At 39.9% G+C, this 72,089-nt stretch overlaps 4 protein-coding genes and 1 pseudogene across 4 annotated transcripts; 2 read left to right on the forward strand and 3 right to left on the reverse strand.

Annotated features, from left to right (window-relative positions):
- Nucleotides 1-8,755: 8,755 nt before the first annotated feature.
- LOC122035977 (WRKY transcription factor WRKY28-like) lies at nt 8,756-10,049 on the reverse strand. The gene is made up of 3 exons (XM_042595139.1): nt 9,549-10,049; nt 9,357-9,473; nt 8,756-9,228 (listed from the first exon to the last, which is right to left on the reverse strand). The coding sequence occupies exons 1-3, from the start codon at nt 10,011-10,013 to the stop codon at nt 8,956-8,958; spliced, it is 855 nt and encodes a 284-aa protein (XP_042451073.1). The 5' UTR covers nt 10,014-10,049; the 3' UTR covers nt 8,756-8,955.
- A 1,628-nt stretch (nt 10,050-11,677) lies between these two features.
- LOC122035967 (heptahelical transmembrane protein ADIPOR2-like) lies at nt 11,678-13,531 on the reverse strand. Its single transcript, XM_042595125.1, has 4 exons — nt 13,180-13,531; nt 12,937-13,032; nt 12,785-12,845; nt 11,678-12,601 (listed from the first exon to the last, which is right to left on the reverse strand). The coding sequence occupies exons 1-4, from the start codon at nt 13,416-13,418 to the stop codon at nt 11,897-11,899; spliced, it is 1,101 nt and encodes a 366-aa protein (XP_042451059.1). The 5' UTR covers nt 13,419-13,531; the 3' UTR covers nt 11,678-11,896.
- A 249-nt stretch (nt 13,532-13,780) lies between these two features.
- On the forward strand, nt 13,781-20,841 carry LOC122035968 (ATP synthase subunit epsilon, mitochondrial). The gene is made up of 2 exons (XM_042595127.1): nt 13,781-14,040; nt 20,654-20,841. Exons 1-2 carry the CDS (start codon nt 13,854-13,856, stop codon nt 20,680-20,682), a joined length of 216 nt encoding a protein of 71 aa, XP_042451061.1. The 5' UTR covers nt 13,781-13,853; the 3' UTR covers nt 20,683-20,841.
- Nucleotides 20,842-22,664: 1,823 nt separating this feature from the next.
- On the forward strand, nt 22,665-24,742 carry LOC122035948 (annotated as a pseudogene).
- Nucleotides 24,743-24,795: 53 nt separating this feature from the next.
- LOC122035973 (zinc finger protein CONSTANS-LIKE 5-like) lies at nt 24,796-26,245 on the reverse strand. The gene is made up of 2 exons (XM_042595133.1): nt 25,396-26,245; nt 24,796-25,289 (listed from the first exon to the last, which is right to left on the reverse strand). Exons 1-2 carry the CDS (start codon nt 26,128-26,130, stop codon nt 24,957-24,959), a joined length of 1,068 nt encoding a protein of 355 aa, XP_042451067.1. The 5' UTR covers nt 26,131-26,245; the 3' UTR covers nt 24,796-24,956.
- Between the last annotated feature and the right edge of the window lie 45,844 nt (nt 26,246-72,089).

A 72,089-nucleotide genomic window follows, 5' to 3' on the forward strand; every position in this document is an offset into this window, starting at 1 on the left:
TGGCCATAGAGGTTTGGGATACAAACCTAAAGCTAAAAGGGATGTGCCTAGTTATCATAGGGTTCCATATAGCTATGGAACAAACCCTAAGTCTAGAGGTCAAGTCAAAGATACAAGGGAAGATATCCCTAGAAGTCTCTTTGCAACCAAAGTGACTAAGACTTCTAAGAAGTCTAAGAAAGTCACTAACAAGGTCACAAGGGAGGCTATCCCTAGAGTTGACCTAGAAAATGTGACCAAGGCTTCTAAGAAGCCCAACAAGGTCACTAGGAAGGTATCTAGGGAAGTTATCGCTAGTGAGTACCTAGAGCATCCAAGGAGCACCAATAGGTGTTGGGTTCCTAGGAGCATTTTCTCTACTCCATAAATGGGTTAGAGAGTGTCAACTCCGATTAGAAGGGTAGTTAACCCAACTTTGAGGAAATTGACACTCAAGGAGCATTTTCAAGGTTTTGTTAACCTTTGAAAATGAAATGGAAGTATTATTTACTCCTTGAAAGAGTAAAATGTACCTAATGGTGGAAGAATTGATTTTAATCTTAAATGGCACATATTGGGAAATTCATAAGAACTACCAAGTTGGGACTTTGGTATGTTCTTAGGAAATTTAAGGCAATCCGGGCCTTAATTTAAAAGTGCTACTTTTGTGAAAGATGAAATATGCCAACATTTGAGGATATGCTTAATTTCGACTGGCATAAATTAATCAAGGGAATTAGAAATGCCAATTTAGGCTTTGACATTTTTCTTGAAGCACTTTAGTGCAATCTATGTTTAAGTTGTAAGTTTAGCTAAGGTTTTAAGGATACTTAGATAGTTAATCTAGATATATTTTATTTATGCTAAATCTTGCCATGATTGTTTGCCCATCATATGCCATGACATCATGTTTATTTTTGCATTCATGTTTTATTATGAAAAATCCAAAAATACCATGTCATGACATTCATACATCATGTAGTTATAGGATATTTTCTTTTGAAAATTATTTCTATTTTGATGTATGCCATAACATTATCATGCATTAGTTTAATTCCTTGTAATTAAGGACAAATGGCATTTTAGCAACACTTATTAACAAGTGACATCCTAGGTGGATGTCTAATACCTTTAAAATGCCTAGATAGATATGCATGATCCCTAGATTAGGGCAAAACCAAAATCTACATCTCACAAAGACTATAAGGTGACTTGTATGTGGTTTAATGCACATTAGATACAAGTGAGATGTTAGGATGATGAACAAAGCTCAAGATGTTGATTTAGTGCATTCTTTTGAGTTTTTAGGTTCATCAAAACACATAGTTATGTGTTTTCCCATCATTGGGAAAGCTAATGTACAAGTCATGTGTATTATGCCCAAGGAACATGATGGGATATTGGTTTTAAAAATGTTTTAAAAATGCTTTTGGAAAATCATGGTGAAGGCTATCTTTTGATAGTAATCACCATTAAATAGTTAGACACAAACTTGAAGAAAACGCTAAAGTTTTAGCAAGTTTTCAATCTTGTGTCAATCTTTGAAAATATGATGTATTTTCATAGAAAACTATTTTTCCATGATTAGGTATGCCCTAAATAATGTCTACACGAAATTTCATGATTTTTGGATTTTTGTAGAATTTTCTAGGGGTTTCTGAAGTTGACTGAAATGGAATTTCAGCAACTATCAGAGCTCCGATCGATCCATGGATCGATTGGAGTGCCTGAATCGATCCGTGGATCGATTCAGAAGGCAAGTCCCCCGCGAGCAGAAGCTCGCTGGATCGATCAGCCGATCGATCCAGGTAGTCTGAATCGATCAGTGGATCGATTCAGAAAGGTTCAATCGATTGGAACTCAACTCCAATCGATCCAAGTTGCTGATTTTGGCTGGGAAGGCCTGATTTCAGCATCTTTGAACCTCTTTGAGTCTAGGTAACCATTCCAAACCCCTAAAATACATGTGTATACATACAAAGGGTGTTTTCATGTGAAAACAAGGATGGATTGGTTAAGGAAGGCTTCATTGAAGTTTAGGTTGAGGTTTGTTTCAAATTTTGAGTATTTGAACCTCAAAACTTCTAAATTTGGGTTTCCTGAAGGTTTAGAGATTCCAAGTCATTGTTGGTGCAATGACAGAAGTTACCACCATGTCTTTAGGGGGAGGGACTCTTTAAAGACATGAAAAATTATTTTTCATGAACCTTGGAAGGTGGTTAACCTTCTGTAAAGAAAATGCTCATGTATGAGCTTTTGAACTTGAAATGGGGAGTGGATATCTTCATTATTTCAAGTGGGAACTCAAGTGGTTAGAAAATGCTCAAGGTTGGGTATTTGTCTACATTGAGGGAGAAGTTAAGGATAAATGAAGGGTATGAGACCTTCATTATCGTGTTGATCACAACGAGTGATGTTGTGAACAACGATGAGCAACTCTTCAGGGGGAGAGTCGTCAACAAATGGATTTGTTGATGTATACCCAAAATTGGGGCATGGGTTGATGTGTGCCCAAAGATGGGTTGATGTGTGCCAATAGGGGGAGAATGAAAGGACCTGTGAATAGGTGTAAGTTAGGCTTTCATTACCTAGAGGGAGTGTGCCCTCTTAGGGGGAGAATGAAGAGCTTAACTTATGTGTTCATTGCCTAGTGGCATGAAGATTGAGGCTATAGGATTAGCCTAACTTACATGTGGTATTGTAAGTGTTATTGTGGTATTGTCAAACATCAAAAAGGGGGAGATTGTTGGTGCAACATCCCTCAGGTCAAGATTGACCTGGTTGACCAAGCTGAGTCTTGGTTTGAGTTTAGATGTTTGACAATAAGAAATTGATTGAAGAAGAGTCAAGTAGGTCAAGGTTGACCGGATACTTGATTGGGAAGTCCTAACTGGGATGTTAGGTAGAATGGAAGTCCTGGTGAGTGAAGCCAGGCAGAAGGAAAGTCCTAGTGAGTGAAGCTAGGCAGATGGAAAACCCTAGTGAGTGAAGCTAGGTGAAAGCCCTGGTGAGTGAAGCCAGGCAAGGGAAAATCCAGATGGATCAAGGATGATCGGACATCTGGTCCAAGTAGGTCAAAGGATTGACTGGATACTTGGCACAAGGAAATACAGATAGGTCAAAGGGATTGACCAGACATCTGATGGAAGTCCAAGTAGGTCAAAGGGAGTGACCAGATACTTGGCATGAATAGAAAAGTCCAAGTGGGTCAAAGGGATTGACCAGACACTTGGTGGGAAGTCCTAGCAGGTCAAAGGAGTGACCAGATGCTAGGCATGATGTACCAACAGGTCAAGGTTGACCGGGTGTTGGTTTGGTAGGCTTGGGACTTGGTTTTGGGCAAAAACCAAGTACTGGATCGATCAGTGGATCGATCCAAGCCTTTCCTAGCGAACAGAGAGCCTCTGGATCGATCCGTGGATCGATCCAGATGTCCCAATCGATCAGTGGATCGATTGGGACGCGGCTGCTTCGCGCGATAAGCGCTGGATCGATCCATGGATCGATCCAGGCATTTTTCCCAGAGCACAGAGGCGCTCTGGATCGATCCGTGAATCGATCCAAAGCCTCCCCGATCGATTGGGAACATTCGAATCGATCGGGATCCGACCGTTGGCGTCGATAAAGGCCGCAGGCGCACGATTCCTTCGGCATCGCTTCACCGATTCACTCCAGATCTCTCGCCAACTCCTCCACAGCGCTCTCAAAGATCAGATCGCCAGTTCTTGAAGGATCTTGGAAGCTTTTCAAGTCAAGAGGCGGATCAAAGGCAAGAAGAGAAGCTAGGGTTAGGGTTTTCTGTACTCATTGTAAGCTTTGCGCTTGTATTTTGTTTCCCTTTCCTTTCTTCTTGTACTGAGAGTTTTGTAGGGCTTCTCCGCCCTCGGTAGTTACCGAAAAGGAGTGTTATCATAGTGAAGGGTGCGTGCGTGGTGTGGATCCTTGGACTAGTCATCTCTTGTGAGGTGGATACCAAGTAAACCAACCGTGTTAGCGTTGTGTGATTTGTTTCTGTATTTTTCGCTGCACATCTTAGAAGAAACAAGCAACGTTGAGCAACGAGCGAGCGACGAGCTATTCACCCCCCCCTCTAGCTACTTTTGGTCCTAACAAATATCACACAAGTGCTACTCCTCATGTTGCTATCAACATCAATTACCAAAGAATAGATCACCAAGTCATATATCTACTAATCGAAGTAACACGATATTTAGGAAATATTATCCACTACCCAACTTGCAATAAGAGAACTAATAACCCTGGTGGTATGGTCAGCATAAGTGAGCAACAACAATAAGTAAGCAAATATGGGGGGAAGCTGTGCTCACGACTAATTACCTATTAAATAAGGTGTCTCAAAAGAAAATAGAAAATAACCCTTATGAGTTGTGGACTGGTAGACCACCATCCTACAAATACTTGCGAATATGGGGGTGTTTTGTCAAAGTGTTGGTTCCTAATCTGAAAACGATTAAGATAGGAACAAAAACTGTTGATTATATATTTCTTGGATATACTCATAACAACAGTGTTTATAGGTTCCTTATATTTGAATTACCAATATCAGAGATACACAAGAACTTAATTATTGAATCGAGATATGCCTCGTTCTTTGAACATGTGTTTTCGTATAAGACTCAAGAGGAAGCTAGCTCCTTAAAACAGACATGAAACACAAAGAAAAGAAGAAGTTGATGAACCTATTCTGGTTAAGCTTAGATGAATCAAAAGAGCTTGAGTAGAAAAATCCTTCGGAACGGATTTTATCACTTTCATATTGGAAAGTGATCCCCAAATTTATAAAGAAGCAGTATGTTGTTCTAAGGGACCTCAATGTAAAGAGACAATTTCATCTAAAATTGACTCTATCTTGCAAAATCACACTTGAGAACTTATAACTCTTCCTCCGGGAAATAAACCACTTGGTTGCAAGTGGATTTTCAAGAAGAAAAGGAAATCAAATGACACGATTGATAAGTACAAGGCTAGATTGGTAATTAAAGGTTATCGACAACAAGAAGACCTTAATTACTTTGAAACGTAATCTCTGGTATCATGAATAACCTCCATCAGAGTACTGTTGGCTATCACCGTTCTATGAAATTTGGAGATACATCAAATGGATGTAAAAATTACCTTTCTAAATGGAGATTTAGAAGATGAAATCTACATGGAACAACCTGAAGGGTTTTCTATGCCAGGGTAGAAAAATAAGACGTGTAGATTGGTCATGTCCCTATATGACTTGAAACAAGTTCCGAAGCAGTGGCATGCAAAGTTTGATACTGCCATGAAGGAATGTGGATTCATAATCAATGAATGTGATAAATATATCTACATGGAAGACACAGAGCATGACTATGTCATCTTGTGCATTTATATAGATGACACACTTATTATTGGGAGTAATGAAATGATAATCAAATCCATAAAGCTATGTTAACTCAAGGTTTGACATGAAAGACATGGGTCATGCTAATGTGATTCTTGGAATGAAAATTCTGAGAACATCATAAGGACTTGTTCTGAGTCAGTCCCATTACGTGGCCAAATTCTAAAGAGATTCAACAAAGCTCATATCACATTGGCACAAACACAGATAGATATGAGTCTATATCTATCGAAAAACACAAAGAAAATATCTCTCAAGTAGAGTATTCACAAGTGATTGGAAGTCTGATGTACCTGATGAGTTATACATGACTAGACTTGGCCTACGTAGTTAATAAACTAAGTAGAAACACGAGTATAATCCTGGTGTCGAACACTAGAAAGGAATAACCTGAGTACCGAAGTACTTGAGGTGTACTCGTGGATATGACCTGCATTATATTAGATATCCTGCTGTGATCGAAGGATACAACGATGACAATTGGATATCTAATATGAATGACTCTAAGCCTACAAATGGATATGTCTTTAAAATGGATATGTCTTTACTGTGGGGGTGCAACCATTTCGTTAAAATCTTCTAAGCAAACCGTAATAACCAGATCCATGATGGAATATGAGTTTGTAACTCTTGACAAATGTGGTGAAGATGCTGAATGATTATGGCAATTTTGAGAAGATGTTCCAAGATTGTTGAAACCTGTGTCGACAATTTACATACATTGCGATAGTCAATCAACAATTGATTGGGCACAAAGCATCTGTATAATAGTAAGTCTTGACATATACGTCATAGACACAATACCATTAGATAACTATTTTCAACAGAAATTATCACTATTGACTATGTACAGCCAAAGGATAACCTAGGGGATCCGCTAACTAAAGGGTTAAACAGGGAGTTAGTTGCTATCTCATCGCGAGATATGAGCTTGATGTAAGTGTTGATGCCTATTGTAGGTGCAAAGGAAACCCAAACTATGCTAATTGGATATCCCAATAACTAGGTTCAAAGGTACAACCTAACTACACTGAAAGACAATCATTGTAGGGGAATGACCCGATGACTCAGTGACTAAATGAAGAGTAAGCATTCTTGCTTTAAATGATCACAGTAGAGCATGTGAAAGACTCTCGAGAGATCACCAATGTGAGAAAGAAGTAGGACCGCTTCAAAGAGAATTAGATGCACAATTCTCAGCGCTTCTCACATAACCAAGTATGTTTATAGCACGAACGAACACACTCATGAGACCTGAGCTATATCAAGGAGAGTCCTGGGTGAGATCTCTGTCAAGCTTGCACAAACAACAGAACAGTTCAAAAACATTACATTTATTGATCAGCTAGTGAACACACAGATTTTCTCAAGGGAAGGTTCAAAGGGTAACACCTATCTATCCTATACATGACTCAACTATCGAAAGATATCACATATCTTGTTTCCATTCATGTGGGGGATTGTTGAAAAAAAATAAAAATTTGAATGGAAACATGACTTGTGGGTATTAGTCCCACATCGGTTGAGTGACTTACGACTAATCGATAGTACTTAAGGAGGTGTGAATCAAGGGTCCAGATTACACCAACCAAAGGACACAACTGTATGAAATGGACCATGGTCGGGGCACAGTGTGCCCAACTATATCAGTTTAAAGTTGTCACGAGTCTCTTTTGCGTGTGCATACTCAGCCTATGTGGCTTAGCATGTGACACTCGGCATGTCACTTAGTGTGCTACCTATTGTTCCATGCTTTATCCCACATGAACGAGCCACGTTTTGTGGCTTACAACACATGGCTTGGTGCAAACGTGGCTTACAACACATGACTTAGTGCATGTGAAGCACAAGTGTCATCCATGGATGAGCACACATGTATGACAAGGTGTTAAGCATAAGTGCAAGTGAAGCACTAGTGTCATACATGCATGAACACACGTGCATGACAAACTTCTTTATAAGAAGCAAGAAGGCGGGAGTAAAAAACATAGTGAGCTTGTCAAAGAAGGTGTGCAAGCAATAGAGAATAGAATTCGATGAAGAATTTGTAGGAAAAAAAAAACCAAAGAGAAGAATGATTCCCTCATTTCATCCTTCTTTCATTCTGTCATGCAATTCTTCGCTTGGTAGGTATTTGTAATAGCGTTTTATACGCTCGGTTCGCCACATCAACTTGTGCTAGGTTGTATCGTGGTCTCGCCATTTTATCCTAAAAAGTAGACGTCTAAGCGTGACCTCTTAGCACCGTCGGAAGAGACAAATCTATTTTAAGGAGACTGTCTCACTGCAGGACTTGACATCTTTATTCCTTGGGCGACGCTCCTCATGCAACTCTGACTTAGGCTATATATTTATTTGGCGTCCGTCTCGAGTCATCGGCATCAACACCTTAACTCTACACTCAGAGAACTCACCAATATAACAACTTAACGATAAACCTACTTAAGATTATCAACTTAAGTCATCGTAAGAGAGATAAGTCACTATCGTCCCTATGACAGAATGCAGATAAATGTCCAACTGATTTCAATTCAGAAGCCGGAAAATAGTGCGATTGTAAGTCAAAAAAAAAAAAAAAAATGGAACGGCCACATCAACGGCCCCCTAGAACCGGTCCCATGGATATGGAGGGAGGTAAATATAAATACACAACTGAAAGTGCATAGCCGGGACACTAATCCGAGACAATGACATCCTGAGAATCAAACCTTGGATCTCTCGGTCATGAAATCATGTGCCCTCAGTTGTACTACATCACGAGGATCGTAAGTCAAAACAAAAAAGAAAGTATTAAAGTTTGCCAAACTGTTGGAGCACTGATAAAAATTTAAAGTTACCTTATTATTTGCTGCAGTGTTTTTTGGTTTTCACTGTCCCCAAAATTTTCTCTCCTACTCACCCCATCCGGCAAAATTTGGTCAATGAATTCCGCAACGAATTCACTTGTTTTCGACATTTCAATAACTTAAAGTATAAGATTTTTGAACGTTTCAGAATAATTTTGGTTAGACAGAATTAGAAAATGGATGGATATGTCATGCAGCCACATGAAAGCACTGCCATCTCCCTTTTTCACTTGGTGCGTCTACTCCACAGTTGGTGGCATTTGGACATGAAATTATCTCCATTAATACACTAAATCTCATCTCAAAAGTCAAAATCAGATATTCATGATGATGTCTCCGTGATGCTGGTGGTGGTGAAGCTCTACCAACAGAGTATACAGAAAAGTAGTAGAAGAAAAGGAAGAAGAAGTTGTGTTGAATCTTCTTTCTTCATTCTTTTAATTCGGTTTTGCAAGTGAAAAAAAAGGTCAAACTTGTTGGCGGATTTCTCCCTACGGTTGCTGTTATCAAACAAGAATCAAGACAGAACTCAAATCCATGACAAAAACATTAACTTATTCTTCCTACTAATCTTTTTTTCCAGCAAAAGTCTACAACATGATATATTTACAATCCCTGCTAAATCACTCGCGAATCATGAATCATGATCACCTTCAAACCTTGCCTGAATGAAAGAGAACGATCACCACATAAACTAAAAATTCTAAGCAAATTAACAGGAACCAGATACAAAAAGGATCAATGAAGCATCCTCCCGGAGAGCGCCACCGCGAGCGCGCTCTTAAATGCCGGATCATTAGTTAATGACGCCGCCATCTGCTCCACCAAACTCCGGCTCAGCTCCGGCGACGGCTTCAACCCCTCCTCTGCCTTCTTCGACTTCATCAGACTCACTTCTATAGCCGGAATTTTGGTACCTGTCGCCGGAGGTTGGTGGGGCTGGTGGCCATGGTTGTGCTCGCCTTCGTAGGTAGCGACCAGCATCGATGTGTCCTCGGCGCTTCTCTGCACCTGCAAATTTTCATAAAAACCATCAATTTCGATCGATTCACTTTAATTGACCCGCAAACAACAGCAAAACTTTATGTTTTTTTTTTGTTCTTCTTCATCGATTGTTTTCCAGAAATGAAACCACTCACCTTCTTTTTAACAGGACAAGAAGGCGCAAAAGAGCATCTGAAGTAAGCTCTGGGACATGGATTGTCTCTGGTCACCTTCTGCCCATATTTCCGCCATTGATACCCATCTCTCACCACCTAAATCATCAAATTTTAATTAGGAAACTTGCTACTGAAACAATTAGAACCATTAGAACAGAGATGATCACTCACCAGGCTGGTATCGGACGGATCGGTGTGCACATAAAGCTTGGAAATTTTCGGCTTCATCGTCTCCTCCCTCACTCTCTTGCACGAATTCAACTCATCGGCGCTCGATGTGCTCTCCAAAATTGGAGCTTTATCCCCACTGAGGTCTCTCTTCCTCTTGGAATTTGTCGCAGGAGAAACAGAGCCTCCGTCGGAGGAATTAACGCCGTCGACGACGTCGTTGGAAGGCGTCCCCAGTCGACTTACATGGCTCTGTAGCGCCTTGTACTTGTCGACCATATTGGCCACCATTTCCTTGAGCTTCTTGTTCTCCTCGCTCGCTCGGTCGAGCTCAACCTTAAGTACTTTAATCTGCACCCGTATTTGATCATCGGGGAAAGACGGAGGATCCCCGGGGAAGAAACAGAGGGAGGAGCCGATGGAGAGGTTGAGATCGATGAAAGGACGATTCAGCCGCGCGACCTCCATGATTGAATGGATCTAGAGAGCTTAGTGGATGAGGAAATGTCATATGCTGACTGTTTTAAAGAGGAGAGGAGAGCATCGAGGAAGCATCGCGAGGTTGGCTTCTTCTTGGGGAAAGAGGCGAAGTCAAGGTGCGGGAGGCGGAGTCAAAAGGCATGAGCCGACAAATGTTGACGAAGTGAAAGAAGACTTATTGACTCGTACAATTCGCCAACTGATTGATTTCCCGCATGTTCGAATTAAGTAAGATCCTTGCATTGACATGACCGTCCGTCGGCATTGACCGACAAGCTGCAAAATAAGAGTGGCGTTGACTATGTCTCCGTATGGATTTCGTCAGAATTAGATTGACTTCTTCTAGAAAAAAAAAATCTGGAGAAAATCTTGAAATTTTATTATATTTTTTCCAACTTGGCAACTTTGTTGAATATAGAATTATGTATTTGTTAACAAGCTTCTCTCTAAATGAGACATTCATAGTAAAATATTTAAATTATTATTTAAGTATTTATAATTTAATTTTTAATTATGATATATTTATAGAAATATTTTCATCATATGAAGTTGTAATGAAAAAATATTGGACTTCTAGATGACCAGATTAATCACCTAAGAAATAGTCAATAAGACTAATTAAAATTATCATTTTTTTTTTATAATAAGAAATCTCATTCATTTAGTTTGTAAAATATATTTTAATCACAATACCAGGAATGATTTGTACAATTCACCATACTTCTCTATATTGCACGACACATATTTTATGAGAAAATACAATAATTTTATGAGAATTAATATTTTAAATGTATTTAGTAATCGAATATGTGAGTAATAATTCTGAGAAATTATTTATGTTTCTGAAATTGATGACACAAGTTAAATACACAGTGCAATAATTTTTAATTAGGAGCTTGAAGTATCTAGTCGGCATCTCTATTCGGAATTTTTTTTTGGTTCATCCACATCCAATTTTCATTGGGTGGTTTATCTAAACTTTCCTGTTGAATAAAAAAAATATCTTTATTTTTAAAAATGAAATTTAGATATTTAGAACTTTTCCACATGCATGACTGAATGATAGCGTAGACAAGTCAAACAAGAAATATGTGTGGAAGACACGCTGATTTAAATGATCGTTCCAAGTCAAGATTGACAACCCAGATCCTTCCAAGAGGCAAGATATGTCACCTCGAGGTTTGACTTTTTGAAAAGATATCAAATTCAAAAAATAGGAATGGAAAATAAATGACCATCGAAAATTTGACGATATTCTATCAAAATTTTAATTTTGAATCAATATGTTTATTCTACTATGTACGATTATGTATTTATATTTATTTCCTTCTACATTTATGGGATTGGCATGGACGACAGATCTATTTTTAAAATTTTAAATCAACAAAAAAAAAGGAGATTATTGGACCAATCCTCATCATGATTCTCTTCCGTTAATTCCCTTCACATGTTGAATGAGTTCACTATCCCGAATAAATTGTGGGAAATTAAAAGTCAAATTTTGCACTCGACAAGTTATTTGACTGCGGTCATACTTGACATTGTATTTGCTATCTAAGATTGCAGTGAAAATCTAGGCGTGTTGCAGTTTAAATGCATTGGAAAAGTTTTTGAGAAAGTTTCAGCATGCGGATCATTATCTTAAAACGATCATTCATCCAACTGGAATGTAATATTCCATGTGAATATACCTGCCAAAATGACTGGGCTTCGGTTTCTAGCTACATTTCCACCCGTAATTGTCAGAGACATGGAACAGAGCATCTCCCTGCAGGAGAAGTGTACGTACGAGCTCAGGTCACAGCTCGATCTCTCTCCCTCGTGCCATGATCATTAATCTCGATTGACGACGTCGAATTCGTTTGGAAGAATCACGTCGCGAGGACAGATGTTGCAGTGGCATGTAAATCGCTGCAGGAGGCCATCATTGGCCGGTTTCGCCAATCGACCAACACCTTGGTGGCGAGGCAGTGCGTGAGGGCGCCGACGAGCACCAGAACGTGAAATATCTGGTGGCTGTGTCCCACAAGGTCGAACTCCCCCGGGCGCCACCGCTCCGGGATCCTTCTCACGTACACCGTCGCCCCGGAGGCGTAGGCCACGGCCATGGCGACCTCCAGGGCAAGCGCGATGTGAACTTCGCGGTGGTCCCAGTTCAAGCAGAGGGCGTGCACAGCAGGCACGACGCCAGAGAAGCCCATGGTGAGGAAGAGGACGGCACGGAGGGGGCGGAAGCGAGGGGAGGAGAGGGCTGGGGCGAGGAGAGTGACCACAGCGAGGAGACCGAGAACGGCGATGGCACCGATGTAGGCGCGGCGGGCGACGGGATGGCAGAGGAAGGCGTAGTAGACAGGGGGCACGAAGGAAGAGACGATCATGAGGGAAATGCCGGCGTAGTCGAGGCGCCAGAAGAAGAGGTTCAGACGGGGGGAGTGGCAGGCGAGGAGGTGAGAGACAGCGCTGATGGAGAGGCAGCCCATCGAACCGAGCAGGAAGACAAGTGTCGGCCAACGCGGGACGGCGACAGCGACGTTGTCGAAGTTGGAGAGTAAGGTCGACAGCCACGAGGAGTTATCCTGCAAAAAAGGAATCGAATTTATAAGACACGTACGGCTCCATCAATCCATAAACTCCGGCCGTTCTCTACTGTTCTGATTAAATTGCAAGCAATAAAATTAAGACACGATCGAGTCAACAGCGCAGATATTGCTATGAGGGCATGAAGGAGCGACTACTTAACATTAATTTGAATTGCTTACTGTCAAAATATTTCCTGATATGTTTTTCCACAATGAAGAATCCGATGATCCAACGATGAACCTGCTGACAAAAAAGCTTCCATTTTATTTTTTTTACTAAAGAATTTTCCTGTATATTCGTTAAACAAATGGAGGAATGTGAAAATGCCCACTCGGCGAGCGGCGGGACGACTGCGCCGGTGAACTCGATCGGCTCCATTGCCCACGCCACCGTCAGCGCCAGGAAAAGGAGGAAGCCACCCAAATGCCTGTCAGAGAATAAAGCGTCGATAAAAAATCATAGTCGTCGCATCTGATCTATTCCCCTTGGGCAAATGTATCAATCTAAATTCTAAACATCGCCGGCCGAATAGAGGGGGCTCTAAAAGGTTCAAGGTTGGATCAAGAATGCTTACGTCCACACGTTGACGGTTTCGTTGTGCCAGGCGAAGGCGCTAAGGAGGGCGTCGCGGATGGGCCATTCGGCGCGGTAGTGGCCGCGAATGAACTCGTTGTCCTTGAGAAACTCCGGCAGCTCCTCGTACCTCACCAGCCGCGGCCGGCTCCTCCTCGCCGCTGCAGGTCCCATGCCGCCGTCCAACTCTTTGGAAACCTTGCGGCCGCTCGCCTTCCGACGCCGCGCCTTGACTTCCATTGCCCACCGCGCTCAGTGCCGAGCTTTGTTCCACGCCATCCACCGCGATCCCATCCGATCGCTTCGCTGAGCTCCTCCTCCCTTACGCCTCTCTCTCCCGTTGCCTCGCTTAAAATGCGTGAAGGAGAAATTGCGGACGCGTGAAACGAGCATACTACTATTAGAGAAGGCGAAGGTACAAGTCGTATCCTCACACGTGGCGTGTGTTCCCCGGAAAGTAGACCCTCCATAGAAATTTTACTTTGAATAACAATAATAATAATAATTATTATTATTATTATTATTTGGCGTCGTCAAATTAATTTAGGCCCATCTTAATTTTTGCTTTTCTATAACGGCCCATCACTAAGCCACTCTAAAACTGGTCTATTCCTAGGGTCGAAATCTTACGCATTTCTCTAAAGAGGAACGAGATCATTCGTGTTGCAGCGTGCGATGGCGAGCACTGGTGCGGCGGTGCCGTTCTGGAGAGCGGCGGGGATGACGTACATCAGCTACTCCAACATCTGCGCCTCCCTCGTGAGGTCCTGCCTCAAGGAGCCTCACCGATCGACGGCGGCTGCTCGGGAGAAAGTCCACTTTGCTATCTCCAAATGGGCCAACGGAAAGCCGGAAAGTCCTAGTGAGTTTCCTCCTTCTCTTCTGTTCCCTTTGTAGAATTTTCATGTTCTCCGATTCATGGTTCGGATAGGATCTGCTTAAATCCAATTCGCTAATTCCCATAGTTTAGATCTGTTTTAATCAAGGTTTTTGATCTTTTCATTGTGTTTGACTCTATGTAATGCCACTCCAAAGATTAATACGATTAGGTCCGAAATCATGTATTTCGTTTCCTTTTGCCGAAACTGATCATATAACGTGATCTGTATTAGGATCTTAGTGTGAATCGGCCTTTATCGTGAGCTTTTTTCATGCATTTGAAATGGTTATCGTGTCTTTCATTTGGTCATCATGTAATAATTGTCGATTTTGCATTGTGCTAGTTTTTTGGTCTGATTTTTTGAGTTTATTTTGCCTCCCTGCTCATCTCATCTTCATTGGAGAAGTTTCCAACAATCTACGTCTTTTTTATTTTTGCAACTCTGGTCATGTGCCTTTGCCTTCAAGAGCCACACCAATAACTTCATGGTGGTATCCGTTTGAATCAAATTAGCTTTGGGAAATTAAATTCATCATGTTTGTGGCATAGCTCACTTGCCCAAACGTTTTGGTACGAACATGTTTATGGCTTAAACTCGTTGAGTCGTGTTTAAGATTCACTGTCTTGGTCACACTTGCATCAAATATTGAAATCACTATCTAATGATACTTTTATTTTCAATATAACTCTCTTTGACGTCAATTGTTTATGCATTATGTGAAGCCTCTTTTTTTCTTGAGATAGTCCTTTTTGTTACGACCAGTGTGCCACAGCTAAAGTTTAGACATACTCTATTCGGCTAAATTACAATCTTATTTTGTGCTACTGATCTCCTTCCTTTAGTAACTGTTGATCCCTCTTGTTCTTGCTCTGAATAATTAGTGCATTTCCAAAAAATAGATTTGACAATTCTGATTGTCTTTCTCCAGCATATCCAACGGTTTTTTAGTTGTTATGTAGATTCACTTTTCTTCTCATGCCAATGACTATTTTTACTAAAATATCAAATAGATTAGGCAGAGCCCGTGAGTATTTTTTTTACCAGAATCAGCATCTGAATTTTCTTGTAGCTTTATCCAACTCATCCATAAACATAAGGTCATTAAGGATGCCCATCAGGTGTTCATGATTTGCCATATGCAGCTTGCACAGACAACTCTAGAATGAATTCGATTAATGGCACTATTCACTATTTAATAATTCCTCCGTCTCTCTGTAACACTATGAATTGCAGTCTTACAAGTCCATATATACTGACCCCACTTTGAAATTAGAATCTTGGTTTGGATTGTTATTTTCTCCATCTCTTTCCGTTGCTAAGTGAGAGCCTTTTTGATTGTTGTATCAGTAGGTCCATCTTCAAATTTTCATTTTAAAGAGAGATTGGATTTTCATAAAACTTTTGTGAGGGTTGAAATCGACCTATTTTTTCTGAAGTCTTCCTCATACTTACTGATAGTCAGTCTAATTTCTCATTAAATTTAATTATTAGTGTTCGTATAGGCTCTTGTTGGAGTCTTATAATGAAACCTGAAACCTCATCTCGTAGACTTTCAAAGCCACAGAGTGACACATTCTGAAATACACAATATAATAAAAGATCATAAGAGCAATATGATGTGTTGAAACTTCCAAAGGTGAATCTGTGAATAATAGACAATTACTATATGATATGACTGATCAATTTTCTTTAAATCTCAGGATTACCCTTGGTGATAAATGTTGTGGGATTATTTGTGTACATGCATACCATTTTTATCAAGTTTTTGTTCATCAATGGATGTGGACTTTAATCAAACTACATTGTATCCATATTGGAGATCTAACACCCTAAGCCGGATACCAAGATCCCTGATTCCTTGTTATGGTATATAAATTTTAGAAATTTATGGTGTCCATACCTAGTTCTTTACTTAAACATTAATATCCAAATCCAAGTAACAGAGATTGGAACTAGTGTATTTTTATAGTTTCTGAAACACTAGAGATGATTTGTTCTTGTGATCTTTATTATTATTATTTTTTATTTTCTTCCAAGACTAAACTCCGCCCATGATGACCAGTCATGGCCGGTCCCAAGCCCGGATAAAGGAGGAGGGTTGCGTTAGGTTGCCAGCCAGCGTCAAACTATGGCAAAATTTCATGAATGAATCCATTAAACTATTGTGCTAATGCTAGGTTGTTCCCCGGAAGGAACGCGTTGCAGGGTCCGACTGTAACGTCTCGGCAAGGACCGCTACATCTCCAGAACTCGGGTGTAGTGATAAATATGCAAGAGTTCGCGTTACAGGGTCCGACTGTAACGTCTCAGCAAGGACCGCTACATCTCCATGAGAACTTGGGTGTAGTGTTAAATAGGCAAGAGTTCTCACACCATAGGTTAGATAAGAACAAATATGATAGGAAAACTAATAATCTAAGATTTGGAACATGGAATATAGGAACTCTCACTGGTAAATCAATGGAGGTAGTAGATATGATGATTAGGAGAAAAATTAATATTTTATGTGTACAAGAGACAAAATGGACAGGTGAGAAGGCAAAGATGATAGAGAACTCGGGTTTTAAGTTATGGTACACTGGAAAGAGTAAAACAAGAAATGGAGTGGGTATTATTGTAAATAGTTTGTTAAGGATGAAGTTGTAGGAGTAGTTAGAAAAGGGGATAGAATTATAGTCCTTAAGATAATAGTGACAAAAGAAACTATGAACATAATTAGCGTATATGCACCCCAAGTAGGATTAGATGAAGCTACCAAATCAAGGTTTTGGGAGGACTTAGATGAAATATTACAAAATATTCCGTCAAATGAAATGATTTTAATAGGAGGTGATCTAAATGGGCATATCAGAGTGAAAAATGAGGAATATGAGAGAGTACATGAGAGTTATGGGTTTGGAACGAGGAATGAGGAAGGGAAAATTATATTAGATTTTGCGATAGCATATGACCTTATATTAGCTAATACGTTTTTTAAGAAAAGAGAAGAACACTTAGTTACATTCAAAAGTGGGAATAATAAATCGTAAATTGACTTTCTTATGGTTAGGAAGAAGGATAGAAAGATTTGTAAAGATTGCAAAGTCATTTTTGGAGAAAGCTTAACTACCCAACATAGGGTAGTACTGTTGAATATACGTCTCAAATATAGTATCAATAGAAAGAACATATATACAATTCCTAGAATTAAGTGGTGGAAGTTAAAGGATGGGAAGCAAAATATATTTAAAGAGAAGGTAGAAGTACAAGCATTAGGTGAAATATACGATGACTTTAATACAACATGGGATAAGATGATATCAAAGTTGAAAATAGTAGCTAAGAGTGTACTCGGTGAGTAAAGGGACATGCACCACTAAGTAAAGAATCTTGGTGGTGGAATGAGAAAGTACAAGAGAAAGTGAAGGATAAGGAATTATATATTTTAAGAAAGAGGAAAATTTTAAAAATATACAATAGCCAAGAAAGAAGCTAAGAAAGTAGTGAGTGAAGCGAAAAATGAAACTTTTGAACGGTTATATCAAAATTGGATACAAAAGAAGGGGAAAAAGATATTTATAGAATAGCTAAAGCGAGAGAAAGAAAAACAAGAGATCTTAGCCAAATAAAATGTATTAAAGATGAATGTAATAGGGTATTAGTAAGCGATGAAGAAATAAAAGAGCGGTGGAAGAGGTATTTTCATCAACTTTTTAATGAAGGTTTAGGAGACCAACTTAACTTAGGTAATTTAATTAGGTCAAATGAGCATCGAAATTTTAATTTTTATCGTAGAATTCAAACTTCAGAAGTAAAACAAGTTTTAAATGAGATGCACAATGGAAAAGCCGTTGGACCAGATGATATTCCGATAGAGGTATGGAAGTGCTTAGGGAAACAAGGTATTGAATGGCTTACAAAATTATTTAACATGATATTGAAAACGAAAAAAATGCCTGATCAATGGAGGATAAGTACTCTAGTTCCCTTATATAAGAATAAGGGAGACGTACAAAATTGTGCAAACTATAGGGGTATTAAACTAATGAGTCATACTATGAAACTTTGGGAAAAAGTAATAGAAAAAAGATTAAGGAAGGAGACCACAGTGACAGAAAATCAATTTGGGTTTATGCCGGGAAGGTCGACAATAGAAGCTATACATCTTCTTAGACAATTAATTGAAAAATATCGGGAGCAAAAACAAGATCTACACATGGTATTCATTGACTTAGAAAAAGCGTATGATAGAGTCCCAAGAGAAATTATATGGCGAATTTTAGAAAAGAGAGGTGTTAGCGTAACATATATTGAACTAATTAAGGATATGTACGAGGATGTAACGACCAGAGTAAAGACTTCAGGCGGAGTAACTGAAGCATTTCCAATAAAGATAGGGTTACATCAAGGATCAAGTCCCTATCTTTTTACATTAATTATGGATGAACTCACTGCGCACATTCAAGACACAGTACCGTGGTGCATGTTGTTTGCAGATGATATTATTTTGGTAGATGAGACACGTGAAGGAGTAAATGCTAAGCTAGAATCTTGGAGGGAAACACTAGAAGGGAAAGGTTTTAAGCTTAGTAGATTAAAGACGGAATATATGGAATTTAAGTTTAGCAATATTAGAAGTAATGAAACAATTGTTAAGATAGGAGAGGACGAGTTGCCTGGAACCGAGAAATTTAAATATTTAGGATCATTTTTACAAAATGATGGAGGGATTGAGAGAGATGTCTTACATAGAATACAAGCAGGATGGGTGAAATGGAGGGGAGCGTCGAGTGTTTTATGTGACCGTAAAGTACCTCTTAAACTTAAAGGTAAGTTCTATAAAACCGCAGTTAGACCTGCTATGTTATATGGAGCTGAATGTTGGGCTATGACTCGAGCACATGAGCAGAAGATGAGAGTTGCAGAGATGAGGATGTTAAGGTGGATGTGTGGACATACGAGGATGGACAAAATAAGAAATGAGAGCATTAGAGAGAAAGTAGGAGTTGCATCTATTGAGGAAAAACTCAGAGAGACACGTTTAAGATGGTACGGACATGTACTTAGACGACCAATAAATGCTCCAGTTAGGCAATGTGAAACTATGATAAACATGCATATAAAACGAGGAAGAGGAAGACCAAAAAAGACTTGGTTAGCAACAATAAAACAAGATAAAATTTATTTAAATATAGATGATGATATAATAGGAGATAGAGCTCAATGGCGTAAAATGATTCATACAGCCGACCCCACTTAGTGGGAAAAGGCTTGGTTGTTGTTGTTGTTGTTGTTGTTCCAAGACTAAGATAGACATCAAACTACTCTATTAAACAAATAATCCCATGATTTGGATGTGCACTTGAAAGTTGAATAGCATTTGATTGATTGTTCCAGCCACTACTGAAGTTCTCACTTCAGCATGGTGTCTTAACAATGTATATCTAGAGGTGATTCTTTAACTCCATTTGTTTTGGTTTGTTATGCTAGTTAGAATTTCTAATAGTTGGATTGTTAATTGCTAGCATTGGTAGTTGAAGTGAATGAATTTCTGTAAATAATGTTCTGCATGTAATGCAACGATGACAGTTGATATGATGGCAATAGTTCAAGATAGCCAAATTGCTTCCTTTATAATGCCTGATAGGATCATCTGTGCAACTTCAGTGACACTTCAAAGTTATTTGATCACAAACTAGTTTATCTGTGATTGCTGATGGAATTTTTATAGTTTTTTTAGATAGTGATTCATAGATGATTAAAAGATTATATAATTACACAAGTGAAATTAATTTGTGTTTTTGAAATATGAGGAAAATAGAAGACAAAAAAATTACTTTATACATTTTAGAATGATCTTAAAGATCTATGTTATGGTCACTGCCTTACTTTCTCGTATAATTCAACTCCAGATAGCAGCCTCACTCTTCTGATTGTATTAAGATAGGTGGAGAACATGAGTCTTGGTGACATAAGTTGGAATTTCATGAAACTGAATATAGCTGCTTTAGATGTATTGGCTAAAGATCGTAAGACTGGTATGCAGAGCCAACTGGTATAGCATTTCTGGGTATTTACCTATCAATTGATCTTAGCAGTTGAAAATACTGGATGTCACATTAAAGAAATCAGCAGCACGAATAAAAGAAATAACTCTGTTTTTGGTTCACTTGAATAACTAGAAACTTGAATAACTAGAAGAGGGAAAAACAGGGAAAGAAAAGTAATACAGAAGATATATAACAACAAAACTTTTATCCACTAAGTGGTGATGGCTATATGGATCCTCAGTAATATAGAATATATATGAAAGAAGTCCAGCCATTGTTGGACTAGCTCGATGTAAATGTGATGACTCTTAATTGACTCTTAATTGCCGTGGATATTTCTTACAAAATCATTCTTATTGTTAGTTAATGCCAAGATTCACTTGCAAAGACTTATTTATTCTTCCGTTTTCCTTTTTGGTTCATCTCTAGTTTGCTCACTGTTCACAATTTGCTATTCTTGGTTTTCAAAACTACATTGAATCATTTATGCTAAATGCTTCTTAATGCCTTCTGAGCACACGCATTTATAATTATTTCTATGCTAATATGTTTGTTTGCTTATCAGCCATTAGATCAGATTCAGCAGAAGCATGAGAGCCGAAGCAACTATGGGTTTCACCAACAACTCAGTTTGAATATGTTTTTTTTTTTCCAAACAATGGTCAAACCGTAACATGTTTATGGTTGGTCTTTTCTGCACGCAGAGAATAATGTTAAATGTAGAATTGCTACATTTAACACCATTGTTGTTTCCTTCGTGATGTTTGAGCCGTTGCATAGTCGAATAGACTAATAATCACTAGACTCCCCTGCTCCTTGTCTCTCATTCAAAAGTTGCTGGCAGCAATTGAAAAATACTTATTTGGTTGCCTGATAAGAAGCACCGTTTTTTCTGCCAGTAATAAAATAAATATTTTTCGATGGGCGTAAATGCTTACCACGGTGTTGCCGATGGATACAGACTTGGACCGTTAGACGAGATCTTTACGGGCACAAATTGGATGAAGCAAGAGATAATATTCATGCACAAGAAACTACAATTAATTTTATGACGCTACCAATCCATTTCCATAGTAATTGAGATGCGGTAACACTCCAAAGTCTAAACTATGGTAGCATGTTACGTACCACATTACTCCATATAATGAAATAAAGCACAATCATTATTTGCTGGGAAAACAACTCATTTCACACTAGCACTTGTTACATTTTTATACATGTCACTTGATCATCGGATACTGTTCTCAAAATGGCAAAGTTGTATCATTTGGATAAGCACATAAGAACACAAAGAGAGGCTACATAGTGGAATGAATTGCAGAAAAAATTAAAAGCCTAGCTAATCCACAGCTTAATGAACCTTTTGATCATCTCCCGCCGTCCGGGACCCCATGCACTTTCTTCAACCTCAAGATAAAATCAATTTGCAGACCTTTGCTTCCGTCCCAAATCTCCTCCTACCCAACGTAACCTGATACGGCAATTAAAAGTGACAGCGCCACGGCTTCTCTCACTCTCCGGTCAGCCTTCTTCTCTCCATGCCTATATTCTGTAATCCAACCTTGTCCCTCGTTGAGTCGCAGGAAAACGACCCCAAAAAGTTTGCATGCTGCTTCTATGTAATCGGTGAAAATGGACCACTGATGAGATTACTTATTTGCTGACCGCAAGACCTTGAGAGGAAATTCCAAACCGCGAACTGACCTGCCGCGTCAGGGAAAGTAAATGAGAAAGAAGATGTTAGTAAACAAACTGGGACAGGTCCCCAACACGGTCACTCCAATGCTAAAGTTAATCAGGGGGTTGAGTAGCGGTAATCAAAAGATAGTGATGAGGAATTGTAAAAACAATGGGAGTTTCTTTTAGTACGAATAATGAGGCATATCACTAAAATAGGCCAACCAAATTGACACCCTGTCGTCTTTCTCAAATGGTACCGATCAATTCTGTGTCTAGATGGTGAAAGCATTCATTGTACAGGGCGCACAAAAGATATCTCAATGATTCCTTGATAATAATTACGCATGGTGTTAAAAAAACTATTGGGCTGATGGTTTGTTAGGGCTATTATCCCTTAAAGGTAGGCCTTTTAGGGCTTTAGGGTCTGATGGACTCTCGTGATATTTTTATAATGACTTTATTTGATCGGACCTCCATCTCAAACAAGGTCTGATCGACTATGAAGAACTCAATATTAATGGGGTTGAGTTAACTTTCGATGATTCAATCTCTCAAGTGATTCCCATCAACTCTCCCAATAAATCCAGTTTGACCTGATGAGAAGAGTCAAGTTTGTCACCTCCACGAGTCGACCGATGGAGAGCGTCCACTCAGAACATGACAGAGTAAATGCTCGTTCGACGTTTTCAGCCGAACTTGCTCGGGGAGCCTAGAGTGGCTGTCCGAATGATTTTTTAAGTGTTCGATCAGGACTCTAGGAATTGCGCCTTTACTCTCCCTCGTTGAAGGATTAGGCTAGTCTTCACGATCCACCTCTACGGGCTAGCCCAAGGTTAGGCTGTTCAAGTTAGCTCCTTTGTAATTTTGACTGTCACGTCCTTGGGATCTTGACCACCATGCCCCTTGGAACTTTGACAGTCACGCCCGCTGACCCGTCTGACTTCCACATTCGCATTGAAGGTCCCACCCTATCTGCCGTATCACATGCCATGGATTCAGTAGAGGAGAGTGTTTGTGTTCCTACTCCTAAATTACTAGTTGGTGTTTCACTTGCTGGTCGCCCGACAGCTGAGTTCAGCAGTCGGGAAAGAAGAGAAGAAGCTGAGTTATTAGAATAGCATGTTTCGTCAGGCTAAGGCTTTTGTGATCTCTGCTCTTGGAGAGTTTGCTGAGATTTGCCAAACTAAACAGGTATAAACTATAAAAATACGAATTACTTAAACTGAGTAATGTGATGCCAAAATGGATATCTATTGTGCTATGTTTCAGGTGAGGCAAAGGTGAGGGCTAGTTCCAGAATAGGAAGTGGACTCACTGATGAAGCAACACTAAATGAGGCCAGCTTCCTTGTTCTTGGCAGGTCAAGGAACTTACCAAGAAGGTGAGTCCTGTCACAGCATGTTGTAAGTTACAAAGATAAGTTGATTCTTCTCCCTAATGAAGAATTAAACAGTATCAACAATCATTGGAGGACTGCTCGAGTACATGCAACAGCGTGACCCCAGCTTCTGGCGGAGGCTGTCCTCCATGAAGCTCTTCTTTCCTCTGCCTGGCCGAGGACTAATGGGCACGGAGAGTGAGATTTGTTCTTCTTATACTGAAGACTTGAAGCCTTCTTGTAGGTGCTTTAGCTACGATGAGATTCGCGTCAGACAAGTAGCTTTCGTGCAGGTAGGTTGGGTGGAAATGGATTAGTGATAATTTTTTTGATGTGTCCAATTCATTTTATTAGCTCTTGATCGTGGAAACCAGACAAGCTGGTGGGGAGGGCCGGAGGGGTGGATTTGCTCAAGTGTTCAAGGGGACCCTTCGCAGTGGACAGAGTGTGGCAGTGAAAAGGCTGACCAAAGGAAATGTAGACCAGCAGAAGGAGTGAGAATTTCTGATTGGGCTTGGCATACTTGGACATATCTGCCATCCGAACACAACCAATTTGATAGGCTGCTGCATTGAGAACGGCCTCCACCTTGTTTTCGATTTGTCCTGCAATGCCAGTCTAGCTTCAGCTCTGCACGGTGAAGCTTCTGCCTCATCTTATATTTACTAGCACGTAGTCAGGAATATGAAATTTACTCGGCTTCAAACTGCTTTAGGTAAAAGTGGCCAGTGAGGTACAAGATCGCCATTGGAGTAGCCAGAGGTCTGCATTACCTTCACAAATGCTGCAGCCATCGCATTGTCCACAGGGATATCAAGGCGTCTAATGTTTTTCTCGGTCCAGACTTTGAACCCCAGGTGGAGCTTCAGCTAAACAGAAGATGTTAGTGAAAATTGTAGGCTTGATTAGCATCTCATTGTCTGTCGTCGTCGTTGTCGTCTCAAGTATCCGGTAGAAGGCCAGTGGACACTTCAAAGCAGAGCTTGCTAGTGTGGGTAAGTGAAACAACAATAATCGTCAGGTAATCTGCCTGCCCTTGGTGCTTCAGCTATATGAATCACTCACTGCTCGTCAATTTGAATGTCAATCAGGCGAAGAAGCCGCTAATGGAGACTGGAAAAATAGATGAACTGGTTGATCCTGTATTCCAAGGTAACTACGACAGAGATCAGGCTCAGAGACTAGTCCTTACAGCTTCCTACCGTGTGAGACAATCATCATTTTGCCGACCATATATGACTGAGTTCAGGCTAGTACCGACTCAAGTTACAACTTTGAACCAGTTAGATTTTCTGGCCATGCTGATTAGAATACCATGTATTGGAAGGACCAGGATTCGATTCTGTGGAAGCACTGCCACTGACTTGGAAAATCCCTGAGTCATAGCTCGATGAGGATGAGAATGAGATGGAAGATTATGCTTCCCCAGCAGACTAGCCTTTTCTTCTCTCTCTATATGCTTTGTTTTTGAGAAATGATTTCTTTGCTTGCAGTTTGTGATATTTAATTTAGAGCTTGACTTGTAAATTATGTGATAATGATTCACTTTCTTGTGTTGTTTCACCACCAATCCAATAGAGAGACACCAAGGAATCGAGAAGAGACATGAGGAAAAAATACCCCAAATAGTTAAAAAGCCCTCCAAAAAATGGAACATCAAGATTCGAGCGCCCACGGCATCGGAAGGTTTACAGCTTATTTTTAGGCATATATACATATATAATATGAGGAGGAAAAGGGCGAAGGAACAGAGGGTGGAATATGGTTGCGTCTTACAAGTTACGAGCGGCGATCGATCGATCGCTCGCTCTCAAAAGGATGGGACGACGCCGTAGGCGGAGTCCGCCATGAGCGCCGCGGCGGCGGCGGCTGCGGAGGAGTAGATGCAGTCGACCTCCGGCTCGATGTCAGTCCGCTTGACAAACCGGCCCTTGATCCGTGGCCGCGTCTCCGCGTACGCCTTCCGCGACGCGTACCGGATCGTTTTCTCGAATCGACGGTTCTTTCTCTTCTCCCGGTATCGCATCACCCTCGTCACACGGTCCATTTGCTCCGCCGCCTTCCCGGTCACTCCAGGGCAGGGATTGCTGACGTCCACCATCACGCTGCCATTCGGCACCACGCCGACCTCCGAAGACGACATCTGCTCAGATTCGGGAAAAGAATTAATCAGGCGGGTAAGTAGATATCGTATAGTGAGAAAATTATGCATGATAGATCATAGATGTGAAGCGTTCTCGACTATTTACGCTATGGCTTATGGAGTGGCTGGTGTGGGAACTATAGGAGGCCTTGGACGTAGCGAAATCGAGTTCTATGCAGCCACCCAATGGGACCTGGAACGACGGAAGAGGCGGGACTCCACCATCGTAACTGGCCGCCTTGGTGTGGATGGGAACCACGCTGTCCGACTGGGTGAATCGGGCGTTCGTCGAAGTGGCGTACTCCAGATCCAGGTACGGATCTACATCCGAGAAGAAATAGTCTGTTGATTTGAGATCAGCCGCCCCGATCAAACTCTTGAAGCTGGTATGCCCTTGGGACGAGAGGAGCCAGGAGGCCGCCGCCGCAGCATCCACGTCGTTGTTTCCCTCGACCGGGAACGAGCCACCGCTTACAGCGGTGGCGGCGGAGGAGGGTTTGAGTTGGACGTCAGAGAGGGGCTCGACGAAGGGTACGACCGGGGCTCGTTCGTGACGGCCAGCGAGGGTGTTGGCGGAATGAATGTCGGCGTCGCAGGCGCGGCAGAGAGCGGCGGCATCGGCCTTGCAGGTAACGACGGCCGGCGCCTGATCGCAGACCTCGCACACCCAGACGCGCTCGTGGTGGGACGCCACTCCGTGCACGCGCGCGTCGCACCCGCGGCAGAGGTACGCTGTGTCCGCTCGGCAATAGACCCGTGCCGCGACCCCCTTGCACGAGTCGCACCGCCGCGGGTCCAGCGCCGCCCAGTACCCTCCCTTTCCTTCCGCCTTGCTTTCCATTTCTCTATTTCTTCTTCTTCCAAATCTCAGTTATTTGTTTTCTTTGGGCGACAGCTTAATTTTGCTAATTTTACGAGGTTAAAGACGACGACGACGGTATTTGTGCGTTCCCCGTTATCTTAACTCTCGGGGCAAATATGGCAGCTTAGCTAACTCTCTGATGGCACTGCTGCCGTCATTCCCACCTCGGTGTTCCGCTCCAATTTAACCAACACGCTTGCCTTTCTCACAACTCCTCTGGCTGACTATAACCGTGTAACGGAACATTGGATCGTCAGGATGATACGTTGGAGCGGGATGGCCCAACTAGCGTTGCAGGCGATCCGAGAGCGAATTGGCTAAAAGGCTGTGGGACCCGCGCCTTTATTGGTCGAGGAAGGATGGTGGGACGGGGGGACCGCGCTTTTTGGGGCGACATGATCGTCCAACATCGTTTCTTCTCTCCTCTCGCTTTCACTGCGATTACTTATCAACTTGATTTTGCGAGGCCTCGGTGGCTGGGACAGATACCGCCAAACTGCTGTGTACCCTCCGATCCACGATCCGGCAGTCGAGGTTCGTTCAGCGGCCCTGTTAGGGAGCAAACTCTCTTTCTCCATTCAACCAATGACAAACCGATCGGCAATTTTCTTAAAGTATTCGATCATTTTGCAACATTATTTCAAATCTTCTCTCGACACGTAGGCTGACTACTAATAGTATATTTTAGGCAATGGAGTTAAAATGTCGTTAACTATCAGGTTTCCTAGCTTAATTAAATTCCCTTTAGATAGCAACCTAAAGGACTTTCTTTCTAGAGTGTGGTTCCTGAAACGTTCTACAAATCAATATGTTTTGAGTTGAAACTTCAACTTGCCTTTCTCGCACTGATAGAGGTTGGAATTGCTTGATGAAAGCAATATTATATAGTTCATTGTCTTTCCCTCATATGCAAACTACCTTCTAAAGCAATATTTAAAAGTGTAAGTCCTAAGATTTAATATACATATATGCAATCTACTTTCTAAATTAACTTATTAGATTAAAAAATTCATACTAATTGTACAAGTCGATATTTATTGGCTTAGCTTGTAATTTTCTGTCCGAGTTTAATTATTCACTCGATCGTAATATGAATTTTAAGATTTATGTGTTGTAATTCTTAAACCTGATATCAAATTGGGTGACATTTAAGTGCATGGACTCCATAATATTATAAACCTTGTTTGATTTCAAAGAGGTTGGCTCATACAGTTGGAGGATAATGACAAAAGGAAGGATATGACGGGATAAACTTGGATGTTTCCGGTTGATGAGGCTGGCGATCCAGAAGATTACGTTTACGTTATATATCACATCGAATTTAAAAAATGCTTAAATGGTGAGTCAACCTTTTCCATTTCTTACATAAAATGACATGCATGCCCTTTATATATGCATCTCTGAAATCTAATCCTATTAAGTGTTTTTGTTTTGTTTTGAACGATCCAATTAAAAATACTAGTTGGGATTTGATATTTGTCATGGTTAATTTGGTAGTGATGTTTAATTTATTGCAGTAAGTCACAGGATGAAACTTTGTTTCCAAAGCTTCTCTATATATCTCAGATCATTGTTTGGCAACAATCAATAGGATGTGTTGATACTGGAAACTGGGAAAAAAAAAACAATCCAATTGTAACTACATGTAACTTGTTTCAATATTGTTTCCGAACTTGTAATAAATTAAATTCCATATTTTCTTATCCTAACCTTGCAATATTTTGGAAGCATGCATAATATCGTGCTCTTTCATTCATGGATAACTGCACTATCCCAAGAAATCTTAAAGCACGAGTGGCTTGTTTACTTGAGAGGGTAAGTGTCTAGTAATGACTATTATCATATCTTTGGTTCAAGACATGTTGAGTTAGTTTGAAATGCTTGTGTAAGTATATATAGCTAGGGTACAAATTGTTAAATCCGAGGCAAAATTGGTAAACTAACCAGGTCTTTGCAGTCATTTTGAGTCATTTTGTGCTTGTATTATGATACTAGAAAGATATTTACCATTTAGCATCTAGGCCAGTGCTATACTGCTATTGATTGATCAAACTTCGCCATGTGGTCGAGTGGTTGTCCATGATAACCGAGAATGCATTTTACAAATTTCCTGTATCTTTGTTTCACTTGCTCCTATGTTATGAACCTGAGTAATATATATAGAGCATCTGATTCATTTGCACATTCACTTAAGCAGTATCAACTGTGTGTTGTGATAACTATTGTGAAGTCATTCGTTCCTATATATAACCGATGAATATATAAATGTGCACATTTTTCAAATTTTTGCCTATCCTATTTATCAATTTATATGTTCACTTACTCATTTGCTATCGGAGTAATAGAAGGGTATGCTTCTTTCACATATTCACTAAAATGTGTACGCCAAGGCATTTGATCCTTAATGAATAACCATGAAGAATTTTTCAAGGTACCATATAGTATTCTTCTTTTAGTTAGATAACAAAAATGATTAGTATTCAATACTCCTTTTTTTTTAAGTATTTTCTTTGAATTGTATAAAGTCAATGTTTAAGAATTTCACTTAATTTGTCCATTAATTCTATCAAAAGAGAGCAATTTTCTTTTTGATAATGCATTGTATGTAATCGATCTAAAATAGTTGTCATGAACATTATACTTGTCATCAACATTATACTTTTTGCAATTCAAGTGCTTGTTCAATGCTTACTAATGAATTTTATATCAGTTTTTTTGTTATAATTTTTTAAATTCTAAGCTAAATGATCCTTGTCCTTATTGCCAAATAGCTTCTCCACCTTATTATATTCAAATACATAAATAACTAAAATCAATTTTCCATTTAGATTTTTATCTACTCCATGTTAATCCAATAACACCATCAACATTTTTATTTTAAAAAAACATAAAACCTACTTAATTATTATCACTGATAAAAGAAATGTTAAGGCCGTGATTTTTTAAAACTTTTTATTTAATTTTCAAAACTAAAATTTTAAAAGAAATATTTATCATTAACATTTTTTCACACCATTCAACTCTAATAAATATATAATTGCCAAGAAAGTAATACTGATTGAGGTTGGAATTGTAAGTAGCATAAATTTAATTGTAAGTAGTATAAAATGGGCTGAGAAAGACTGTGCTCAGATAAAATATCCTCTCAAAATTTATGAGTACTATATTAATTATATTTAGAGCATGACGTAAGGTGAGTTTTTTTGTTTTTGAATGAAAAGGACACAGGGAGGTGACGAAGGACAGGTGAGCTGGTCCTGTACGAGGGACGGATGTTATCCGATTTTGTCGCTATGTGAAGCAACGGCAGTCGCTATGTCAAGCAACGGCGACACCTGGCTGCGATGTACGGCGCGCGCGATGTTACCCATGTTTGTCGCTATGTGAACAACGGCGACACCTGGATGCGATGTACGGCGCGCGCGCGCGAGGCAGCTGCGAGAAAGCTCCCATATAAGTTAAACTTAGGCTCTGTTAACTTGGAAGAGTGAAAAGTAAAATTAAAGAAAAGTTTCCACAGTGGAAAAGTTTCCGTCGTTTACTTCATTAAAATTTTTCGAAGGAAAAGTAACGCAATCCCTCAGCGGATAATTTTGGAGCCAAAATCGATCACCTCAAAATCGGACGGAAAGCAGCGGATGGAAAAAAAAATGACGCATGTACCCCTTTTGCATTCACAAAATTACACCATATACCAAAAAAAATGACGCATGTAACATTTTTAACTCACAAAATTACACTATGTACCAAAAAAATAACGCATGCATCTTTTTTTATTTACAAAATTACATCATAAGTATTCACCTTCCTCTATCAAGGTAAACAAGTGTGCAAAGGAAAAGATTTCTTCACCCTTTCTTTTCTCTTCCTCCAAAGATAACTTTCTATCGTTGATTCCTTTCCTTTCCTCATCCGCACTCTAGAGTAAACATAGCATTAGGTTCACCTCGCTCATCGCTCCTCCACTGCACTCCTCTTCTTTTCTCTTTTCTTGCTTCGTTATGGTTAATATTTTTACGGCATGCTCACCCCTACGACTTCGACGACCAAAGGAAAGCGAAAAACGAAAAAATGGTAACTCTCCTCCGTCTCCTCCGTCTCCTCCGTCGGCCGGTGGTCGTGTACCAGCTCCGTCGGCCGGTGGTCGTGCACCAGCTCCGTCGGCCGGTGGTGGTCATGTTCATGTACCAATTTTTTACCCTCCAGCGGTAGCGGTGAGTAATAATTACTTTTAAGATTTTGTTATAATTAGTGTAATTATTTATTTATCTTTTTATATGTAATTTCAGGAAGACGAAACGCCACGGATCTTAGTTTCACAACCAGCATTATCGAGACGAGGAGGTATATATTATTTAAAAAATTTTATTATACATAGAAAAATTGAATTCATTCTCGAAGATATGTTTAGTCTATTTTGGAACAACTCTCCAAGGATGGGAAAACAAAGATTATGAAGTATAAACTCGTGGTTGTATGATTACTTCACTTTCCAAGAGGCATATTGCTAGTAATAAGTGCTTTATAATACGAAAACAACTACTGGAGTTAGTAACAATGCCTAACCATTATTTCTACTTAAATTCCATTGATTCTCATCCATTGCATGACTACGTGAAGACTTCATTATTTGCTGCAATCCATATTCATCCTGGCTGGACAAAACTAATGGATCAACTTGGAATTTATTATGAGCTAAGCTAGTTGGCTTATTAGCTCCCATATCACATATTTTTAGTGCTAATTTCTATGCATAACCAGAAGCATGCCCTTGCATGGTTGTCCAATGTGTCTCAACCAGACTTGGATAACTAAAACTCGTATCTCTATTCTAGAGATCACCATGCCATCATGATCCCATAATGGATTGCACTGTACTGGCATGATGCTTAAGACATGTCGGATGTACAATCACTCACCTCATATCTTGGAACAAAGCTTACCCTTAGGGATGTAAATGAACCAAACGGTTCGCGAGCTATTCGGAGCTCGATTCGATAAAAAGCTCGTTCGAGTTCGTTCGTTTATCTTATCGAGCCGAGCTCGAGTTCGATTTCGAGCTCGACAGTTTTATCGAGCCGAGCTCGAGCTTAAGGATATTCGGCTCGTGAGCTCGCGAACATGTTCGTTTATAGGCTCACGAGCAAAAAAAAAACGAGCCTTAAATCGAGCCTTAAAACGAGCCTTAAACGAGCCAAAAAAACGAGCTCTAAAACGAGCCAAAAAACCGAGCTCTAAAACGAGCCTTAAAATGAGCCAAAAAACGAGCTCTAAAACGAGCCAAAAACGAGCTCTAAACGAGCCCGAAAACGAGTCCGAGCTCGCTTAACGAGTTAGGCTCGTTAACTTTGATAATCGAGCTAATAACGAGCCGAGCTCGAACTGTTCGCGAGCCTGATAATTCTAAAACGAGCCGAGCTCGAGCCTTGTGATAAAAGCTCGATTCGAGCTCGAGCCGAGCTCGAGCCCGAATATAACTTAAACGAGCCGAGCTCGAGCCTGATACTGTTCGGCTCGGCTCGGCTCGTTTACATCCCTTCTTACCCTTTATAACTCCTTAGTCTTTGTAATGTGTACAATATGCATTGCAAAAATGAGAGCTTGTGTATGGTTAACTCTCCGTGATATGTAGCACGATTCCTCTCTAGGAACAGCCAATTAATTTAAAGGCTACATGTATATAGTAAAGAATAAACATTACCTCACCTACTTCACATGATTAAAAAGAAGTCCCACCAATGATCTGAATGAGTTAGGTAGTAGGTAAAAAAACCTCAAGCTAAGTTGAAGTTTTAGACTTTGAGAATAATACTGTTTCAGTACCGAGTACGGTATCAGTGTTTCAATGTGTGATGCCGGTGGAGAATTGATGGGGAAGGAGATGAAAAAGAAGAATACGAAGAGAACATAACTATATACCTATTTTCATATAGAATGGCGTATTTTTAACATTTCATTATATGGACAAAAGCTTAAAATATTACAAACACTATTTTAATTCATCTGGAACAGTTTGTAGTATGTTTAGGGTTGTCAAACGTCAATATCGAGTTTCGGTACTTTGCAACATGATAGAGACAAATTAAACACATCATATATTACTCATGTCGAGTGATATCAAGTCTAGTTTATTGAATGGATCGATGCAATTCAACCATGCCACCTGGCACAGGATGAGATTTAAAACCATAGTTAGGTAACACTATGTCAATACAACATAAAACCAAAATCTTCATTTTCACATTAAACAAAAGGATAGACCTTAAGATGTTTGGACTCGCGCCATCGTGCCAAAGGATCAGCTCATATCTCACTCTTAACCTTTTCCCTGAACCTCAAAAAGAAACATCTCACTATAAAAAATACCATTATTATCGACTGAATATTCTGTTGGTATTCCGTCGGTATATAAAATTACCGACGGAATGCCGATGGAATTTCTAATATCGGAAGTATTTTGATCGGCAATTACTTTACCGACGGAAAAATATATCCGTCGGTAATTACCGACTGAATATATATTTCCGTCGGTATATTACCGACTGAGATTCTTTCTCGTCGGTAAAAAACCAAACGGCGGTGAACGGAGACTCCCGACGGAAACCCTAATTCCGTCGGCATAATACCGACGGAATCAGTTTTTCCGTCAACAAACACCGACGGAAGCACCTTTTCCGTCGGCAAACACCGACGGAATAATCGTTTCCGTCGGTGTTTACCGACGAAATAAACGTTTCCGTCGGTGTTTGCCGACGGAAAAGGTGCTTCCGTCGGTGTTTGCCGACGGAATCAGTTATTCCGTCGGTATTATATCGAAGAAAGCCCTGTGCTTTTTCGATAATTTACCGACGGAAATTATAATTCCGTCAGTAAAAATCTGGAAAAAATTTGAAATCCAACCCCTGTTTTGCTAGTTTCCTATATACAAATTTAATACAAATACAAACCATCACAATCGATGGTATCACAAACACAATCCACACAATATATTAACAATATCACAATATAAATCAATCCACAATCTCCAAAATACAACATACAATAAATATATAAACATAACTGAACGGCAAATAGAAAATCTCCAAACTATAATAAAATCTAAGTATCAAGTTCTCACAATCAAAAGTATCTAAAATTATACAAGTGAACGACAAATACAAAATATCCAAAATACATACCATGATACATCACTTATACATATATCCGAATATAATCCTGTAAAAGTCAAATACAATAGATTATGATTAGAATAACTCGATGCAAATGTAATATAACTCAAACATTGTTATATATAACTAATTTTACTTGTAAAAAAAAAATACCTGGATTATATTTTGAATAACCAATAATAGTGGTGATGGTGAATGTATCAGTATGAACTCCTGAAAAATGTAAAACACTTTAAGATAAGCATCTAATAATATACAATAAATATATTTGACTTAATGAATATCTAAAAAAATATTAAAAAAATCAAGTTATAGTTAAACATACCTCAACAAAATCTAATCATCAGCGGGGTTTGGGTCTGATGGGTCTGGGGTCTTCTCTGACTGGGGCTGCTGTGATGGGTCCCATCGTGCAATGATTGCTTGCATCTGGGCCAATGCCTGCTCCTGTGCAGCCCACTTCTTCTCCCACTTCTGATCCATGGTAGTCATCTGAGTCTTCAAGTCTTGGTTTTCTTTTCTTAATGACTCCACCTTAGAAAAAGAAGAAGAGGAACTCGCACGACCCCTAGGAGTCCTCAAGCGATCAAATACCACCTTGGCCTGGGAACCAAGGCCGTAGAGGGAGGAGTTCTTTGTCCTTTCACCCACAACATCATAATAAATTTCATTTATTTCCTGGGTGGATAGATCCTGTGACTCCCCTCCCTCTACTGGTGGCTGAGATGCCTGAGCAACCCTGCTTGTCATTTCCTCCTGTGTAGAAAAAATATACAATTTATATATTATACACAATTATTAAAGCTAATTAATCATTATTAAAGATTAAATATAAATTAATTCAAACCCCAATGTTCTTTGATCGATCATCAATATATGTGTCATCCTTTCTCTTGTGAGTTTTGAGAAAGATCTCCAAGCAAGTGGGTTGTCTTTCTAAAGAACGCTCCTGCATGCACAAACAAATTTGACTAAAATTATACAAGTTCATTAATAAATAAAAATTTAATTTATATAACTTTAAATTAAAATCACCAGATCCATAGCGTGCTCAACAATGGAACGAGATCCTGATGTATGTCGAGCAGATCCAGTACTCGGACCACCTGGCTCTGTATTCCTATTCGCTCGAGCTTTTAGAGCATTTGTCTGTCATCTTTCTGCAGACCAAGTGGTCGTCCATGCACTCCAAATCTCCTCGGATACATAAGCAGGCCGTGTGCCATCCTTTCTCACATAGTATAATAGGTCTTTGTACAACTTGGCACAATAAATATTCCAAGTTTTTGCAAATTCTACCTCGTGTCCCTCCTCCCATGTATATTTTTTCTGCAATTTAAAAATAAAATTTTAGAATATTAAAGGATAAATATAATGTACATATTCAATTTACTTACCACAAATTTTTGATAATAGAAATCCTTAGTTCCAGCATCTACATGTCTCCATGTAGTCCCACATATGCAGACTCTTTCCTTAAATTTTCGTGTGATATAGGTGGATACTCGATGGCCGTCGGGAGTAAACCTACATATAAGCAATATTAAGACATAAGATATATGTTATAAATAAAGAACTTGAATTACTGATAATAAAAAAAATACTTACGACTCTCCAACAACCCTAAGTACGGTGGATCCACGGAGTGGTGCTGGAAGATCTGCCATGATACCTTATATCTACAAAAACATATTAGCACACATCATAATAAATCTTTAATAACATGATAAATAAGCAACAAAACATGATTAAAGCATAACTTACTAGATGAATAATAATGCTAAAATTTAATCAATATAATGCTAGACTCTGGAAGCATTTCTACTCAACATTAACAGTTTGTAGGTCGTCGTCGCTAGACTCTATTAGTTCAACAAAATCCTCACTGCTGGATTTCTCTCCATCATCTATCTCCTCGTCAGTGGCATTACCATCTACAAGTAATTGTGATGTAGATTGAAGTTGTGAATCAACCGAATGTCTCTCTACTTCGTCATTCTGAAATGCATCATGGTTTTGAGCAGTAATAGTGTTCGGCATTTCTATGGTTGAACGAGACTTCAATCGACAAACAGACAACCATTCACTAGCTCTTCTTCTCTTCGTAGGATATTCAAGATAAACCACCTGACCCGCTTGTATTGCAAAAATGAAAGGTTCAAACTTATTGAACCTTCTGTTTGCATTAACCTCTACTAAATTATAATTTGGATGTATTCTGGTACCTGTTCTTGGGGTTGGATCATACCATGAACATTTGAACAGCACACACCTTTTTATCGGTAATGCTGGATACTCAACCTCTATAATTTCCTCAAGTCTACCATAGTAATCAAACTCAGTGTTATTGGTGTCGATAGATCCTTTAACGCAGACACCAGAATTAAAAGTTAATCTCTGCGAATCTCGTTGTCTCACATGGAATTTGAGACCATTAACATAGTAACCCGAATAGACCATTATTTGGCGTAGGGGTCCAGATGCAAGATTCAATATTCTATCATCTTGTACATTAGATATTCTTCGATCTTTCACCTATCAAAATAGTAATACGAAAAATTAGGACCAAATTTTTATAAATAAATAATTATGAAAATTTCTCTAACTCACATATATTTGAAACCATAATGCAAATTCGGTCTCTAACTTTTCAGCAACCTCACTTGCAGTTATTGATGGATTTTGAATATGTAATTGTTGCTCATACAAGCTTTGAAAAAAGATAATTATAAGAAAATTTGGATATCAAGCAATTAACTACAACGAAATAAAAGATTGATTAGAGAAGTTAACTTACTTTATGTAGGGTTTGACCTCATCACAGTTTAAGAGTATGTATGTTCTTGCAGCATGGTATTCTTATTGAGTTAACCATCTAGAAACAGATGCACCCATTGGTTTACCAGAAAATTTGAAAATAGAAAGCATTAATGGATCTATATTCTGAGTATCATCGGAATTTCTAGGACATTTGCGGTGTCTGGTTTTAACATTATCAGCAAAATAATAAGAGCAGAACGAAGATGCTTCCTCCACCAGATAAGCATTACATATTGACCCTTCAACTCTTGCTTTATTACGAATATTATTTTTTAATTTTCTTAAAAACCTTTCAAATGGGTACATCCATCTGTACTGCACAGGACCAGTTATTCGTGCCTCATATGATAAATGTACCGGTAGATGTTCCATTGAATCAAAAAAACTTGGTGGAAATATGCGCTCCAACTTACAAAGTATGAGAGGAATGTCAGTCTCTAGCTGAATCATATCAACCGTCATAATACACCTCGCTGTCAAATCTCTGAAAAAAAGACTCAACTCTGTAAGTGCTTGCCAAACATTATTGGGAAGTAAATCATGAAAAGCTATTGGAATAAGTCTTTGCATGAACACATGACAGTCATGACTCTTCATTCCAAACATCTTTAATTTGTTCATGTCAACGCATCGAGCCATATTCGAAGCATATCCATTTGAAAATTTAATTTCTTTTAACCAACTACATAAAGCTTGTTTACCATCTTTGTCCAATGTATAACAAGCTTTTGGAAACTTATTGGTTGTTTCATTCTGATGCAATTCTGGTCTGTTGACTAGTTCTTTTAATTCTTCACGTGATTTTGCAGTGTCCTTAGTTCTTCCAGGTACATTCATCACAGTGTTGAAGATATTATCAAAGAAATTTTTCTCAACATGCATCACATCTATATTGTGTCGAATGAGTAGATACTTCCAATAAGGCAACTCCCAGAATATGCTCCTTTTCTTCCAACCACACTTGCTCATCCTCACAAGATACTTATTTATCTCATCATAATTAGGCTGAGATACTGGGAGGAATCCATAACTATCTATTTGTTCAATGATTTCTTCACCTGAAGCATGGACTGCTTGGGGAGGTTTTCTGACTACAACATTATTTAGAAAATTTTTCTTATTTCGCCTAAAAGGGTGATCCAGTGGTAGAAATTTACGATGATTATCAAACCAAGATATCTTCCCACTGCAAGGTAATGAAAATGCATCGGACTCTGTCATGCAATGTGGGCATGCTAATTTACCAGCCGTGCTCCATCCCGACAACATTGAGTATGCTGGAAAATCACTGATCGTCCATAATAAGGCCGCATGCAATGTAAAATTAGTTTTACTTGCAATATCATAAGTAACCGAGCCTACATTCCATAATTCATTAAGCTCGGCAATTAGAGGTTGCAAGAAAATATCTATCTTATCTTTTGGATTGGCTGGACCAGGAATAAGCACGATAAGAAACATAAATTCATCTTTCATGCACATCCATGGTGGTAAATTGTACGGTGTTAATATAACTGGCCAAGATGAATATTGTTGTCCCGACTGACCAAATGGTTGAAATCCATCTGCAGAAAGTCCCAATCTCACATTTCGTGGTTCCATTGCAAAGGAGGGAAACACATTATCAAGATGTTTCCATGCAGGATAATCACAAGGATGACACATTATACCTTCTTCATGCTCATACTCATGCTCATGATGCCACACCATTAGGGATGACAATTTCACCCGAATCCGATGGAGGATCCGACATCCGACCCGAATGGAGGAGGATATGGAGGAACTATCAATACCCGATACCCGACCCGAATACCCGATTAGATAATATATATACATATATTAAAAAAAAATTTCTTTTTCTAAAATCAACTTACTATTTTTTGTTGATATTAGTAGGAGACTATATAGATGTTTAATCTATTTTTTAATTATATATATATATTTTAATAGGATGTCAATTTTAATATGTTTTTGTTGAATGATAATAGCTCGATAGAAAGAAGAAAAATTACATGTATAGAATATATCCGGTCTTTTAATGGGTATGGGTATACCCATTGGATATCCTATACCCGATGGGTATGGGTACGGAGGATATAGAATCCGACCCGAACCCGACCCATTGCCATCCCTGCACACCATGTGGTTAGCTGTAGCTGCAGATGCATACAAGCGTTGAAGTCTAGCAGTTAACGGAAAATAATACATTACTTTCCAAGCAATATTTTTCTTCTTTTTCCCTGGTATGCGATTACGATGCTTAAAACGAGGGTGAGTACAGATTTTACATTCATTCAAATCACTGTCTTCATTCCAAAATATCATGCAGTTGTTTATACAACAATCAATTTTCTCTACAGGCAAACCTAAATCTCTGATCAATTTCTTTGTTTCATAGAAGCTATGAGTCATTATGTTATCAGTAGGGAGCAACTCTGACACCAATTGACAAATGTCATCGTAACATCTTTCTGAGAAATGATGTTCTACTTTCATATTCAATAACCTTGTTGTAACTGATAGTTGTGAATGACCAGAAGGAATGTCTTCCCACACTTCTCTTTCACTAGCCTTTAACATTTCATATAGTTGCTGATATTCAGGGGTTGATATTTCATCAATATTCGAATAATCAATTGCATTCATTGCATCTTGAACCATTGATTGCATTGAAATATCAATATTATTTGATGCTTCAGGAGCTGTAACAATAGTCCCAGAATACGAACCACCAGATGACCCAATTGGTTCATATATATAAGGCTCTCCGTGGCAATACCAATTATAGTAATTTGGCACAAATCCATTTCTACATATGTGCATTTTTACGGTATCCTCATCACGAAATGCTCTATTTTGACATTTTTTATGATTGCACGAACACCGTAACTCAGAACCATTCATACATTCTGGATGACTTTTAGCAAAAATCACAAACTGTTCAACTTCAACAATAAAATCATCTCTGATAAAATCATTGTCTAATCAATTGTGCATCCAAGCTTTGTTCATATACATTGGTATAACCTAAAGAGAATATAAATAGAAACATTATTAAACTTGTTGTATCACTTGAAATAAGTTTAAATAAAGAATTATGTGCACAATTTCATCTCACAATCATCATATCATATTACCATAAATCACCTCTACACTAGAACAATTAAATGAAACTATTATAAACATGTTGTTCCTTATAGCATTATCAAATGAAATAATCATACATATATGAGAAGCATCGATCAAACTACATTTTATGCAAGTACAATAGCGAAATTGATCAAAATATGTCACGACACTTAAATTTTCTAGGGTTTACATTGTGCTCAGCAACGAACAGTAACAAAGCACCGCTACAATTGCGAGCAGGCTGCTGGCCGCGAGCAGCGAGCCGCAAGCAGGCCGCCAGCCGCGAGCAGGCCGCTGTCCGTTGGCCTGTCCGTTGGCCGCTGGCCGCGAGCAGGCCGCTGCCCGCTGGCCGCCGGCCGCGAGCAGGCCGGCCTCGACCAGGCCGCCCGCTGCAAGCACTCTGCCGGCCGTGAACAGGCCGCCGGCAGCGATCCGCGAGCAGGGCGCGGCTGCCGACGTGTGAAAACGCAAACGGGAGAGGAGAATAGAAGATCATACCTGAGAGATCGCCGGAACGGTGTGCACGGGAGGAAAGGGCGCCGAGATCGCTGGAGAGAACCGCCGGAATATCGCCGTCACCGCTGAGGAAAGAAAGATCGCGCGAAGAGGAAAGGGAAATCTGTGCCCTAAAACGAGATTTACCGACGGAAATATACTTCCATCGAAAATTACCGACGGAACGATACTTCCGTCGGTAATCACCGACGGAATGCTTAATTCCGTCGGTGATTTCGGCTAGTTATCGGGTAAGGTTTAGCGAATGCAAAGGAAACGGGTACGGGCGGAAACTTACCGACGGAATAATATTTCCGTCGGTATAATATAACCCTAAACCCGTTAATTACCGACGGAATAATATTCCGTCGGTAATGTTTACGCCCGCACCCACCTATTTACCGACGGAATAATAAGTCCGTCGGAAATACACAAAAATTCAAACGGCGATCTTATGGTACTCACCGACGGAATGGTGATTCTGTCGGTAAGTACCGACGGAATTACCGTTCCGTCGGTACTCACCGACGGAATTCTTAATTCCGTTGGTGATTACTGACGGAATTACCATTCCGTCGGTACTTACCGACAAAGTTATATTCAGTCGGTATACGCCGACGGAATTGAGATTCCGTCGGTACTCCCGTCGTTAAACTCATGCATTTTTGTAGTGTCTCTCTAATTTTTTAGCCTCCAGAATGGGTATAGCATGCAAAAATATGGTTATAAGACATTGTATAACACATAAATAGACTTTGCGTAGCTATATTAGGAACACTTTCTTCTGAATGAACCAATGCGATATTTACAAATCTCTATAATCAGATCACATACTTGATCTCAAGTAGTAACAAATTCACTTTTATATATGCTTCTTACTTAGGGCAATGATTTACAAATCATCTTGATGACAACGGTTAGTAATGCGATCCAATCCAATACAAGATGGTTGCTAGCCAAAGGGATCCTCCTTATTGATTAATTTCTTTGTTTGTGGTCCTTAACTCATCTTTGAAATTCCTTTAAAGAAAACAAGAGGATCATACCTCAAAAAGCAGGCTTGACAATGATAAACAAATATGATTATCTCTTTCCCTCTAAGATGCTGCCTTAAACAAACATAAAAGTTTTAGGTATTAAGGAACATTATAAGGAAAAGAAGGGAAAAAAAACATTGCCTATGATGTTGCCATTGAAAACTCAATTTAAAACAATCACTTGATGCTGAATACACCAATCCACACAAAAAATGGACCTTATTGCTGCACATGAGTATCTCTAATAGTGGAAGGAGGAAGATATAGAGAGAAGGGAGATCAAGATATTAATCACCTTTCTTTTGCTGGTGCGATGATGCTCCAAGTGGTCGTGTTCAATTAGATGGTTTTGATTATTGGGCAAAGAGTTTAAATTAGGCTTGACCTGTGTGTTAATATGTGCATTAAATGTTCAGGATTTAAAACAGTACACTTATGACCTTTGAGAATTTGGTGACTTGACATGCTCGAGTTGGTTTGTAGATGGTTTAATGGCTTGATGGCTTTGATGTGAGGTGGACTTGAAAGGCAAAGAAAGAAGGATGACATGTGGAGCAAGCTTGGAGAGCTTAATACATTTTGAATTATGGAATGTCTAATGCCAGGTGTACTTTAGGGCTAAGACTTAAAAGTGAGATGAACTCATAGGCAAGGAGTGAAGGAAGCCATGGTATATCCGAGGAACTAAGGCTTTGACACGAGGTGAGCATGAGGGCAATTCAGAGCATTGATAAAATTGAAGACTGGAGGTATGAGAGCCTTGAGAGATTGCAGGAGGGATTATAATCTTGGGCTTTCTCTTTTGATAATATCATCGGAAATGATGTGTCTAGTTATGTAGTGTTTAGATTGCTTAATGGCTTGTATGAACCTTCAACTCAGGGGGCAACAAGTCTTAGTCATAGTCAACACTTTAATTGATCTCGAGACTTCACGTAGCTTATAAGGGTGTAAGCCAAGTTGGATCTTTGTCGACTAGAGCATTTAGTCTACTTGGAAGTTAGCTGAACTTGATCTTTCAGGGAACACAAAGGCAAAGATTCTATTCAAGCAACATCTTACTGGAAGATTCAGTTCAATTAGTGGTTCAATCTAGTCATTTGGAGGTTGAGCGGTTTATAGGGCCGGGCCTCCATTTGACTACCAATATAATTGTTAGTTGCTCAATGGCTATATTTGCTAAAAAAAATTGACTGCAAATTTTTTCAGTTGACTGACCTAGCTAGGGCCTCACGGTGGATGGGTCGTACGAGGTTTTTATTATCTCGTTGCCAAAACACAAAGATAAATATTTGAATTGTCCAATATATTTGGACCATTGCTATTGTAAAAGAATTTGTTTACCGTCTTAAAGTTTGTTACATAAAAAAAATATGCAGATATTTATAGAGATAATGTCACTATGAAAACTGGTATGTCTACCATCTAAATGACTGCCTAATGGCTCTGTCAAGAATTAGAGTATGGTTTATGTCACCACCACTTATTACTTAACATTTTAAATAAAGTTAAAACTTGATATTTTATTTGTATTAAACTAGTTAAACATTTAGATATATTGTTTCATTATTATTATTTTTAATTCATGAAGCTTCTGCTGCTATCAATCTTGAAAAGGGAGGTACAAGTACTCAAAGTGAAATTGTTGCTGCAGAGGAGGTAAGTAATTGGAGGTTTTTTTTATAATCTTTTTATTTTTTTATTAATTCTTGTAATGCTATCAAATTGCAGATCAGTTTACCAGACGAAATACAAGATATATATAAAAGATTGAATGAACATGATAGACAATTTGCTGGGATCGAAGAATCTTTCAAAAATGTAGCAGCAGACATTGCTGTTATGAAAAAAGATATAGGAAACTTGATAGGTAAAGGGAAGGCTGTGGAAGCTGCGCCACACACTGTGATAGGTAATAAAATTCTAAGTTAATGTAATGTTGTATTATATGCTGATAGTCTTTTCCTACGTTTTACTTAAATAATTATTTATTATTATTATTGTCAATTAAGCTATTGAAGGGTCTTCAAGTGGAATATAATAATACACGGTCATAGGAGGGAGGTGTCTACCCAAACATCAGATACAAGGGAAGAGGTGGACGCCCCATTGCATGCAACAAGGCCATTGATACCAACTCCAAGACTGAGGTGACTACTCTTTTATTATAAATATCATTATAATTAATATTTTAGAAAATATAATTTTAAATTTTCCTTTTTATGTATAGTGATGCTGAGAAACGATTTCGTCTGGGGATAGCGCTTATATTATTTTTTGGCGGTTTAACTCTATCTATTGAATCAGTAGCGGCCCCAGATCCATATCTTGGAGTACTTGGTAATGCGATATACATTATGCTAACTCTACTGCAGTTTTATTTCATAAGTTAAGATCAGTGAGCACTTTTTTAACTTCACCTAGGATTAAACTTCTACCACAACTTTTATTTTTGCTGTGGTTTTATTTCACTCATGTTGTATGAAACTACGTTTTGTCTAATTAGTACTACTTACCTTTTTATCTCGGGTGATAGGTGCTTGGTAACGTAGTGATTGTCGTGATATAATATTTTATTTATTTATTTTTTAAAGAATATATATATATATATATATATATATATATATATATATATATATATATATATATATCTCATGTATTAAAAAAATTAAATATTTTTAATTTAAATTTGGTAAAAATCTGTAGAGAGTTATTTGTAATATTTTATATTTATTAATTAAGTAAATTGTCAAATATATGAATTGGATTTATTTTTTGAAGAAATAAAACCACTGCTAATATTTATTTTATAATAAATATTTTATCAAAACAAATATTTTTAAAAAGATTGCCATTCCTTATAATAATTCAATAACACTTTTCCATCGTAACCATGTCTAGCAAAACCAAAATTTCAATAGCTAATTACATTTAGCAATTGATTAACGATTGAAATTTTTAGATGCGACTGACATTAGCGATGAAATTTTAATTTCATTGTTAAATGTAGCGATGGAATTTTATTTTCGTTGCTAAATGTAGCGACAGAATTTTAATTCTGTCGCTCATTTCGTGATTTGGGAAATGAGTCTTTAAATAGACTCATCCTCTCCGACAGTACTTAATTCATCTGTTTCTTAGGGTATAACGACATACCACAATCATCACCAAGCACAGATCGACACGATGAACTAAAATTGTACTCGAACACTATCACGAGTAGACTGTCGAGTGGAAAATTCATGACAGAGAGGAAAACTAGGGGAATGAAGGTGGAGTAATTTGCTTTAGCTTCTCTTAGTGTCTTTTTTATCTGTGGTTGATTCATTTGGATAAATTTTATCATGACTGGTCCGACATTTGACGCGCCCAAATTGTACTCACATACGAGTCAATTTTGACTCAATACAATTTGGACCTTGAATTTACACTCTCTACACGAACACCCCGTGAGAGAGGATTTTTCTTGGTACCTATGTTCATACCATCAATGCTTATGACACTATAAATCAACTTTTCAAGTCAAAAACTTCACTACATTCTCATTCACAACGGATGTTTTTTTTCATCCACCTCTTCTCGTTTTTCATTCGAGTTTCTAACCAATGCATTTTTGTCATAAAAAGATTATTGCAGTAGGATGCACTAATCTGAATTGTATAAGTGATATAAGAATAAAATTGCATTTGAGATGTAATGCATGTGAATATAAATTTTTATTTCGACAATTTAATTTTGACTAATATAGTACATGTTTTTCATTTCGAATACTCTTTAATTTATACATGTGCCAAGGAGAAAGTCCTATTCTTAATTATCTGATAAAAAAACTTACTTTCAAAACTCAAAACCTTACACATAAAAAAAGAATATAAATAAAAATTTATAATAATAGGAAATGTAAAAAAATATAAAAATAAAATATTTTCATATACAAGAGTTAAATATTAATATTTCATCTGCAATAAGTCGCATTAAATTTTCTCTTTTTATGAAAAGAGAACCAAAAGCAAAATTAAAAAACTAAATTAATTCAAACAATTTATATTTATATTTATATTTATATTCTAAAAGTAGACTTTGCTTTTATTTAATTCAATGGCTGAAAGTGATAGACTTTAATTTATTAAAAAATATATATAATTTTAATATTTATTAAAAATGAGTTTTGTGCTTGCTCATTAGTTCTCTGATCTTGTAATCGAGCAAAGGACAATGCAGGTTTTACGGTGCAAGGATACTTCGTGTTTATTTCTTTTTTGATGTTAAGATGAAGTCATTCAGTAGAAGTATTTAACCATTTTCATTTGATCAATCACGGCTTTGGTTACATGGTCGAAGAAAGCGACTGTAATATTTTGCTATCATTGTCATCCGTTAAATTTTAGATGTTTAATTTTATCACACTCTTAAGGTGTAAAACGACTGAAAAGACCATCTACAAACTCCTCACATATTATATATCCATAACATGATATAATGACTTGATACCATTGGAGCCTCTCCATCCAATACGAAAAATTATTTCTACCTTAGAATAATTTGATGTGTTATGTAGGAGAAAATATCTTTTTGCTTTGTAAATAAATCTTATAGGATCTCTACTTCACCAATATGGAAATTATCTTTATAGGATCTCTAATTTATCATAATATAAAATTAACCTTGCAATGATACCAAATTGATAAGAACTCTCGTCCTATCTCATAGAAACATATAGAAAAATTTTAATGATCATTCGAGGGGATTGCCCCAATAACTAAAATAATTTAATTATTTGATTGAATCACTTTATTATTTATCCCCAAAAGATAAAATAACATAATAATATTAAATCAATATAAAAAATATTAATAAATCTAATAATTATTTGTGCAATCGATCCTTGATCAAGGTTGACTATACGTGTTATATCGAGCGGGCCCTAGTTAACCTGACGCGGCGGTCAAAGTTAAACTGAGGGGGCAGTCAATAGTAAGAGGAGGGGAGGGGGGGGGGGGGGGGGGGGATAAATCATTTACTTAATGGCCTTGATCGACCTGCCATAAAGCTCTCTGTGCAGGCCCGGCCAGGCCTTTTCACTGAGTGAACATAAGAATCTAAGTATACGCTCGGTTGGTAATAAACTCGTCCGAGCATAAAGACACTTAGTCCCATCAGACTAGTAATATACATCTAGCCATATAAAGTCTGAGTGAATGTAAAGATCTAAGTATACGCTCGGTCGGGAACAAGCCCGTCTGAGTTTAAAGACACTTAGTCTCACCAGACTAGTAAGATACATCCAGCCATTTAAAGGCTGAGTGAGTATAAGGATCCAAGTCTACGCTCGGTCGGGTATAGAACCAGCCAAGCCTAAAGATACCTAGTTATATAAAGTTACCCACCAAATTGAGTGTAAGGCTTCTAGTGTGGGTCCTGCCAAATAAGGTCTGTCCATGGTTAAATATGAGACTGATTAGATAGAGGGTGGACAAATGAAGAATGCTCAATCTCATATCTTGTCTTTAACATACTTGATCTGTTAAATAATTTCTGGCAGTGTTTGATATTTAACAGAATAGGTTATTACATAGACAGGCGTAAGAGCGGTCAGCTCTATCAATCGGTCAAGATATATATAACAGACAAGCATCCAACAACATTGTGACAATTCAGCAAAACTTGTCGGACAATATTCTCTTAGAGTCTTCTTCAAAGGTCATTACAAGTTAAACAATCATGACATCATATTCTTCCAACCGCCTCAATAATGGTGAGATATAAAAATGACAAAGAAGGTACATCAATGGATAAGTAAAAGATTCATTGGAGAATTATAACACAAGGCACATGTTGTACTTTTTTCATTACCTAACAAACTCTAACAACTCGGGGATCACCTCACGATGCCAGAGGTTATGTGAGGTGGTATAAAAGGGGGCATCCTCTCCGCTGACAAGGTACGCAAACTCTGCATTTGAAACCCTACTTCGTGTAACTTCTCTTCCTCTTAATTCTAACACGAGATCTAGACTCAACTGAGCGTCGGAGGGCCTTACCAGGGATCCCTACCCCGGGTTTTGGTCACTAACTCTTTGTTGAATCGTCGGAGTGTGTGCAAGAAAGCTAAAGGACCTTTTCGCTATAGATCAGGAGGTTTTCTTGTAATCAACTGGAGATCCACTGAAGCTAGTGCGCCATCTCCATTGTTCTCAGACAGGATCAAGTTTGGCGCCATATGTGGGAATTACGCCTGAATTTGAGACGTGATGATGGATGAGGTTGGGAAACTTAGGATGATTACCTTGATGCAAGAAAAATTGGATATTCTCATTAATGCCAGAGCACATAAGTTACTTCAGCAACAACAACAAGTAAACACTGGAGGTACGTTGCCACCTCTAAATCCGGTAATGTCAACTACTGCACAACAGAGAGAAAGGGGGGTCCTGGAGGAAGACCCTGCTCACCCGCTTCAGACTCCTCCCTCGCCAATTCGACGCCCTCGAGCCATGTCTCGCACACCATTAGAGCAAGGAGGTCACGGAGAATGGCCTCAAGAATCCTCTCGTAAGGTGCTTGTTTAAAATAAACGCAAAGGGTGTTGGTGCGGGAAACATCCGACGATTGAACCTATGTTTTGATTATGTCAAAGGGTTTAAAGTTAAGATGTTTTATTATCTGATATGTTTAAATGAGTTTGCAAGAAAGTCCTAAGTATACTTAGGCAAAAGTCCTAGCTGCGGTTAGGCAGGTGGAAAATCCTAGGGGGCGGTAACCCTAGATCCTAGGGTGTGGTAACCTTAGTCAGAAAGTTTTGGCGGGTCGAAGACTTCGGGCAAAAATCCTAGGGGGTGGCAACCCTAGGTTAAAATCCTGGTGTCGCGAACTAGGTGGAAGTCTGGAAGGGTCCTGGACCGGACTTCCAACATGAAGACCGGAAGCATCGGACGCTGAGCAAAAGTTCAGTCGATCTGGAAGACTAAACTGGTAAAAAGTAACTTCTCATACATTTTCAAATTTTGCTAAGTTATCATTTTCAAATTAGCCAAGTTCCTTCACAAGCATTTTCAAATCCTTAGCTAATTTTTTTGAGAATTTTTAGCAAAGTATTTTCAAAATTTTTAGCTAAGTCTGTTCAAAGGTATTTGCAAATTTTAAAATTTTAAACTAAGAATTTTAGATCTAGCTAAATATTTTCAAACTTAACTTAACATTTTCAAAAAGCATTTTTACTTATATAACTACGTATTTTTCAAAGCATTTTTTGAAAACATTTCAAATCTTAGCTAAGCATTTTTACTTTTGAAAACTTGAAAACAAAAACTCTATGCTTGAGTCAAGTATTTTTCTTAGCTTAAAATTTTTCAAATTTTCAACTAAGTATTTTTCAATTTAGCCGAGTCGACTTTCAAAGCCAAGTTTCAAATCTTAGCTAAATCATCATAATCAGCTCTTAAGAAAACTTACTTTTAATTAAAAAATGTTTTTTTAAAGTTTAATTTTGGCTTAACAAAATAAATTAGTTTTTACTAAAACCTGTTATATGCTTTTAAAAGCTAAGTTTTTTTTTTAAGCTAAACACCTATCGTTGTTAAACCTGTTTAAGTTTTTTTAACAAAGTGTTAGTTACTACATATTGGTCTTTCCTTACTCTTTCCCACCAAAGGTTTTTTTTATATATGGCAAAGGAGGAGAATAATATATAGAAAATTCAAATTTCAAATTAAGGGGAGCTTAGCACAACACTTAAAGTCTAAATTATACTTGCAATTCTTGCGCTTTATTTACTTGAGCTTAAGTTACTCTTGCACTTAGATTTAATTACTTGAGCTTAAGTTATGCTGGTACTCAAACTTAACTATGCATTTTTTTTTTTACTTTGAATTTTTATTGTCATAATAAAAAAGGAGGAGATTGTTGGTATGAAAAGCATCCGACGATCGAACCTAAGTTTTGATAATAACAAATGATTCAAAATTAAGCTTATTTGCAATCTAACATGTGTGAATGAGTTTGCAAGAAAATCCTAACTGCGGTTAGGCAGGTGGAAAATCCTAAGGGGTGGTAACCTTAGGTCCTAGGGGGTGGTAACCTTAGGTGGAGGAAAACCCTAAGGGGCGACAACCTTAGGTCCTAGGGGGTGGTAACCCTAGGTCGTTGAAATCCTAAGGGGGGTAACCTTAGATCCTAGGTGGAGGTAATCCTAGGTGGCGGAAAATCCTAGGGGGTGGTAACCCTAGGTCCTGGGGGGTGGTAACCCTAGGCAAAAAGTCTAGTCGGTTTGAAGGACCGGACTGACATCAGGTATGCGCTCTTGAGTGGAATAGGTGAGGGCGCGTTCCCCGCGAAGGGAACAGTAGGCGTCGGTTCGACCTAAGGTTTTCGGTTGGAAATATGAAGTCAGAACTGGACAGTCTGATGATTGTCAAATACTTCATTTATTGTATATTGTGCTAACTTTATTTTGCAGGGTATGTTTTGTGGACTAACATATTTTACAGGGACTAAAGTGCACATTTTACCTCGGATGAACAGTACCCGAGGCGCCTTCCATGGAGCTTGGAGGTGCCTCGAGTACAAATGTGAGCTAGCTGCGCAGAGGAGCTGGAGGCGCCTCCATGGGACTTGGAGGCACCCTGGACCGCTGCTTGGAGGCACCTTGGACTAGTGACGGAGGCGCCCTCAGGCGGATTAGCGATAGGCAGCAGGGCTTATCGACAACGTTGATGTCGGGATGGACTTTGGGGTTTGAGGCGCCTCCATGAGGCATTGGAGGCGGCATCAACGACCAATAAAAGGATGTCTCGACTAGAACTTGAGGACATCACATTCTAAGCAATCCTTCTGCAACCAGCTACTAACGAGAAGTTCCGACGAATCTACAACTTGGCGCCGACGACCCGGAGTTCTGAATCTATGATTTCTATTGTCGTTGGTATATTTAATTACTTTCAATTGTACTTCATTTTGTAACATTTTGCGATATTATAGTTGTTGCCCGTAGTAAACGTTCAACGAATGTGGGCCTTGGAGTAGGAGTCGCCCTAGGCTCCAAATCAAGTAAATCTTGGCGTCTTTGTGTGTTTGCTATATTCTTTTATTATTTCCGCTGTTTAACTCTCGAACGATTTCTGAATACGAAACGTGAGAAAGCCACGAGCACTATTCACCCCCCCTCTAGCGCGGTTTCGATCCAACATAGGAGTCGCCACATGCTCCGAACCAAGTAAAAATCTTGGTGTTTGTGTTTGACCTTTATCTTCCGCTACAATTACTCGATTATTTTAAAACGTACGAATTAGCCACGAGCGCTATTCACCTCCTCTAGCGCTTTTCGATCCTACAATTGGTATCAGAGTGGGGCCGCTCTGAATCGGTACAACTACCGTTCGAGCAAGTTTTGCTTTTTCGTTTGTTTTTTCAAAAATCTATGCCCTTCGTTTTTTCCCTCCAAAATTATTTTTGAAAAAGTTATTTTCATCTTTTTACCATTGGTCAGTATTAGCGAAATATTGTGTTTGCCAAAAATTTAAAATAATAATTTTTATTAATATTTTATTATTATTATTAATATTTTATTATTTTTTTCTTTCATGAAATTAGTATTTTATTTTCTCTCACACTATTAATCCAAGACCAAGTCTTGGAACAAGTTTTCTCATTTTTTTTGTGTGCAAGATTTTTTCTTAAATGACCCACCAAGAAGGGTATAGCATTGCATCCTCTCCCCTCTTCTCTAGCGAGGATTTTGGCTAGTGGAAGAGCCGAATGGAGTACCACCTCAAAACGTAAGTCGAGATGTGGATAATCATCCAAACTAGTCTCGAACTTCCACTCGACGGCGTTGGAAAGCTAATATCATGCCAGAACTGGGACACAGCCTTGATGAAGAAAATTGAGGTCGACGCCAAAGCAACGTGCACTCTACAATACGGTCTGACAAAAGAAGACCTGAATTGAGTCGGGTCGTTCTCAAGCACAAATGAACTATGGGAGAAATTGATCGAGCTGCACGAGGGAATTTCTGACACGAAGGTAAGCAAACGTGATTTAATTTTAAATAAATTGTATAATATAAAAATGCAAGAAGGTGATTCGGCAAGCCAACTTCACGCACGAATTCAGGACTTGCTAAATAACCTTCATGCAATTAGACAAAAGGTTGAAAATCGCGACGCCATCAGGTATGCATTAAATGCATTTCCGAGGAACACCTTATGGGCATCCATGGTAGATGCTTACAAAGTGCCTAAGGATTTGTCATTAATCAAATTGAGCTGGCAATGCCGCTCATGGTCGCGCACAAAGCGTCACTTAGCATAACAATTCTGTATATTATTATTATTATTATTATTATTATTATTATTTAAAAATACTAATGTTGTGGACATATATATATCCTCGTTAAATTTTACAAAATTTAAACAATTAAATTAGTATAATAATTGTGTTTTAATGTAAATAGTAAACTATATATATCCTCATAGAGAGATGGGTTCATCATAAGAGTGAAGGAAGAATACAAGAAAAGGTTTGGGATTTGATTCGTGGAATCTTGAAGATCGAAGCTTTCCGATTCGTTCGTGTTTATTCTTCCATCGACAAGCGAAGATCAAGATCTTCTATGGAAAATCACTGTGAATTTTACAGATTTTGTATTTCTATATTTCATACTTTAGAACCAATATATATGTGTCATGCTTTCTACATGGAGTACTTCCATATAGAATCACTCTTAGCCATTCAGAGGTTATGTTTTTATTTTCTTTCTTAATCAATCATTGTGTTAACTAATAGCACCCGGCCAAGTGATTATATCAAGTCTGTATTTGGTTTGAGAACAAAAAGGGCTTTTTGGTTAGAGGATGAAGACAATATGGCTTGCAGCTTTGATAAGAGAAATGCCTCTTGGTTCCTATACTCTGCATCATGACGAGAGTAATGATAATGCTTTTACATCTATTTAAAGTATTGGACTAGCTCTTTAGGTCGAAAATTCAAGGTATAGTCTTTCTCCTGATGTTCTTAAATTTCGGAGTACTAATTTTAACACTTATTTACCTCTTACGTTCTATCAGAACTCGTGTTTGATTAAATTATTTTTCCTCAGTGCTTCATAAAACTTTATTCTGAGTTGAAGTAGTGTTTTTTTATTTTAAGTATATGCAATAACAAACAACTGTATGTCACGATTTAGATACATTACATTGATATTGCAGCTTTGGTTTTATAAAGAACAATAGGTCAAATTAAGTCATTTCGGGATGGACTAGTGGCTAATACATGGAGAATTACTATAATAAGGACTGGGATTAAATCCTGACTAGTAGTCAGGTTTCTGTCCTTCCCTATGTACTAATCATTGTCCGGGCTAATAGCCCCTGTAATTTACCTCCTCCGTGTTGGCCTAAGGACAGATTGACGGAGTACTGGGGAGGAATGAATCGTTTTTTGCCACAATAGATCATGATCCTGTCCGAACGCTGAGGCGATGGACGCTGGGCACGTGACGCTCTCCGAACTGCTGACGTGGATCTCCGGTCGACCGTACGTATCTCCGGCGAATCTGCAAGGAAGTCGGGCCGGGAGGGGGTTCCCGGCGACGACCCTCCGACGCTCAAGTCAGGCAAGAGGAAATGCAGAAGTGGCTTCGAATACGAGAGAAATGTGTGGCTGCGTGAAAAAACGTGTACCTCAGGTGAAGAATGAGGACCCTTATATAGAGCCAGGGAGAGACTCATGTACACATACCGAGGTGAATACGTGTCCTCTCATCATACCTCAGTATGGGCTTGTCAGAGGAGCTTGCCTGACACCATACTGCTACAGTCCCAGCACCTCTCTGATGGGACAGCGGAACCCTCTGTCGTAAGATCCTACGTATGGCCTGGTCGTTAAACGTACCTGTTGTCAGAAGATGTTTCCCGATTTTTCCCTTGTCCTTTTGTCTCCTGTTCCCGCACCGAGCGTCCGACCGCTCGGCCGTCCCATCACATCCGACTGGAAGATTCCAGGTCGTGTGCTCGGATGAAACTATTCACAGCAATACTGCTTTATGCCTCGGCAGAGCGGGTTGTCCGCTCCGCCCGGCGACCCTGTTCACCATGAGCGTCGGAGACCCGACTCCCCGTCGGGTTACCTTTGCTTCCGCTTAGACCCCGGTCGGCCGGTCGGCCGGTCGGTCCACCCTTTTCCGATCGGCCAGTTGATCTCTTGACTTCCACGTGGCGTTGACTCCCCTCAACGGGGGTCCCCTGTTCTTACCGCCGGATCACTTGCCTCATCTTCAAGTCTAGTCGAAGGAGGCGATTAGTCCGACTGACTGGACGATTGCTTCGTCGAGCGGCTCTTCCAAGAAACCATCATCCGCTCGGCGATGTGGCGGTAACTAGGGCCTCAGTCAACGACACCCTCCCTCGGATCTCCTCGGAATTTGCGCCAATCTTCGTCATTAAGGCCAAGCACGCGCTCTGTGCCTCGATAAGGCGCTTATTAAATGCTCTCCCGTGGTGGAATGCCACGTGGCATTGCTGCCGTCATCGTACGGCGGCGGCGTCGCAGGCGACGAGACCGAGGTGATTTGAAATCGACGGCCCGATGCGTGCTTCGATTCTTGTGACCTGCATCCAATGGTGGAGGCCGATCGGGCTCAACCTTATAAAGCCTCCGCCTTCTCCCCTTCCACGCCGCATTTGCGTCTTCGCGTGTCCAGTAACTTCCTTTGGCGTTTCAGTGCTCCGGCGGCTTCGATTCTCCCTTTCCGGTGATCCCGCGTTCTTAGTCGATCTTCCTTCTTCTCTGCAAGGCTCTTTTTCTGTTCTATTTCTGGTTCTTGTGTTTTCTTTGCCTCTCTTTTCCCGAGTTTTGGTCCTCGGGGCACTGTTTCATTTGCCATCTTCTTTCTTCTATCCTCTGCCTTTCTTCGTCTTTTTTGGTTTCGTCCGTTCGAACAATGGCCAGTTCCTCTGAGCCTCAAGACCAAACCCTCGACCCATGGTACACTACCATGGAGTCGCGCTTCGATCGGCACGACGCCGATATTTTGATGGATAATTTTGACATCCCATCTGACTTCGAAATTATCTTAGCCTCTCCCTCCGCTCGGCCACACAAACCTCCGCGCGGAGCTTTTTGTGTATTCCGTGACCAGTTCACCGCCGGTCTGCGATTTCCCATTCATCCCTTCATCGCCGAAGTTTGTAATTTTTTCGGCATTCCGCTCGGAAGCCTAGTCCCCAACACTTTCCGCCTTTTATGCGGCGTCGTCGTCTTGTTCAAAATCCATAACATCCCCCTCCGACCGGAGGTTTATTATTATTTTTATTACCCTAAACAGTCTGAGCTGGGCACATATATGTTCCAGGCTCGGCCCGGTTTAGTTTTCTTCAATAAACTGCCCTCTTTCAATAAGCATTGGAAAGAATTCTACTTCTACCTTCGTATGCCCGAGCGGGCCCCCTTCCGAACACAGTGGCAGATCGGACCACCAACCTCACCATAGCTCAAAAGGTTCAAAACCTGATTGGACTATCTTCATGCCGCCAACATGCTGGTCGGTCTGAGGTTTGACATCAATAAGTTCCTGCCTGAAGGGGTGATGTACATATTCGGCCTGAGTCCGATCAGGACCCCCCTTCCGAGCGGCTTCGGTAAGAATTTCGCGTTGTGCATTCGCTTTGATTGCTAACTGATTCTCTTTTTTCCTTTGCAGCGGACATCGTCATGGAGTCCGTGATGACCTGTATTTTGAAGAGGAAAGCTGCGGCGCTCGAGGCCGCAGCTGCCAAGGAGATGGAGGCGCTCGGTATCCAGCCGGTCGGCTCTCATGAAGGAGAGAGCGAGACGAATGCGGGGGAGTCGGCCACTCAGGCTTCTCTCTCGGAGCCGGCGGCTGGCGCAACTGCTAGTCGAGAGCCTTCCGTCCGGGAGGAAGGCTCGGCTCAGGAGGAAGAGCGCCCCCTCCGACAAAAGAGGCGCTGAGTGGAGACGCCGCTTCGATCGGCCACTTCTGCAGTCCAGCCATCTGAGCGGACCACCGCGGATTCTCGAGGCAAAGCCCCAGCGTTGGAGGCGATTTCGTCCTATCGGACCCCCTCCCAATTGGAATCCTCCGCGGACCCCCTCGAGGTCGTTCCTGTGAGCGTCCTTCCGCCCGCTCTCCGCCAAGTCCAATGTTTGGCTATTCTGTCGCAATTTTCTGCGCTGACCTCCGACCCTTCTCCGGCTTCCGCTCAGACGACCCCCGGTCGGCACCGTACCATTCGGGTCTCTTTGCATCTTCCCACTGAGGAATTAATGCCCGAGGCCGCTCGGCCAACCGCGCCCGAGCACATGATTACAATGAAGGGGCCCTTAGCCGAGATGTGGGCCGATGCTCGGGCGGGCGTCGCAATGATTCCCCTCAGTAATCTGGCCAACAGCCACATGCAGCAGGCCACGGGGGTAAGTTTATTTTCTCCAAGTCCTTTACATATTCTTGCCGATCGGCTACTAACAATTTTGTTTATGTCAGAGATGGGTGGAGGAGATTGCCGTTTGCAATCGGCTGGCGATGGTGGACAAGGATTTAAAAAGGTTGAAGAGTTCGGGCGGCGCGCCTTCCCAGGGTCCATCTTACGCCGAGCTGCAGAAGGAGCTCAAAAAGACCCAACACTTGTTGGAGGCCGAATGGAAGAAAACGGCCGACCAGGCTCACACTCTGGCCGAACTTGATCGCCTGAACAAATCATTGGATGGTAAGATAAGCCTGGCCACTGAGCGGAAGAAAATGACTATCTCCGATCTGGAGAAGAAGAACGTAGAGGCTCGGGGCTTGGGGCAAAAAGTTAAAGAGCTAATGGAGCAGCTCAATGGAGAGAAGGCGGGCCGCTAGGCCGAGGCGAATAAGCATAAGGAAGAGCTGAAAACTCTACAAGAGTCCCTCGCAGCCTCCCAAGCGGCCTTCAAGGAATATCAAGAGGCTGAGCCTGGCCGAGTCGCCACCCTGAGGCTGAATTACATCCGTTCGGAAGAATTCTCGGAGCAAGTCTGTGAACGGATGTACAACACCTTCGAGCTTGCTATGACCGCCACCACCACCTATTTGAAGTCCAAGGGTCATCTCGCCGACTCGGTCCTATCCCGGCCCAAGATCAAGCGGCGCTCCTCGGCAACATCCCCCAGGAGATTTATGATTTCCTTGAGTGAAAGATTTTTATGTAACTCGGCCGCTCGGCCAAAAACGTTATCCTTTCTTGTAATTCGGCCGCTCGGCTTGAATTATGCAATCCTTTTGCTTGCTTTTTTACTTTTACTAATCAATATGAGTGTTTCCCGCTCGGCTCGCCAACTACCGTTCATGTTTCCTCACTTCTCCTCGTTGCTCGCCTTTCAACCCACTTCTCGTGTGTTCAAAAGGGATTTTTTACGAAGTATTTTGCGTATCTACTCCGCTCGGCGGAATATATGTTGTTTCGTAAACGGGCTTTTCAATAGTTGTTCACGAAGTATTTTTGATTACTTGGCCGATCGGCAAAACGACTGACCTCTTTTTTGCCCACGTCCGGCCGGAGGGTTTATAGTCGCCGGTTCGACTCATTATAGTCTTCCGCCTGGAGTGTTTATAGTCGCCGGCACGACTCGATTTTTAACGTTGGAGCTCGACGGTCTTCCGCTCGGAGGGTTTATAGTCGCCGGCTCGACTCTCGATTTTTAATATCGGAGCTCGACGGTCTTCTGCTCGGAGAGTTTATAGTCGCTGGCACGACTCTCGATTTTTAACGTCGGAGCTCCACGGTCTTCCGCTCGGAGGGTTTATAGTCGTCGGCACGACTCTCGATTTTTAACGTCGGAGCTCGACGGTCTTCCGCTCGGAGGGTTTATAGTCGCCGGCTCGACTCTCGATTTTTAATGTCGGAGCTCGACGGTCTTCCGCTCGGAGGATTTATAGTCGTCGGCTCGACTCTCGATTTTTAACGTCGGAGCTCGACGGTCTTCCGCTCGGAGGGTTTATAGTCGCCGGCTTGACCGGCTCGACTCTCGATTTTTAACGTCGGAGCTCCACGGTCTTCCGCTCGGAGGGTATAGTCGCCGGCTCGACTCTCGATTTTTAACGTCGGAGCTCGACAGTCTTCCGCTCGGAGGGTTTATAGTCGCCGGTCCGACTCTGGCGTTTAACGTCGCCGCTCGACGGTCTTCAAGTCGGGGGGTTTATAGTCGCCGGTCCGACTTTGGCGTTTAACGTCGCCGCTCGACGATCTTCAAGCCGGGGGGTTTATAGTCGCCGGTCCGACTCTGGCGTTTAACGTCGTCGCTCGACGGTCTTCAAGCCGGGGGTTTATAGTCGCCGCCCGACGGTCTTTCGCTCGGAGGGTTTATAGTCGCCGGCTCGACTCTCGATTTTTAATGTCGGAGCTCGACGGTCTTCAAGCTAGGGGGTTTATAGTCGCCGGTCCGACTCTGGCGTTTAACATCGTCGCTCGACAGTCTTCAAGCCGGGGGGTTTATAGTCGCCGGTCCGACTCTGGCGTTTAACGTCGCCGCTGGACGGTCTTCAAGCTGGAGGGTTTATAGTCGCCGGTCCGACTCTGGAGTTTAACGTCGCCGCTCGACGGTCTTCAAGCCGGGGGGTTTATAGTCGTCGGTCCGACTCTGGCGTTTAACGTCGTCACTCGACGACCTTTAAGGCTAAGTTCATCACGTATTATATGCACCCGACCGAACGGCACGGGGTCTTCGCCGTCGAGCCTTTGGCTCGGATAATATACGCCCGGCCGAACGACACGGGGTCTTCGTCGTCGAGCTTTTGGCTCTGATAATATACGCCCGGCCGAACGGCACGGGGTCTTCGTCGTCGAGTCTTTGGCTCGGATAATATACGCCCGACCGAACGGCACGGGGTCTTCATGAGGTTCCCGTTCGGCGAATAATACCAATTGCGTTTATCATTTTGCTCCCTGCATTAAAAGGACACAGGCACCCAAAAGAGATACACAAAATGAATTACATCAGCGCACCTCTCATTCAGCTCGGTACGACTGGAGATGATTTGCGCTCCATGGTCGATCGAACTGCCGTCCGTCTTCATCCGCTCGGATGATGGCGTTTTGTTTGGTGCTAAGGTCCCTCTTCCTTTGTTTCACCGGTCGAGCGTCCGGCCGGACATGTAGCTCATGCTGCGCGATACTTAAATGTGGTGGCCTCCGATCGGGTCGGGTGAATCTGCACCTCTTCTTTTTCTTCATAAACCAAAGGGTGGTTTTTCTGTTATGGCGTTCACCTCGATTCGTGGCGTCTTCCGCGCGGCATTAGCTTCGGCTCGGACCATTTCAACGTAGCATCGCCGAGCGGCCAGCTGGTCTCCTCGCACTTCTCCAACTTTATCTTCGACCGGGAACTTGATTTTCTGGTAGAAGGTGGAGACGGCCGCTCGGAACTCACTCAGCGCTGGTCGCCCCAAGATAACGTTGTATGCCGAGGGAGAGTCGACCGCGACGAAGTTTGCCGTCCGCGTCCTTCTGAGCGACTCTTCTCCCAGCGAAATGGCCAGTCGGACCTGCCCGACTAGCAGAACTTCGTTACCCGTGAACCCGTAGAGGGGGGTCGTCATGGGCAGCAACTCGACTCGATCAATTTGTAGTTGGTCAAAAGCCTTCTTAAATATAATGTTGACCGAGCTGCCTGTATCAATAAAAATGCGATGAACAGTGTAGTTAGTTATTACCGCTTTGATGATGAGGGTGTCGTCATGTGGCACTTCGACTCCCTCCATGTCTCTGGGCCCGAAGCTGATTTCGGGTCCGCTCGCCCGTTCTTGACTGCAGCCGACCGCATGGATCTGGAGCTGCCTGACACTTGCCTTCCTTGCTCTGTTGGAGTCGCCTTCGGTCGACCCTCCAGCGATGATGTTGATTTTGCCCCGGGACGTGTTGTTTCTATTTTCTTTCTCCCGAGCGGATGGCTTAGGACGCTCCTTGGATAACCAGGGATTATCCTCATGCCTCAGAGGATGATACCGCTCGGGAGATCCTCTGGATGTCCGCCGATCGGATTCATAGTGTCGCTGTTGCCTGTTGGCCGATGGTGATCGATGACGGCCACTCCGGGGAGTGGGGTGGGCGATCAGGGGAAGGTTTCGGCAATCTCTTGTATTATGTGTGTCAGTCCAGTGGAACGAACAAAACATGGGGGTCCATGCCTTCTTCCTTGGTTTGGGCCGCTCGGCAGCTACCTCTTGAACGACGTTGGACCTTGCGTGGTGAGGGCGAACTGCTTCGGCTCGCGGTCCTCTGGGCGGCTGGTGACCAGTGTGCGGATTCCGCTCGGTTGGAGCTTCTTTCCTTTGGGCCGCCTGGGCTTCCTCCACATTAATATACTCATTGGCCCGGTGTAGCATATGATCATAGTCTCTGGGCGGCTTCCGAATAAGTGAGCGGAAGAAGTCACCGTCCACGAGGCCTTGTGTGAACGCATTCATCATTGTCTCTGAGGTGGCAGTCAGAATATCCATGATCACTCGGTTGAATCGTTGGATATAAGCTCTGAGCGGCTCCCTGGGCTCTTGTTTGATGGCAAATAAACTGACACTGGTCTTCTGATAACATCGACTACTTGCGAAATGGTGGAGGAAGGCCGTGCGGAACTCCTTGAAACTTGTAATGGATCCGTCCGGCAGCCTCCGAAACCATCGTTGTGCCAAGCCCGAGAGGGTGGTAAGGAACATTCAGCATTTCACTCCATCTGTGTATTGATGTAATGTAGCTGTGTTGTCGAACTTACCCAGATGGTCGTCCGGGTCGGTGGTTTCATTGTATTCCCCGATCGCTGGGGGCACGTAATGCTTTGGCAGAGGGTCCCGCAAGATGGCCTCTGAAAACTGCCGGTTGATCCGCTCGGGGGAGGCATCCGTTCGGGGGGCCTTGCCTTTTTTGTTGTCTCGCACAGATGTCTCGTCGGATGAAGATCCTCGATCACGGTTAACTGTTGCGACTTCAGGAGGCGTACGGAATAGGGCTCGATGAAATGGAACCGTTGCAAGCGGTGCTTCCGCTCGGCCTCCTGATGCTGAAGTCGCTTGTTGCTCCATCTGCTCGGCTTGCGACTTCTGTTCTGTTGTTCCACAAGCTTAGCTGTTCTTGCCTCGATCAGAGCGTCGAGCTCCTCCGTGGAGAGCATCACCGTGTGCGGTCGTCCATTGCTTCCGCTCGGATGCAGGTGCGTTCCCACAGACGACGCCAAATTGATCATGCTCGAACGCTGAGCCGATGGACGCTGGGCACGTGGCGCTCTCTGAACTGCTGACGTGGATCTCCGGTCGGCCGTACGTATCTCCGGCGAACCTGCAAGGAAGTCGGGCCGAGAGGGGGTTCCCGACGACGACCCTCCGACGCTCAAGTCAGACAAGAGGAAATGCAGAAGTGGCTTCGAATATGAGAGAAATGTGTGGCTGCATGAAAAAACGCGTACCTCCGGTGAAGAATGAGGACCCTTATATAGAGCCAGGGAGAGACTCATGCACACATACCGAGGTGAATACGTGTCCTCTCACCATACCTCAGTATGGGCTTGTCAGAGGAGCTTGCCTGACACCATACTGCTACAGTCCGAGCACCTCTCTGATGGGACAGCGGAACCCTTTGTCGTAAGATCCTGCGTATGGCCTGGTCGTTGAACGTACCTGCTGTCAGAAGATGTTTCCCGATGTTTCCCTTGTCCTTTTGTCTCCTGTTCACGCACCGAGCGTCCGGCCGCTCGGCCGTCCCATCACATCCGACCGAAAGATTCCAGGTCGTGTGCTCGGATGAAACTATTCACAGCAATATTGCTTTATGCCTCGGTCGAGCGGGTTGTCCGCTCCGCCCGACGACCCTGTTCACCATGAGCGTCGGCGACCCGACTCCCCGTCGGGTTACCTTTGCTTCCGCTTAGACCCCGATCGGCCGGTCGGTCCACCCTTTTCCAATCGGCCAGTTGACCTCTTGACTTTCACGTGGCCAGTTGACCTCTTGACTTTCACGTGGCGTTGACTCCCCTCAACGGGGGTCCCCTATTCTTACAGCCGGATCATATCATATTAATATCGATCAAATCGGCGGAATTCTAAACATTCGACCATTACTCCATGGCTAAAAAAATATTCTATATATATAATTTTACAAAATTTAAACAATTATTGAGCAGTACTAATTAATGTTATTAGTAATCTATATTTGGGGAACGTAAGTATTAATTACTTAATTAAAATAATTTTTAAGATATAACTTATATAAAGAATAAAAGAAATCAATAAATCTTTTAATTAGTTAATTGTAAACATCATGGTTGCTCGTTATTCGAGTTTAATGCATTTATATAATTGATATGGTTGCTCATGCTGATAGTTCAACACCGATCGATCTAGGATAATATTTATAATAAAGATTGACATAGAAAACTATATTTAAGCATCATAGACTCTAGATTTAGAGTTCCAGGATAATATATATGTCTGGGATTACGATAGTAAACCATTGCAGGTTATTAATTAGCTGCATCTTATATAATTATTAGTTATCCGATTCACTGTAGGGATATATTAGCTATAATTTTTCTAGATATATAAATATATTACACTAATCTATATTATAAATCTATCAGTTTTATTATAATGATACATGCATAGCAAAAAAAAAAAATGCATTTGGTCCAATTTTAAAACTCTAACAAATAAAATATATAAACTAATTAATGGGCAGTTCAAATCATGTGTCCTTAAAATTCTCAATTCTCTATCCTCGTATCTCACTTGTCAACCTTAGTCCACTGCTAACGACCTCCGACTTGATTATAACTATACCCTAATCGGAAGACGAACCTAGGGGAATCGTCGTCGGCGTGATTGGCACTGGAATTCGAGTACTAAATTTGAACAGACTTTCCTCCATCTTTGATCAGAGCTCATGCTTAGATCTGGCTAGATTCTGGTACCGATCAAGCCGGCGGTGATTTTCTGGATTCATCTTCCCCTCAGGATATAGTTATAATCGGGCCAGTGGTCAGAGCCCGTTGATAGTGGGCTGGGATAATGAGTGGGACACGGGAAAAGAAAATTTTGAGGATAGAGAATTTGAGCTGATTAATGGGAAGATGTAGTATTTACTATTTTAATAGTTTTATTAGCTTTGATATACCGGGCCAGCCCAGGGATTAACTCATCCACGTCTTATATAAGCCAGTTCAAACAACTCAGTTACGTCACACTATGTTAACTTTTTCGACCGGATAGATTCAACAAATCAACTCCAAGGTGAGTCGATCGAAAATTAAAGTACGATGTCACGAGGTATAGACGTATAGTGAGTAGGGGTATCAATTCGGATGATCGAATCGTATTAGGTCGGGTTAAGTTTTTTTTTTAACTCAATTCGAATTCGACCCGAACCTGAGTTTAACCCAAACTCAAACCTGACCAACCCGATCAACCCGAACCCGACCCATATAACCCGAAAATTCGATTCAAAAGACTTTTTTGGACTATTTTCCCTATAATTCTTCACTTTTATCTCAATACTCCATCATTATCATACAAACATAATATTAATTAATATACATAAAAACATCTAAATTTTTAAAATAAAATTTGATTTAACCTCAAAAAAATTCACAAAACCCTATATTTAAGTCAACCTGGGTCAACCCGAACCCAACCCGAAATATTTTTACTTTCAAACTCCCAACCCGAACCCAACCCGAACTCGAAAATGTCCAATCCAAATCTAATTTTTATCGGATCGATTCAGATTAGGTCATCGGATCATGTGCATTTTTAACATCCCTAATAGTGAGTCACTCAGACTAGCTCTTCTCTTGTGCCGGACTCGCTCACTAATAAATCTGGAAATAATATAATTAAGAGTAATCAGTTGACACATGGCGCCATTCCTAATAAAAAAGAGGTAGCTAGCTAGGGAATATCCCGAATGAAAACATGCACGTATGTGCCTCTGTCAACATGATAACAAATATGCATTTAAAAATCGGAAACCTATGCATAAAAAAATTAATATTAAATCATCATTAATTACAATATATATAAACAAAAAACTTATATAATAATAGTAAATAAAAAAAATCTGAGAAAATTATCGTAATATATATAGGGGAAAATATTAATATTTCATAAGCAATAGGTCTAATTTAATTTTTTTTTATTAATAGTAAGCTTTAATTTATTTAAAAATTAATAAATTACTGATAAAGTTTCCTTTTGACAAATTCTATCTAGGCATAATTTGATGCTCGTTCCAATATAATATCTAGAAATTAATAATATAAATTAATTGGTTTAGATATTGCAACACCATGCGATCTTATCCTCTTGCCTGATAGTTATATTTAGGGTTCGTAAGCCATAGTTTCGTATGTTTTCTGAATATTTAGTTCAGCCACTTGGGAGTACTTCTTGTATATCGATCGTGATCGTCTTTCTCTCCATGGTGCGCTACGCTGCTTCGCTTTTTAAATGCTTTACAGGTTGTACAGCCGAAGGCAGTCGTCGCAATAAGAAAAAAAAGGGAACCACCTCTCCGATCAAGGTAACATTAATAATTAAGATAACTAAGTGAGTATAGTATATAGTCTGTTTAATTTTACTGAAAGGACAACGTAATCATGCCAATTGCTCTATCGTCTTATATAGCTGTTGTTGCACAGTTAAGTAATTGGCGGCTTTTTTATAATCTTTTTATTTTTTTTAAATACTTATAATGCTATCAAATTGCAGACCAGTTTATCAGACGAAATACAAATTGATATATATAAAAGGATTGATGAATGTGCTAGACAATTTTTTGGAATCCAAGAAGGTTTCAAAAATGTGGCAGCAGATATTACTGTTATGAAAAATGATATAGAAAACTTAACAGGCAAAAGAAAGGCTGTGGAAGCTACGCCACACACTGTGATAGGTATTAAAATTCTAAGTTAATGTAATGTTATATTATATGTGCATAAATTCATCTATCAGTTGTTTATTAGCTACTTATATTTCGAATTAATTAAATAGTGTTTCCTTGTCTTTTTTTCCCGTCAAGGTCCTTTATCTAGAGGAAATGAAACTACAATTAACATTGCAGAAACAAGAGGTATTAATTTTTTATTTTTTTAAATGTTAACTAATTTTGTGTATTAATTACATGTTTACTAGCTAGTTGGCAATTGCACGTGTATAGTTTCACATAATAAAATCCATTTTATTATATATTCGTGTTCCAACATTTGAATACTTGTAGTTAATTTCTTACATTTTGTAATTTGCAAATCTTCAATTCAAGGAGTTACTGATGCTGTCCCAGAAGGAATTATCCCACCCATTATCACTTATTCACTGGTAATATTAACTATTGCTTACCGTTGTGGACTCTTCACTTTTTAAAATGTATTTAATATTGTCGATCAGGAATTAACACCGGATGTAGTAAGTTCGTTCTCACAAATAACACTTAAGATTCTCCCAATATATTGTTATAGACAGCAGCTTTATAAATCAGAATTTGCCTGAGCAGCTACGGAATTAATAAGAAGATAAAGAACTTCTACATTGATGTAAGATGACATTTTTAAGTCTTTTATATATATATTTTTTATCTATAACCTTTTCAAAAAGATATTTGATATTATTGCATACGATATTTGTTTATTCTTTTTTTTTCTATACAGAAAAAATACAGCAGTACGGAGGAGAAGGAGAAAGCCCCTCGAAATTCATATTGCTCCATCTTAATCAATGTGTTATTCTCATTTTAATGGTGGGTGTTTATTTCTATGTTAATAAGTTTAGTTTGTTCTTCCTCAAGTTTATATTTCGTAGGACATATATAGACATGATATTTGCTTGTTGGTATAATTTTTTTTTATGTTTTTTTTTTAAATTGCGCTAATCTATCTAGCTATCTTAATGTTGGTTTATTTTATAAATTGACATCTAACTTTCCAAAAAATATGCTTAAATATATGTTTTTATTTTTTTTGTTTCAGAAAATAGCAACATCTTAATTTTGGAGGATAAGTTAACTATATTGTTTCGAAAAATAATAATACCCAAAGAATCGTACTTAACTATAAATTGACTTCTAAGTTTTTTTTTTAAAAAAAATACTTAAATACATATTATTTTTTGTTTCAAAAAATAGAAACACCTTTTTCGAGGATAAATTAACTATATTATTTTTAAAAAAAACTACCCAAAGAATCGTACCTAATTTTATTCTTCCCTCCTTGCAACAAATTTTTTTTTTGTTGCAGAAAACTAAATTTTGGAGGATAAATTAACATATACATGTCGTCCCAACTATAACCTAGTTGTTTTTAACTCAATTTTTCCTAGTTCCCCTCTTCTCTCTCAACAACTACGCATGTAAACTTAATCATATTGAAAACTTAAATTGAATTTATTCGACCTTAATTGTTTGGATGCGTTGGGAGCTAGAGGAGAGTTGATTAACTCTAATCACTTCATCGATGATGGTTTACGGTGAAAACTTAAAGTAATATTAATACCTTTGATTTTATTGGATATCCACCTCTTCGAGGTGACCAATCAAAGGGGTTCACCCTAAATCATTCAAGAATATGCAGAGAATAGCGGAGAAGAAAGTGATTTTAACCTTCATGAAATCCTTTATATCACAATGATTTAAGGCTCCTAATTAATTGACCTTATCCTCAATCGATTGCCACGTCAAATCAAATCCAGTTGTCCAAATCACGCAATGGCTCTTTTCTGCTTCCCCCAATCGATTGCCTCAATCGGTTGGTTTGGGATGAATTGATTGGCCAATTGATTCCCTAACTCTTTGTGTTTTCGCGAACTAGCCCTTAATCGATTGTCCGAATCAATTAGGGATACCAAAATCGATTGCCCCAATTGATTTCACCTTTTCACGATAAACTTCTGCCCAATCAATTGACCCAATCGACTTGCAATAGTTGAATCAATTGTTATCTTTCTACTATTCCGGTGATTGACTTGAGCATCAGAGGGGCAACGTCGAAAACCTCTTCTATGGTCTGCCAGAAATACATGTTCAGATAGGTTTGATTAATTTATAGATATAAATTTATTATTAGATTAGTTAGTTAGATTAGACTTCTAGTATAAAAGAATTCGGAAACTTGCCTTTTATTAAAAAGGGGAATTAGCAAGTTCTTTTCCCCACCTTGAGAAGATATTTATTCTTTACTTTAGTTCGAGTTCGTTTTAAAGTCCTTCCATTGGTATGCGCAAAAAATAGGCTAATTCAGCAGCTTTTTGTTCAATTTCTCGTGGAGTCAAATTCTTATGGATTTATACGCATGAGATATCCTCCAAATTCTCTCTTTCTATTTCTATAGTAAACTACTAATGGAACTTACTCTATAATATAATTTGAAATTTAAATTTGTTTGAATAATTTCTCTAAGTTATAAGTTTAAGTTAATAGAAGAAGTTCTATTTGTTCAATCAATTATTTCCATATAATCTTTTCTCTCTTTTTGTTTGTCCACAACTTCCTATCAATCTAAACAAAAGAGTTCCGATTTGCCATCCTTCCCTTGTATTCTCTTCGTTTGTATTTAGTTTTGTAAAGCGGAGCGGAGTCTTCACGAGGTCAACTGCTTCACCGTTTTCAGATCATATATATATATATACTAAAAGCAAAATCTCACCTAAAACTTTTTTATATATATAGATTAGGCTACGGACCTTAGCCTATGGAACTCGTCTGCGCCTCTCTATTTTTTTTTTTTATGATTTTGTTAAGCTCCCGATTATACCAATGAAATTTTACCTTTATGATTTGGGAGTTGGATTATATTAATAATCACAAAAAAAAAATCAAAAAAAAATCAAATCAAAACAAATTTTTGGGTGTGCATAGAGTATACGGCATAAGGTCCTTAAGGTAACATAACCCTATATATAAGGAGACAAAGTAATCTTATGATGCTCACCTCCCATGGGTGACTGAATGCACTTTCGAACATCTCGCTCACTCAATCGAGCAAGTTAGGTGAGCACTATATATATATATATATATAAACACACAATGCAGATATCCTACGCAATTGTCCACTGTGCCAGTGCCACCTTAGTTTTTTTATTTGTTTTTGAGCTATCTTCACCCTTTCCCCCAAATTGACGTCCGCAAAGTTTGAGTGCATTTTGTTTCATTTTCATTTTCTGAAAAACACATATTTTTTCTTAGAAAATAATTTTTAGATATTCTTTATTTTCTCATAAAATGATATCTCCTTTTCTAGAAAATAAATATGAAAATTGTCAACCAAACAATGTTTTCTCTTTTCTCAAAAAATAGAAAATAATCAAATCAAATGTTACCTTAGGTTTTCTCCTCTCCACGACTCTTCCCTCTCCGCAAAGAGTGGAGTCACGTGATGGCTTACCTGGGCAATAGCCCGGGGACCCAATGCCAATGACAAAGAGGAACCATGGGATTTTTTATGTGAGAAAGAAAAAAATAGGAGCAAAAGAGGAAGCTAGCCCAGTAAGAAATGGAAAGAAAACAAAATACATAACCCAAAGGTTTTCTTTTCGATCAGCCTGGAGCTTATAAAATTCATGCCTTCACCATGGCAAATGTGATGAAACTCTATTGGGATGTGAACTCTCTCAAACGACTAGAGATGGACGAGGTGGTGAAGATACTAAAAGCGATTAATATGTCCAAGGGCGGAGGGATGATCCCTCCTAGTCAGTAACAAGGTTGCTTCAGGTGGTTCTGGAGGTGCCGAGGCCCTTGAGAAGTTAAATCATCTCGATCTAACCAAGGAAGATGGTTGCTCGAAGGGCGAATGAGTAGGCCTACGAATGAGATTTAGAGAAAACAAGCATGCGAATCAATCGCAGTTGGAAGATGTGGTGCTAGGCTATTTATGGCAATGCATCTTGATTGTGTTCTATGTAGTGTCTCAATTTACCAAAGGGTACATGCATGTTTCTGAATTGACCAAAAGGAATATACTACTTTGGTATTTATCAAAGGACGCACTCAATTATGCCATCTTTCTGTTCTACCCCTCTTGACAAATCTAACTTTTTCTCTTTCTTTGTTCTATTTTCTCTATCATTTTTTTCTCTCTCTCTTCTCTTTCGTCTCTCATATGCATGAAGCTCTCTTCTCTTTCCTTCCTCTCTTCTCTTTCCATTCCCTTTTGCATGCATACATAACGTGAACCTAATAAGCAAATCATATCAAGCTCACATCATTTAGAATTTAGCTGATTCTTTTAATAATATTTTAATACCTTTGGAGAGGCCAAAATAAGCAATGAAAGTCACTGTTAGACTCCATACAACCTCAGAAATCCATAGGATCTGAAATGGTTGCAATCTGAGATCATTAAGTCAATCAATAGATTTTGATCGAAACTCATTGATGGACCTAGACATGTCTGATTGGACCCATTTCAAGTTCTATAGATTTATGAAGTTGTAAGGAGTCCAACGGTGCCATCGATTGTTTATTTTGGCTTCTCCATATGTGTTAAAATATTATCGAAAGAATCATCTCAACGTGGACCTGATATGAACCATGTGCCTAATATGGTTCTATATCAGACTTACGTTGGGCCTGAATATGAACCATATCTGGCCCAACTGACATACATATGCAAGCTGAGTTCAAAAGTATAGTTTTGATAAGAAAATCAATTCAATCTAGGTCCTTAGAAATCCCACTTCCAAGCCTACCACAAACCTAAAGGAAGCAAAGCCAGCCAGGCATCCTCTTTCTTGGAGAAATCTGAGTGCTCTAGGTTTTGATGTTTAGATAAAAGTTTAAATTAAATTTATTGTTGTATTTGATATGCATTATGAGTGCGCAGGATGCAGGTACAATAAGAAAAGTTCAAGTATGATTTGGTAATGGTTGAAATCTTGGAGGTGAGAATCCTCTTAGCAAAGGAAGATCCAACAACAAGGACTAGGCCAAAGGAAGCTCCAAAAGGCAAGGCATGAAGGATGGAGAGATATTCGAGGGTCACAAGCCTGATGGAAGAGACTAGAAGGCTATGTCTAGGCTGGTTGGGCAAGGACGAGTGCATGATGATTGTACTTGGGGGTAAAACCTAAAGTTAGGGTTTACCAGTTGACTGGTATATGTTTCAATAGACTGGTGGTGGAGAACCAACAACTTAGAAGGATGCAGAATTTGCGGTTGCAGAGTTACCAGTCGACCGATGATGTCAATCATATTGCATGTCACGTGGAACTTCAAATTATTAATTGTTGAAAACTCAAATTAATTTGAGAGAAGAGATGTAGTCTAGGTCCCAAGTTATATTTTTCCAAGGATGACTAATAAATGTGTGCTTGATTTAGATGTTAAATTCTTTTTTTGGATTTCTAATGAAAATGGGTGTTTTGGTTTTGGTTTATCTAAAAGAAGGTATCGACAATTTTACAATCAATGTATAGCTAATCATGCTAGCACAATGAACGAAAGAACAAAAATGAACCTCAACTCATATTAAACAACTTACTTCGACAAAGTGAACTCAACATGATTTACTTAATTGAACTAAAAACCTAACTTCAAATTGCTCACACAATTTAAACTGCAACGAATCAAAGGAAAATATCAAGGATTTTTTATTTTAGTAAAGTAATGGATGAAAAACAACAATCAAACTGCATAGATTTGAAACTAAAAGGATATTGCAGATGCCAGTAATCAGATCATCAGATCTGAGTAAATCAATGAAAGGGAAAAAAATAAAATAAAACATCAAAGATAAAGAAAACATTCCTCAACTCATATCATGGATCGAGCTCCTTCTTCCTGCTGACAAATAGAAATGCTCCTGGAGAACACCCTTCAAGCAATCGACAAAGAAAATCCAAGCTCCCAGTTAGTGCAGACGACGCACGTAGCTCCTGGGTACCTTCCTTCAAGCTTGCCATCGACCGACAAACTCAACGCACAAAAAATAAGAGGAGTTACTTCTAGAATTGAGAGCTCTAATCAATTGATCTAATCAATTCATGAATTACGGATGAAATGAAAGATGGAAAGGATGCAGAGCTTTGGGAAAACTCCATTGAAATCTTTGTTAGCTAGTGAAACTCACAAATCGGGAAAACACCCTCAATTTGTGATGCGACAAAGGAACACAGAAGAATGTTGCGACGTGGGAAACTCCTCGTCATTGCTCACTTCCCCCTCTTTGGATGCTAGACGCTAGTAGCTCAAAGTTTGTCATCGATGAAGAAAACTGAATCTGAAATCAAGATGGGAAACGGGACTCCCCCTCGTGCTCTCGAGAAGACGCTGGCATGATGAACAATAGTGAAGCCACTATTCATCGTGCCAAAGCTTGGCTTTTAAATCCATGTTCGAACCTGGTTCAACAGTAGCTAATCAAATGGGTTGAGTCACATAGCTTCGGTTGGATTTCAATAGTGGTTGGGTTAGCACAAACTGAGTTCAAATTCCAAGCTGGTTGAACTTAAGTGAACCTAGTGTGACAATGCATCCAACTCTTTACCTACAAAACTAAATTAAAACACGCTAAGCACAAATAACGAATTAATAGTAATGAATTAGATTAGCTCAAAATATTCCTCACTTAGCAAAAACCAACTCTCAAATCAATTTTCTAAACAAAATAATCTCCATAACCAAATCATTCCAACAAGAATAGAACGTCACATGAACACACTATCAGCTGACGAAGTACAGTCGACTAGTGCAATCAACTGGTGCAGTCGACTAGTAAAAGTACCAGTCTACTGGCAACGAACAGAATACTTTTGTTGGCTTAGCCCATGAAGACCAGTCGACTGGTAAGTATGGCAGTTGACTGGTTTCAAGCCGTTAGAGTGTAACAGTTGATTTTTTCATAGAGGCCAATCGACTGATAACTTTGCCAATTGACTGGTAGTGGGATACAGCTTGGATGTTTTCCCTTCAAACTCTATATAATGGAACTTAGGATGGCTGGCTTGGATGACAACAATGCAGGTGGTTAACCCCTATTAGAGTCTCCAAAGCTCTCCTTGTGATCCAAGTGCTTGTGGTCAAGAGTTATGATAAGATTTCTCCATCGACAAGGAGGTTGTGCTAGCAAGAGTTTACTCAGGATTGATCCAGGATGGATTAAGATCTCGTCAACCTTACGGACATACCATAGAGTAGGAGCAAATTATCTCTGAACCACGTAAACGAATGTGTCGTTTGGTTTGTTATCTTTATTGTTTATAGATTAGCTTTCATCTTATTAGTTTATTTTTGTATCCCGCTGTGAACAAGTGTAGGAAGCGATCAAAATGGATGATCAGGCTATTCACCCCCTTCTAGCTGGGCATCAAGGTCCCAACACTCCTCTCTTGCACCTATTGCAATTTTGACTTTTTCCTTTCTCACAGGTTGAATTGAATTGAAGTGAACCGGTGGTCGATTTCCCATAGGGTTCAAAAAGAGATTACAGTGTCTCCCTAAATACCTTAATTCTGATTATCACCTAACTCATGTAACTGAACCAAAGAACAAAGCTCTTTTAGAATTATTAAGACAGAATGAAGACTTCATCAACCGACGACTGAACCTTTCTTTGTAGGCAGTGAAGTGCAAGTTATAACTCATCCCATTGACCCTTCGCTTAAATAGAAAATGACTTTAATGTTCATCCTATATTGCAAATGAGTCTGGACCATCTCCTATTGTAGCATGTATTAAACACAAAAGGTCTGGAGTTCAAATCTCGGTAAAACCGAGATAAAAATGTCTTCCTTATGTGCTAGTCACTATTTCAAAGGCTAGTAGCCCGGCTAATAGCCGCCCATGATTTACCTCCTCCGTGTTGGCCCTGGGACGGATTGGCGGGGACACTGAGACGAATGTATTTACTTTTTACCACCATGTATTAAACAAAAACAAAAATACCAAAGTGAAAAACCTTTTTGGTGCTCACGGAATGTGTATTGCATGCCGCATTTATAACCAAGTATTAATAAAGCTACCATATAAGATAAAATTAATATAATTATATTGAAGCGTGAAATGTTATCCTAAGGAAGGTACCGTGCACACTCCATGCAAATATATATATATATAGTGCAATTTTAGCATGCTCACCCATGGTGAGCGACCACCTTGAGGGATAGTGCATTTTTATTTTATTTTATTATTATTATTTTGGCTTGCAAGTATATTATTTGGAGTTTAGGGGTTGGATTATAATATTAAGCATAAAATATTTTTGAAGTGCTCAAGGAGTGTGCGACGTAGAGCGTGTGATTATATATATATATATATATATATAATCTTCTTTCTCCTATTATTACATG

Source organism: Zingiber officinale, unplaced genomic scaffold (assembly GCF_018446385.1).
Source record: "Zingiber officinale cultivar Zhangliang unplaced genomic scaffold, Zo_v1.1 ctg127, whole genome shotgun sequence".
NCBI lineage: Eukaryota > Viridiplantae > Streptophyta > Magnoliopsida > Zingiberales > Zingiberaceae > Zingiber > Zingiber officinale.

Coding starts and splice junctions, on each gene's coding strand:
- LOC122035977 (XM_042595139.1), bottom strand. CDS start 10,013: ATGGAGGTCGCGCGGCTGAATCGTCCTTTCATCGATCTCAACCTCTCC. Junction 9,474..9,548: donor ATCCGTCCGATACCAGCCTG/GTGAGTGATCAT, acceptor TTGATGATTTAG/GTGGTGAGAGATGGGTATCA. Junction 9,229..9,356: donor CTTGTCCTGTTAAAAAGAAG/GTGAGTGGTTTC, acceptor GAAAATTTGCAG/GTGCAGAGAAGCGCCGAGGA.
- LOC122035967 (XM_042595125.1), bottom strand. CDS start 13,418: ATGGAAGTCAAGGCGCGGCGTCGGAAGGCGAGCGGCCGCAAGGTTTCC. Junction 12,846..12,936: donor GTCGTCCCGCCGCTCGCCGA/GTGGGCATTTTC, acceptor TTTTGTCAGCAG/GTTCATCGTTGGATCATCGG. Junction 12,602..12,784: donor TATCAGGAAATATTTTGACA/GTAAGCAATTCA, acceptor CCTTTTTTGCAG/GATAACTCCTCGTGGCTGTC.
- LOC122035968 (XM_042595127.1), top strand. CDS start 13,854: ATGGCGAGCACTGGTGCGGCGGTGCCGTTCTGGAGAGCGGCGGGGATG. Junction 14,041..20,653: donor CGGAAAGCCGGAAAGTCCTA/GTGAGTTTCCTC, acceptor TTTGCTTATCAG/CCATTAGATCAGATTCAGCA.
- LOC122035973 (XM_042595133.1), bottom strand. CDS start 26,130: ATGGAAAGCAAGGCGGAAGGAAAGGGAGGGTACTGGGCGGCGCTGGAC. Junction 25,290..25,395: donor GCCACTCCATAAGCCATAGC/GTAAATAGTCGA, acceptor GAATCTGAGCAG/ATGTCGTCTTCGGAGGTCGG.